This window comes from Quercus lobata, chromosome 7 (genome assembly GCF_001633185.2).
Source record: "Quercus lobata isolate SW786 chromosome 7, ValleyOak3.0 Primary Assembly, whole genome shotgun sequence".
Taxonomy (NCBI): domain Eukaryota; kingdom Viridiplantae; phylum Streptophyta; class Magnoliopsida; order Fagales; family Fagaceae; genus Quercus; species Quercus lobata.
In genome coordinates this window covers 27,278,503-27,350,418 of record NC_044910.1, presented here as the reverse complement: position 1 = coordinate 27,350,418, position 71,916 = coordinate 27,278,503, and the positions used below count along the sequence as shown (strand labels likewise).

Here is a 71,916-nt window from a genome sequence, read left to right as displayed (position 1 = left end):
AAATCTTTCACTTAAATAAAATTTTAGTTATTACAATCATTATTTCTGTTTATTATAAATGATTTATTATTTCTTCAACTTGGTGGTGAAAAAAATATTATACTATATGTAATCTCATTAGCAATTATTTCTTAACAGAAGTTTCACAAAAATACTAATAAAGTTAAATTAACCTTAGATAGAACATGAGCTGCAAATGCAGGGCAAGAAGAGTAGACTAAATGTATTATTGCATGTCTGTGAATTTTTCGTTAATCAGAACAGATTATTGAAGTTGAAATGAGACTTGTAAGTAGCCCATGGCTGACAATTTGTTTCTTTCTATGACATTTTCTTCTGTTAAATGAGTAAAGCATCTAACTTGTGTATGCATGTGTATATGTACTCTTATCATAATCCCTTTTTTACCATCTGATTTTCTGGTTCCTATTTGTGTATCATATTCTCATGTTTGAACAGTTAAATTGATCATTTATGTCTGTATATATATCTTCAAAATAGTATGCATATAAAATACCTTATGGTGTATGTATATGAGCATAGGTTTCAAGTATTTTACCTTGAATGGATTGATCACCCACTTATATTGTCTTTAATTAAAAGGTAGATCTCCTGAAAGATTCCAAGTTACATGAATTCCAGGAGCATATGACGACAAGATCATCACTTACATTCCATCTTTAGTTGAAGGATAGATCTCCTGCAATGAATCCAAATCACATCAATTCCACGTGCATATGACGACAAGATTGTCTTAAATGAATATGACTCCAAAGTCGGTCTCACTTATGTGCTTCTTCACTTTATTTTTGGCATTAATGTTATGTACTTTCAAGGTTGATACTAAATTGGTCCAGAATCTTTCACTTAGATAAAATTTATAGTTATTACAAACAGTAGTTATGTTTACTGTAAATGATTTCTAGTTTCTTCAACTCGATGGCAAAAAAAATTTATATTATATGTAATCTCACAAGCAATTATTTCTTAACAGAAGTTTCATGAAAATACTCATAAAGCTAAGTTAACCTTAGTTTTATGAGCTGCAATTGCAGGGCAAGAAGAGCAGAGTAAATGTATCAGTGCATATCTGTGAATTGTTTTCTTTGATCAGACAAATGATTTAAGTTGAAATGAGATTTGAAAGTAGCCCATGGCTGAAAATTTGTTTATTTCTGTTACATTTTCTTCTGTCAAAGAGTAAATAATGTAACGTGCGTACGTGTATTCTTATCATAATCATAAACTAGGGTAGAAGAAACCTATGCATATATAGGTACACAATAAGGCATTTATAAGCATACTATTGTTGAAGATATATATACATAGATAAACCATCACTTTAGCTCATAAAAAATGAAAAATATGATATGCAAATAGAAACTAGAAAAGAAGATGGTAAAGAAGGGGTTAAACAAAAGAGATTGAGGTAAGAATAGAAAGGAGCACAATCTAAGGAGTAGTTCAATTAAATGTTCTTTGGGATGAATTCACACCTCTGTAACATAATGGATTTAAAATTTTAGATTTTTGGAAACTTAGATTCATTATTTACTTCAAGGCTTTGTCTAACTCTTTAACAACACAAAAGTTTCCAACCTCAACTTTATTACCAAGTTTTATGCAGAATTTGTCACTGTTATGAAAATTACAGATGTTTCCAATTCAATTACAGTATTTCACATTTATGAATGCCTTTTATGAGAATGTAATAGAAATGTAATTTATGCTACACAATGTACATCAAGCTTTTAACAAAATTTCTACTACACTCTTGATTTTCATGCCCTCTAAAAAGTATGTAACTTAAATGCACAAGCGACCTTAAGATAAATATCGACATGAATTATCTGTGCATATCTAGATAGATTCTAATTTCAAATGCATGAGTTAATGTGCATTTGTGAATTGCATCTCATAAGATTACCTTTGATATTTTCTGATGAAAAAAAGTCAAAGCTCTTATTAGAAAAATCCAAGTAAGTTGATTTACTTTTCAAGGAAAAAATTCAAATTCAGTCAGTATGCATATTTGTAAGGGATTTAGATTATAAATATGGTCTTATCCTGAGAAAGCGTAGCACGTGGCTGCAGCGCATCATAGAAAGCTAGGCTCTAGTCCTCATGAAATCGATCGATCAATATGCTTTATAATCATAACCCATGAATGGAAATGGACAGTTAAGATTAGTTTTCAAATCTATATCGAACCACTTCAGTCCATTGGATGGTCCTTATTTGAAATCAACGTTGATGATCATTAGATTAGATTTGTATCCCATTTTACGTACTGATATCTTACCTCTGTCAGTGAAGGTTGTGTGTGGATTTATTCAAGCAATTAAAAAAACCAAAGGCCTGGTAATTGTCCAGCTATACTTTAAACACCTAGCATTAAAGAACAATGAATTTTCTACCTCAGCCAGCATCAAAATTAATTACCTTACTAATACATCATAATCACATATAATCTAGAGTTATAGATTTTTTAACCTATATACAAATTCAGTTTTAATGTCCTGACCCTTCTATTTACTTGTATTCCAATTCTACCCCATATCATGCCCCCTATATATACTCTTGGGTTGATAGAGTTAGAGCATGAGTGAAAGCCTTCAAAGCAGTAACCATGACAAGGAAGAAGGTCAAACTTATGTGGATTGTGAATGATAGTGCTAGGAAAGCCAGTTTCAAAAAAAGGAGGGTGGGATTATTGAAAAAAGTGAGTGAGCTGACCACCTTGTGTGGTGTGAATGCTTTTGTCGTCATCTATGGCCCTGACAATGAGGAGCCAGCAGCTTGGCCCTCCCGCCAGGTGGTGCAACAACTGCTGACAAGGTTCCAGAGCGTGCCAGAAATGGAGAGGCACAAGAAAATGATGAACCAAGAGACTTATCTCCGTGAGAGGGCAACCAAAACGCAAGAACAGCTGCGGAAACAACAGAGGAAGAACAAAGAAATGGAGATGGGTCATCTCATGCACCAAGTAGATCAAGGTAAGGGATTGGCAGAACTTGAACTGTGTGAAATGACAGGTTTGGCGTGGATGCTGGAGGAGAAGATCAAGGAGAACAGGAAAAGGATGGATTATTTCCAGCAGGTTTCAGGTTCTATGCCTCCTCCACCTCCTGATTCGGATGACATAGGCCGAGCAGGAGGCAGTACAGGTGCTGATCAGGGTAGGGCTCCCACAGAGTCTTACATGTGGGAACCATGGTTTGTTGAAATGATAAGCCAACATGAAAAAAAAGCTGCTGCCAGTAACAGCAGTGTTAGGAGTGACATGGGGCTACCACCAAATTCATATATTGGTGGTCCTAGCGGTGCTAGTGACATGGGGCCGATACCTTATGGGAACTATGGAGGAACTGGAGGTGGGATTGAGATGGGGTTGCCTTATGGGAATTTTATAGGTGCTAGTAGTACTGGAGGAAGTGAGATGGGAGTCCTGCCTTATGGGAATTATGGAGTTAACAGTGGTGTGAATGTGAATGATCACATGGAGCTCCCTCATGGGAATTATGGAGCCACTGGTGGAGGAGGAAATAATATGGGGATGGGGTTTCCTTATCATGGGAATATGAGAGGTGCTGCTGCTGGAGGTGACATGGGGGTTGGCATGATGCCTCATGGAGGTAACATTGGATCTGGAGGAGGTGGAAGTGACATGGGGCTGCCTGGGTACTATGGAGGAGGCAGTGCTGGACCTGGAAGTGATGCAGGGCTGCCTTATGATGTCACCAAATCATGGCAACAAAGAAGCATTACTGGGCCTGGAAGTGATGCAGGGCTGCCTTATGATGTCACCAAACCATGGCAAGCTCACTTTTTCAATCCTTAGATTTTGGATCCTAGATCTAAAAGGTCAGTGATTATGTTCATTCATATATTAATTTTCTCTATTGCAGTCGTATGTTTCTCTCTTTCAATGTTATGTAACAGTTTTGTTCTTGTCTCTTTTGTTTATGCTTTGTAGCAGAAACTATTTGGAGGTAGCAGTGTTGGAAGTGATGCAGGATTGCCTTATGATCCAGACAATGGCCTTACTTTATCATCCGAAGAATGGCCTTACTTTTTCTCTCCTTATATTGGAGCAGTTTCTTTTCTAGTTTTGTTGTTTGATCTAATAGGCATGTTGTTAGGTTCCTTTTATGGCTTTTATGTCTGATTCATGTTTGGCCATAAATTTCTCTATACAGTGATGTTCTATACAGTAATGTTATGTTTTTCTCTTCTAATTTCAAGCAATAGCAGTCCTTTTCGGTTTATGTATGTTGCAGAAATAATTAAAAGAACTAAGATATGAAGCCTCCTAATGAATGGGAACAAAATAAAATGAGTACAAATTTATAACTTCACATATTCTATTTCTATACCAAAAACGACTTGAAAAAGGTTATAGGTACATGCCTTGAGAATTTTATCTTGCTTCACCCGTTACAAGCCAATGAGCCATCATCATTGCACTGCATTTATTGACGAAAGTTAATAATTTGGCAAACAACTGGTGCGACTCCGATGACTACCACATGCCCACTTCACTGAAAACACAGGAAAAATAGTTCTGAGATTTAAACATGACGTGAAGAAAGTCCAAGACTAACAAATAACAATCACTAAAATGTTAGTAGTAAAATATACAAGGAAACTATTGAAGTTGCTACCCATTTACCATAAAATGCTTACAGACTGATCTAGCAATGAATGTATTTGGTGTCAACTCGACATCCTTTTTTTTTTTTTTTTGAGAAATAAACACAGATGAGAGTAGATGGGGTTTTAAGTAAACTGAAGGCACACTACAATCAACTCAAAAACCAGGGTATACTTTAAGAAATGGTGGAGTAAGTTATAATACACATAACACTCTCTTAAGAAATTTTGGATATTTACTTCTTCTTATTCTTCTTCTTCTTTTTTCTATTTTAGAAACAAACATACAGGAGAGAGAGGTTGGGTTTCTAATATGAAAACACACCACAAACTTCACTCAAAATCCATAGTAAACTTTTAAGAAAGAATGAGGCATAAACAAAGTCAGATACTTAATCTTTTTTTTTTTTAAGAAACAAACACACAAGGAGAGAGAGGGTGACCTCAACAACTTGATAACCAGATGTCTGAAATTATTTTTTTAGGACTAGTGATAAATCAATTTGTAAAACTTTTATAGTAAAACCAATATTATTCCTAACATTACTGAAAAGACATCTAATCATTTTTGTTATTATTAATTTTCTACCCTAAAACATCCTTTGTTCGTCTAATGTTTAAGTGGGGTACGATAAAGATTAGTGCTTTAGCCACAAATTTTCCCGTGATTTTTACAATTTTTTTTTTTCACGTGTCCAGTACTAATAACATTTTATTATCTATCATTAATAACTTCTTACCTTAAGAGTTGTGGAAAAAAAAATTAAAATTTGTGTATCTAAACCTGCTAGTATAATAATACCAATCAGAAGAGAATTGCAGAGACAACGCATGCTGCGGTATTGTTGTTTGTTGTTGGTGTTACTATAAAGGGCAAAATTTTCCTCCAAACCGGTTTGGTAGAATCTCCTTCCACCACTTATGTCTATTCATAAAATCATTTACATTTATTATATAAACAAGTTATATTACTTATTAAAACTGTCATATGAATAAAGTTACACGTGAATGATCATTTCAACTGCCACGTACTATTTTTGAGAATGTTTCTACAAAATGATTAGGAGGTAAATTCCATCCTATTATGAATGTATTTATTAAGGCATTCGTGACTATCACGCGCAAACATATTTTAGAGCACCATCTGCCAATTTAAGAGAGAATACAGATAGGTAGATTAAAAGTGTGCAAAGCGGGCAAGGGTTTCAATTTACAGATACATATCCAAAAGAAATGGTACAGACAATAAATTTCACATTTTTCAGAAAAGTTGAGTTGGTAGGTATGTCTTGGTTGTTATCTAGGTACACCATTGATATTACTTTTCTTTTAATTAAAAACTTATATTGGCGGTTTGTGAAATATATTTTAAAAAATTTTGTGACCTTATAATCATTGCATAATAAAAACCAAAACAAGAAAGAAGATAGTAACACGCATCTTCTAACAAAATGTGGATTAGAAGAATGGTATAACTTTTGATGTAGTGTATGCATTTTGTAAAGACTTTGTGGTAGACTGAAATTAGCACCCACGTTTGGATGTAGTGCTTTGGTTAACTGCAGATTTTTGAACATACAACGCCTTTATATACTTAATGCATATTTGGTAACTACAACTCAAACTATTTTCCCCCTAGACCTCCAAGTACTTACTACATGGGGAGGTATTAATTTAGTTATAAGGCCTTTAACACGTGAGAATAGATCTAGTAATAGAAAGACTATTTTTATGTAATAATCATTGAGTTTGGCTTACCTCTTGTGTTTTTTTTAATTGGAATTTCTTTTTATTTTAATGAGAAACTGCCACATCACTTACTAACTAAATAAAATGTGGAGATTAAAACCTACTACCACTTGTTATTGTGTATTTAAAACAAAAGGAAATCTCTAGTTAAAAAGATACTGGAGGTAAGCTAAAACCATAATCATTCAACTGTTTGTTTGCACTTTCATTATAGTGAATAGTTATTTTTTATCAAAAGATCCGTAATAGACTAATAACTATTCCTTTAGTCACATAATATCTAAAAAAAAATTCTTCATAAATTATCAATCCAAAAATTATTAATCCCGCCACTCCCTAAAAGATTATATATATATATATATATATATATATGTGTGTGTGTGTGTGTGTGTGTGTGTGAGTGTGCGCGCACGTGCGTGTAAAATGTTGGTAACAGTGTAAGATTTTTATTATTATTATCAATAAAATTCTCCTCATGGATGGTTATTTTAACCACCAAGTATATGGGTTACCGTTAATATTACTTTATTGTTTATTATTAATAACTTGACACATCAACAATTGTAAAATATTTTATACAATGAGTAATGTTATAGTTATAAACTATTTTACAATATTTTTACAAAATGTTAATGCGGCCAACCTTTTATTGGTTTTCATCTAGGCCTACCATTAATATCACTTCTTCATTTACCAATAATCACTCACCATATTAGTAATTTGTAATTTTTTTTTTTTTTTGTAAAAGAGTTTGTATCTCTAATATTATTCTTATAAAATTATTGTGACTTTAGAATTATTGCACGGTGAAATGGAAACAAGAAGGTAGAAGATACTAATATGCATCTTACAATGAAATGTGGATTAAGAGAATGGTGTAACACTTTAGATGTAGTGTGTGTATTATGTAGAGACTTTGTGGGGGACTTAAATTAGTACCAATGTGTGGATGAAGTGTTTTGGTAGACTTCGGATTTTTGAATACAACGTGTCTAAATTTACTTAATGCATGTTTCTTATGCGAGAATAGATTCATGAATAGAATGACTATTCCTTTATAATAATCATTCAATTTTTTGGTTGCACTTATTACGGGAAATAGCTATTCATTATTAAAAGATCTGAAATAGTTATTCCTTAAGTTATGTAACAGCCTAACAACTAAACAAAATAAAAAATTCTCCTAAAATTATCACCTATCACTCCCTGAAGGATCTCTATTTATCTCTCTCTCTCTCTCTCTCTCTCTCTCTCTCTCTCTCTCTCTATATATATATATATATATATATATTGTTTTTTGGTAATGGTGTAAGATGATGATGATGGTTATATTATTATTATTAATAACTAGCCACGAACCCACACGTGCGCTTGATAATTATTTTTATGGTGGTTTTATTAAAAAAAAATTTACAATTTAAACTAATCTAATAATGAGTAATGTATTTCGTAATTATATTTTTATTTATCATAGGAACAATCATAAATGTAATAAAGAAACAATCCAAAACACCAAAAAAAGTAAACTAAAAAAAAATAATAAAACTTAACAATGATTAATTGAACCAATATTAGGATAAAATTTTGTTTTTGATAATCTATTAAGGTTATTTTCTTTGTAGAAATTATAATTTTGGCCACCCAAAACATATTAGCAAATAAAAAATTATTAGCAAAATCTAAGAATTAAATTTCTATACATGCATTGTTATAAAATAATAATAATAAAAATAAAATTAAAAAAGTTAAAATTTGTCACCTATCCGATTATTTTCATTTGGCTAACATTTGCTTTTCTTTAAATGAATGGCATTATAGAGTACTTCTAATACAACTATTAAGAGTATTTTGTCCGCCATAAAGGATTATAAAATAAATAAAAATTAGTAAAAGTCTCATAGTTTAACATCTAAATTGAGCACTATAAAAAATCATGCTATATAACAGAATAAATACCAAATTATCCAACTCATGCTATGTAATAGAATAATATTATATTTTTATATGCTATATTTAATTCTTTAGAACGCAATAGGATAACATTTAACAATCAAAGAGAATAAAAAATAAATAAAAAACAATAACAACGATTTAAAAAAAAAAAAAAACTAAATTGCATCAACCCAAAATAGAGTTTTAAAGAATATAAAAAATTATCAACCTTAAGTAGAGATGCAAGAAAAATAATAAAAAAAAATCCACCAAAAAATTTAGACACAGAGAGAGAGAGAGGGAGAGAGAGAACCATTTTTTTTGTGAGGGAAAACTATGCATAGAATAGAAGAGATAGTAACAAATTTATAGTAAGAAAGTGTGAATAAGAAGAGACAAAAATAAAAGGAAGATGAAGGGAAAGAGGAAGAATGATATTAATGTAGAGGGTAGTGGGGAGATGAAAAGATAAAGGGGGAGATGAAAAGGTAAGGGAGGGAGAAAGATTGAAGTAGTGGGGAGATGAAATGGTAAGGGAGAGAGAAAGGTTGGAGAAGTGTAAATATTAAAAAAAAATGTTAAAAACAATTATAGGAAAATTGAAAAAAAAGAAAAAAGAAAAGAAACCTAAGTTTAGGATTTTTTTTTTTTTTCCCTCCTCCTCCTTTAAGTTGAAAAGACTCACACAAAACCCAAAGTTGAATTGAAAAGATTTTAGATTGGGCTTGATAGTGGAACTAAATAAATAAAAGGTGGGTTGGATTAATTATATAGATTTATTATAGGGTGATAGTGGAAGTAAATAAATAAGTAGTGGGGTGCATTTATACGGCTGAAAATTGTAAAAACCATTTTAAAATTGTAAGACAAATTATATTTAAAAAAAAAAAAAAAATGACGTGGCAGCTGATGTGGCACAATGTGAGAACAGCAGTATTAAACGCTACGCTTCAGCTTTTAGAAATATATTAGTTTTTTTTTTTTTTTTTCCTCCTCCTCCTTTAAGCTGAAAAGGCTCACACAAAACCCTAAAGCTGAATTGGAAACACTTTGGGTTGGACTTGATAGTGGAACTAAATAAATAAGAGGTGGGTTGGATTAATTATATAGATTTATTATATGGTGATAGTGAAAATAAATAAATAAGTAGTGGGCTAGATTTATTATAGGGTGATAGTGAAAGTAAATAAATAAGACTTGATAGTGGAACTAAATAAATAAGAGGTGGGTTGGATTAATTATATAGATTTATTACAGGGTGATAGTGGAAGTAAATAAATTAGTGGGCTAGATTTATTATAGAGTGATAGTGAAAGTAAATAAATAAGTAGTGATGTGCATTTATAGGGCTGAAAATTGTAAAAACCATTTTAAAATTGTAGGACAAATTATATTAAAAAAAAAAAATGACATGACAGCTGATGTGGTGTAACATGAGAACAGCAGCATTAAACACTACGCTTCAACTTTTAGTTATATATATATAGATTTAATGTAACATTTGTAGCTACTTTTTTTTTAAAGTGGCGCTGTCTTTTACTCATTTAACTAGAAAAATCATGGTACAATGCATTAAGAGCTGGTGGAGGGGCATCCTCCATCCAATACATATCTTCCTTTGCATGTTTTGCATACCGAGCCAAAACATGCACCACAGAGTTTGCACCCCTATTGACACAGCTGAAACTAACCCATCTTAGACCATGAGCCAGCCATTGAATATCTTGAATAATATGGCCAAGATGTGACTGGGTTGCTCCTGAGGATGTGAGAACTTGCATGACCACAGCATTGTCCCTTTCCACGATCAGCTCTGTGAAGCCAGCGTCGATGGCAAACTCCATGGCCTTTCTGCATGCTATAGTCTCAGCCTCTTCACTATCATTCACGGGTGGACCTCTTACGGACATCGAAGCCATCACATCTCCCTCTTCGTTGTGAATGATTGCCCCAGCACCAGAGCAATTTAAGTCCAAAAAAATTGCGGCATCGAAGTTTAGCTTTAGAGCTTGGTACAGAGGGGGTTGCCAGGTTCTTGTAGTAGCACTGGAGGGGCTCATTGGAGCTTGGAGTTGTTCTTGTGTTTGATGGAACTCATCCAAGAACTCCCTAGCCCTTTTATTTAGCCACCGTGGATCCTTCACTTTACCCCATGCGCCACCTCGTTCCTCTAGTTCCATATCATCCACGATTGAACTAGGAATAACTCAAACTAGGCTGAGGACAGTCTATTCATCATCTCATGGAATAATTCAAGCATATCCAGCTAGCCTTGACCACTTTTTTGCAGTTTAACCAAGCACCCCGCCCATACATCCTTTGCAACAGCACATTCCCATATGGCATGGACCCCTGTTTCAGGCACCCCAGAACAGAGCATACAACTATCATCCTTTATAATTTTCCTTCGTACCAAATTTACCCATGTAGGCAATATGTCTTGGCAAGCTCTCCAGCTAAAGACCTTGATTTTATTTGGCACATTAGTTTTCCATAGTGTTGTCCAAATTTTGCCACTAACAGGTCTTGTGGACGTCTCTACCACATGTTCATTTTTCTGGATTTGTTTCGCCACGTGATAACTCGATTTAACCGAGTACACCCCCTGTTTATTGTGTTGCCATACTACTGCATCCGACGTGTGTCTGTGGCTCAGCGGTATTCTTAGGATAGCATTAGCATCGTCCTTGTGAAATTTTTCAGTGATTAGCTCTCTTCTCCACCATTTCAGGTCCAGGTCTATAAGCTCTGAGACATGCCATTCCCATTCCTCCTCGCCTGGTGGGTGAAGCACACCATTTGTTGGGTGATTTGGGATCGACCTGTCTGATAGGACTCTAATATTTGAGCCATCCCCAACTCTCTAGTAGCACCCCTTTAATAGGATTGGTTTGGCTGCCATAATGAGCTTCTACACATAGGAAGAGGCCGGTGAGTCAGAAGCCTACAAGAAGTGACTCCGTGGAAAATATTTGGCTTTGAAACACCTTGCCATTAACGATTCTTGCTCCTATATTAACCTCCACCCTTGTTTTGCCAACATGGCAAGGTTGAAGGTCCTAAGATCTCGAAAGCCCATACCTCCCACCCTTTTGGCTTATGTTAATTTACTCCAACTCTTCCAATGGATTTTCCTCTCATCCCCCACCTACCCCTACCAGAATTTTGCACACATTGAATCCAATTCATCACACAGCTTCTTGGGTAATTGAAACACCCCTATGGAATATGTAGGAATAGACTGAGCAACAGCCTTAATCAACACCTCCTTCCCTGCTCTAGATATCTTTCCCTTCCAACCCTGAAGCTTTTTCCATACCCTATCTTTGAGGTTTGAAAAGGAGAGGTATTTTGTTCGACCTATTAACGTAGGCAGGCCCAAATAAGTGTCAAACTTCACCACCTCTTTGACCCCCAATGATTCTTTAATCCAATGTTTCTGCTCCATTGGAGTATTGCCACTAAAGAACACTGAGGATTTCTCCATGTTAATACATTGTCTGGATGCCCCAGCATACACTTGCAAAATCTCAACAATCTCCTGGACTTCACGTTAGTTGGCTTGACAAAAAATCACTGAATCATCTGCAAACAAGAAATTTGTAATTCTTGGAGCTCGCCTACATAAAGAAACTCCATGTATTCTCCTTTCATTTTCAGCTCTTTGTAAAAGTGAAGTGAAGCCCTCTGTACATAACAAGAACAAATAAGGTGAGAAAGGATCTCCTTGACGGAGTCCTCTAGATGGAGTAATATGGCCATAGGGTTTCCCATTAATTAGAATAGAAAAAGTGGATGTAGTAACACAACACATCACTCTATCTACCCAAGACTCAAGAAAACCCATCTTAATCATAATACCTCGAAGGAAATTCCATTCAACCCGATCATAAGCCTTACTTATGTCTAATTTCAGTGCAAGGGATCCCTTCTTTCCTTTTTTACGACCATTCATGGTATGTAGTGTCTCATAAGCCACCAAAAAATTATCTATAATAAGGCGACCAGGCACAAAGACACTTTGGGTTGGGGAGATTATGTGGCGGAGAATTTGTTTCAATCTATTTGCTAGTACCTTGGAGATTATTTTATATATGACATTACATAGGCTGATAAGGCGGAAATCAGATATTTTTTCAGGGGCTTTAATCTTGGGGATTAGAACAATATGAGTGTGATTTATTTCAAGCACCATATGACCAAATTTTAGAAAATCTAACACTGCATTGACTACTGTATCACCCACAACATGCCAGTACTTTTGATAAAAAAGAGCGTTTATACTGTCGGGTCCAGGAGCTTTTGTTGGTGCCATTTGGAATAATGCTGCTTTGATCTCTTCTGCACTAAAGTCACCACCCAACACTTGTTGCATATCAGGAGTGATGTTTGGAGTAACAGTATCAAGACATTCCTCTATTCTTCCACATGTACCTGCCATAAACAACTTCTCAAAATAATCTTGCGCCACCCTTGTAATATCCTCCACCCCTTCCACCCACATGTTCTCATCATTTTTTATGCTCTAAATATAATTCTGTCGTCTTCGTTGGGATGCTTTGGTATGGAAGAACTTTGTATTCTTATCTCCATGTTTCAGCCAAGACAGCCTAGCTCTTTGTGCCCAATAAATTTCTTGCTTGAGAAGTAAAGCATCAAGACACCTGCTAACCATCAGAAATTCTGCTCTGCTCTCCTCGGTAAGATCCGCTACATTCAACTCTTCAAGTTGTTTTTGAAGCTTCTTAATCTCCTTTGAATCGGGTTGGGCAATGGACGAACCCCACGCTTGTAACTCCAATGCACATGTTGCAATATTTTGTTTTGCCAAGCCCAAACCCGAAACATTAGAACTACCCTTTTCCCATGCTGTTTTGATCACTCCCTCAATTCATTAGACAACAACCAAGTTTCCTCAAACTTGAATCCCCTATAACCCTTTTGTCTTAACTTCTTGCGGCCTTGAACTTGCAAAAGGATGGGAAGGTGGTCAGAGGCATGAGGAGGTAGATGGGTCACTGAACTATGTGGAAATCTTGCCCTCCAATCCATAGTTGTCGTAGCCCTGTCCAGCCTCAATCTAGTGTTTGCATCTCCCGGCCTTTTATTATTCCATGTGTATTTGTAACTTCTAAAACCCAAGTCTTGAAGCTAACAATGATCCAGAGCATCACAGAATGCATCTATTTAGCTGTACTAGGGCTGCCTCTTGCTTAACTTCTCTGTAGAGTTTTGGATGGCATTAAAATCGCCAATACAAACCCATGGGCTGTCCACCACAGATTTGATGTGGTGCATAAGCTCCCAAGATTTAACTTTCTGGCAAGCTTTAGGCCACCCATAAAAGCCTGATAAGAACCACCTAAAGCTGTCATCTTCCATTACCTTGACCAAGATATGATTTGCAGTATAGTTGATCAACTCCATGCGCACATCGTTCTTCCATATCAAAGCTATACCTCCACCTGAGTTTGGGTTCTCCACCACAATACGGTTAGGAAATGGCAAGTCACCACAGAAATAATCAAAACCCTCCTTATCTAGTCTTGTCTCCATCAAGAAACAAACCATGGGAGCTTGATCCCTCACTAACTTGTGAAGGCTTCGAACTGTCCAAGGGTTCCCAAGCCCTTGGCAATTCCAGCTTAGTATTTTCATTGCGTCCGGTAAGGGTGATCAGCCACCCTCGCTGATATCTCATCTTCACCCTTTCCATATGATTCTACTCTGCTTCATTTTCCAGTTTGAGCTTCGAACTCCATGTCATATTCGTTCCCCACTGTCTCTGTAAGCACCCGTTTCCCTAACATTGAAATTTGCTCTTTATTTCCTTTCTCGCCAGCCCATAATCCTTTCTACCAATCCTAGTTCACGTGCCTTTGGGCTTACGTTCAGCCAGCCCCTCTTGCATGGTAACATCCACATGACCAGTTTGGGTGGGGTCCTTCATGAATTCTGTAATTGATTTTGCTTCCGTGTGTTCCCTGTCTATTTCCTTCACTTCAATGCTTTCCTTATTTGACTTCATGACAGCTTTCAAATTGACATTTACGTTACTTCCTCTCATATCGTTGTTTTCAACTCTTTCCATATCAGTCCTCATTATTGCCTTTAATGTAGGATTTTGTACCTGAACATCCGTTACTCCCCCTGATTTTGCGCCGTCTCCATTCTTGGCCTCCCTAGGGCATCCATTGGTAATTATCTCTGCCGCCGTCTCCCTGGATTTACCCGCCGACCGACCACTGTGAAATTCCTCTTGGTCTTTTCCTTTCTCTGGGTTTGGTGTATGATCCTGCTTTGCATTACGTTTCACCAGTGACCGACTCCGTCCCCTGGTGACTTTCAACCAATCCCCATACTGAAGCTCTGCCTCTGCCCCTTGCTTTGATGGAGCAAAATAGCTAGCACAGTGGCGCAAGTCATGCCCCAAGACACCACAGTAGTGACATAGCATAGGGAGTCTCTCATATTTAAAAGTGACCCAATGCCGCGCACCGTCCATACCTGCTAAAAAACCTCCTTGCCTTAGGGGTTTTGAGATTGGCAACGCTATTTTTACCCTCATAAAAATGCTAGGATCATCCAGCTTGCGCCGTTTTTCTACCTCCACTACATTGCCCAACCTGCCTCCCACCTCAGTAGCTACTTTGGGTGACACCATGTCAAAGGGTGCACCCCATATTTGGAGCCATAAAGAGGCATGGTTTAGACGGACATTATTCGCATTCATCCCCTTTCGCCATTTTGTGAGTAAGAGCATTTACTTGTCAAAAGACCAGGGTCCTCCATTAAGAATCCGTTCTAAATCAAACTCTGAGTTGAATTTGAATTGGAAGAGATTTGATCCCACGTCAACCATCTGCACCTTATCATCTAGTCCCCAAGCTCTCCTTAATGTGTTTTTTGCTGCCTTCTTGTTAAACGTTTGCACGTGAGAAATTTGCCAATCAAGCTTAGAGTGCAACTCTCAATCTCAGCTCGTCTGTCTTCATCAGCAATCTCAATTGTCTCTTCTTCATCAGCAGTAAGTTTCATGTTTTCCAAGCAATGTATTACGTCATCAGCCATGAGCACCCAGAAACGTTGTCTCTCTATTAAGGATACAAGATGTATTTGGTGGATAAAAAACAGAAGAACATTACCCTTAGGACTAGCCAAGGGAGGGATGGGCTCGTTTGTGAAAAAATGAGAGAGAAAGCTCCTACAGAGAGGAGAGGGTAAACATTAACGTGGTATTAATTAGTAGTGCTTCATAAGTAATAGTAATTTTTAAAGTTTGCAAAATTAACATTTATAGCTACTAGTTGTGATAATTCATTTAAAAAAAAAAAAAAAAAACTGTTGATAAGAATAAGGCTAATCACTTTATATTATGGTATGAAATTTAATTTAAAAAATTAAAAACTCATTTATTTCTAATCTACTAATTTAAATTTCATATATATATATATATATATATATTATGTAACATGTATTATATATATATATATATATATATATTTTAAAGCTTGTCTTGTATATCATCATTTTATTCAAGCGTGAGAATTTTTCATGATTAGAATCTAATTTTTAGGGTAGATATGTCAATTTTTTAATACATTTTTTAACATTTATGGAGAACAATTTTGAACAAAGACAATGAAATTAATTGTTCTACTCCTATGTTATCACCAAACAAATGCACAAGAATAGTTATTCCATCACAACTTCTTGTATTACTTGTAATACATATTCATATTTCAATGTAATGATTATAGTGTACCAAATGTTCACTTATTATTTTCCTTGATCCCACAAAGGGGAAGTGTGAAGATGGATTTTAAAAGGTAATAATAATAGGTTAAAATTTTATATAGTCCAATGACTTTTACTTTCAATTATTAATTTAGTTCCTAAAATTTAATTTTCTCCAATTTAGTCTCTCACTTTATAAAAATGAATTAATATGGTCCTTCCATCCAAATCTACTACCAAATGACGTTATTTAAATTTTTTTTTATTAAAAAATTAATTGAAAACAATCATGAGATGCCTCATCTAATAGATCTCATTGTTTGATGATTTTTTAAAAATGTTTAAACAACTTTATTTACTAATAGATTTTAATAGAATGATCAAAATGAGTCATTTTACCAAAGTTAAGGACTAAATTGAAAATAATTAAATAATAAGGACTAAATTGAAAATTGAAGTAAAAAGGTCAGGGTCTTCTTAGAACTTAAATAAATAAATAAAAAGTAAGGGACTATATGGTCTAAATTCAGGTTGTAAATGAACCAAGCAATTTATGAACAACTCAAGCTCAACAGAGGGAAAAAAAAAAAACTTGTTTATGTTCGTTTATTTAGAAAACAAGCCAAGTTCAAGCCATAAGTTTAGGCTTGATTATTAAATGAGTCTAGCTCAAACATAATAATGTATTCATGAATAAGCTTGTGAACATGATGGCTCAATTTAACCATATATAATATTATATTTTTAAATGCATACTTGTCGAAAAATATATTTATATAGACTTGAAGTTGGATATATAAGTTTGTTAATAGGTTCACATGAAATTAAATTATTACTTGTAACTTATTAATGATATAAACAATCTATTTGTTTTAAAAATTCATAAAATTGTGAAAAGGTCAAATATTTTAGTCATGTTTTCACAATATATAGAAAAATAATAAGTTAATCAAGCTTGTTCGACCAAAAAAATAAGCTAAGCTTGAACATGAAATCTTGTTTGGTGATGAGCTCAAGCTCGACTCGAGTTCGGAAAAAAAAAAAAAAAAAAAAAAAAAAAATCTTGAACTTTTAGTACTTGACTCAACTTGGCTTGTTTATAACCCCTAAATTGAATTTTAACCAAAGAATAATAACTTGTCACTAGTTTGTGGTGGAGACAATTTTATACTCTCTATCCCAAACTTGATTCGGGTGTGAAGAATTGGAAATTTTCATATAATTTATATTGATATATTTTATGCTTGGTATATAATTACGTTTTCTAATAAATATATGTCAAAAATATAAAATATATAAATTTCTTTAATTATACTATTTTTTTTTTTTTTAATGTTTTATGATTTTGATTGTTATATTGTTTGCTGTAGTCTAAAAACTTGATTTGTAAGTGCTTCATGATTTGGATATTTATTTTTATTAAAATTATTTATTTTTGATAAATTCCGCATTCTATCATTCTTGATCTCACTTCAACCTTTATTTAGAACTTATAAGAGGAGAAGGTGTCACTTGTGTTAGGACTCATTGAAGTTTATTTTATTTTATTTATTTATTTATTTATTTATTTTTATTGGTAAGATACACATAACACACTCCCCTCACTCTTCACTATTATCTATAGGAGAAGTACTAATTGAGTTATAGCTCATTAACTAATTTATAATAAATTATAATTATAAAAAACTAGAGGAAAAAAATCAGCTTACCTGACCTGACCCAAGGAAAATTTGGGTGGGCGAGACTGGATAGGATCAAGGAACCGAATATCACCTCGGTGGGAGGCAAAAAATATCCCACCCGTGAGTGGGTGGAGCCAGACTCAAGGGTTAGGGACGGAGTCCCTGCAAAAAAAAAACACCCATTTTTTTTTACCTTCCCTACCATTTTGACTTCTCTGAATCAAAACTGATAATAAATTCATTAGCAATTGTTCATTGCGCTTTTCATTTTCACATTTACCATATATTGTAAAGGTTAAATTGCAAACTATATCTCGAAATTTTGGAGGTTTTGGATTTTACATTCTAAAGTTTCAGAATTTAGATTTAACATCTTAAAGTTTCAGAATTTCAAGGAATAAAATCTAAATTCTAAATTTCAAGGTATAAAATCCAAACACCCTCAATTTTTTAGAAGTGTAGTTTGCAATTTAGCCTACTATAAAATAATAAACACATACATGGATTAAATATGAAAATTTTATTGGAATACCATAACATAAATTCTACTAATTCTGGGTTTTATTCCAATGCTGTAAGTAAATGATATGAAATAAAAATTCTATTACTGGATATACTAACTAGTAATTACCAGTAACAGCAATTCATATTGTTGTTACAATTTGATTCAGAGTAATGCTCAAGCTAAGTTGTTTATGTAGTATCACTTTGCAATGATAATCCTCCTCTCCAGAGTCCAGAGTAACGACCAAATATTGGATGCCCTACATGCCTAGTACCTACTCTCTTTTTTTATAGGCTACCTACACCTATTTTCAAAAATAAAGAGCCCTACAGCTAAGCATTTGATTATAAATTACAGAAAATGATTTGCAACTGATCATCGGTTCACCTTATTAACTTAGCACTGTGGGGATAAAGTTTGGGAAATGAATCATATTCAGGACGCCATGTCTCTGAAATCCCCCGGACAGGTAGAATTAATTCGTAAGTCACCTAGTAGATAGAGATAAAAACTTGGGCACCATGAACAAGGAAGAGTTTGTGTGTAATTCTCTTCTCCTTTTATAATCACAAATAATTGTCAAGTACACAAGTCTATACACCATTAACCCTAAAGATTCTTATCAAGGGAGGCAGCAAATCCACACGGTAAAAAGGGTAAAAGTTCGTCTACAATTTAACAGTACAATGAATTACAACATAGCAGCAGGAAATTTCTACAAACCAGCTAAAACGCAGTTAGAAGAAGCTGTTATACTGGTTAGTGAGAGAATCCTTGAGATTTGAGTAAACTCCATAAAGTGAGTACTGACGAAGATTTGCCACTTCATACCAAGAGTTGAGAGCTTGAAGGTGCTTATCTGTACCAGAGAATGCCAATTGTATACCGAGACTGCAATCTACAGTGCCTCCATTGTTCTTGCAGCTGGATGTTTTGATTGCACAATCCTGATTGTTGAGACAGACAAAGTTTGAGCTTCCAGAACATTTAGCGCAACCATCCCTTTTCCAATAAAAGTTTTGCAGCCTGCCCTTCTGAAATTCAAGTGCCTGCATCACAAAATTTAATTGGTTTTTATTTATTTTTACTCAAAGATGATTATGAAGGAAAAAATGAGATCACAAACAGTGAATGAAAGATGGATGTTCTTACAAGGGTAAAGCTGGTTACAATATATGTATTATTCGCAACAAAAGCAGGAGTGGACCTTGCAGCATATTTCCGTCCAGCAAATGCAACCATATACCCATAAGTTTCCTGGTTAAGGCAGAAGAATATAGAGCATTACAAGTGATATAAAAATTATTGCATTTATACATGTCAACTCTTCAGGACAAAGGAGAAGTTTGATTAATCAAATTATATGCAAATACTCGGATTAACGAATCAAGTGGAAGTGTGACAATATCATTTCCTCCATTTGGGTGTTTAGGCACAAAAAATTCAATCAACAAATTCACTACCTATTTTCAAGTTTTAAGTAGTGCAAACACTTCTTAGTGCCACTACAGTGCTCCATTTTGCTATATAGACTGCTTTAACTAGCAAGCAACATAATAAGAATGTGAAACCAATGGCAGATATTGAATGCAAGCAATAAAATAACTATCCATTTCAACCCAAAAAACTAATTCCAAAAATATCATATACTGTGGGAGTCACTCTTGAAAACAGCCACATATAATGTCTCAAACACCACCCAAGATGCAACTCGGTCTAATCTAACATAGTAACTAAAGTCGAAAACTTATTATGAACACCAAGACGAAAGCAATTCTCTACACAAGCCCGTTTGAGCTAGAGCTCATTGGTGCAATTTTCTCCACAAGTTAAGTGGGTTGTACAAGGGATAAAGTCTAAGCAAGCTACTGAGAATACTTTCACCTAAAGTCAACAAAAATTTACTCAGCAATCTTTCTAGAATAGGAAAACTCTTTTTTTTCTTAAACGTAGGGAACCTTACTAAAGAAGAGCCCTTTGGACTCGCCTCTAACCAGTAAAACCTATGGGCAACTGACTCCACCGGCCACTCGCCACCCGCCAGAACCAGCTGCCGGGTAATCCAGTAGCATTCACTCCTCCTGACGGATTAGGTAGTTTATGCTCATGCCCAGATGAAGAAAACTTATTGAAACAGATTTTCTTCAGCTTGATGCGAAAAATCGCAAACCATGTGCATACGCAAAATCAATGAGAAAATACCATCAATAACAACACCAAACCCTAATTCAACCTAAACCAAATCCACACTCCAATATGGCAGCGTTTGTTCCACAAAATCAAAAGTAAGGAATAATACAAATTGTAATCTTCCATTCCAAATGCACAATTTAAACCCTAAACTAAAGGCAAACCGTAGAGAGAGAGAGAGAGAGAGAGCTAACCAGAGAGGTGGTAGTGTTAACGGTGAGGAGTGAGATCTCGTCGACCTTGGGTCTGAAGAGAGCGAACAGAGAGCTGGAAGAGGAGAGGCGGAGTCTGCTATCGCAGGGAGAGAGCTGTTGTGTTGTGTTGAAGTAGAAAGAGGTTTTCCCAGCGAAAGCGAGCCCCAAGGAGAACCCGTCGGAGCGAGCCACCGTCGTGTCACCGCACGGCGAGTACTGGCCGTTGTTGTCGCTCGCAGCGTCGATGGAGACCAGAACCATCAGGATCAGAGTGATGGTCGCAAACGACGTCGTTTGCGTTCGGCGAACCGCCATGGCCGATCGCGAATCGAGTGCTTTTTGACTTTTTTGGAAATTGGAGTTTGGAACCTTGGAGGCGACTACACGTTACAGGTTGGTGTGAGACTGTGATCCAATATTAAGAATAAGTTCTAATAAAATAAAAAAACCAGATTTGTTTTTAAAATTTAATACCATAATATTCAAATTTAAAGTGATTTTTAGTTTTACTAGTATTAATCAGATTGTGTTAAAACTTATTAGAAATTTAAATCAACTTTTTGTGAGACTACATGAGAGTGTCAATTTTAAAAAAATTGTGAGAGTTTAATTGAAGAACAATTTTTTATGGGACTAAATTTGGTATAATTTTAAAAAAAACATCTTGGAAAATAATCAAAACCTAATTATATTTGCTCCTACTGCCAAATTCTATGACACATCGAGTTGTATTTTGTCTTGACAAGAGCGAGTATTGTAGTTTAATTAATTGACATCTCTTAATATTTTTATAACATTCAACTTTCAAATTCCCCTCTTCCATTGCAACAATCAAATTGTTGAAAAAATATATATTTTTTGACTTAACTCAAGCTCTAACAATATGTTGAAAGTTTGGAGAAGAATAGATGCGTAGAGGATAAGGTGGAGAAAAAGAGAAGAGGGGATGGAAATTGTTACTCATTCCCTTTGTTTAGATGTTTAAAATAATTAAGTAGGGAATAATGGAATAGATATTCCTCCACTTTATTTGGACGTTTAAAAATTAAGGCATGAGAGTCAAAGAGAGTGAAGTGATTAAGTAATTAGAAAATTATGACCCTTTTATTTGATAAGTTTAAGAAAATTGATATAAATTGATATCACGGGGTAAAATAATATATATATATATATATATATATAAAGAGTACTTTGCCACTTTAATAATAATTTTTTTTTTTTTTTTAGTAATTGCAAAATTTGAACTTCAGATATCTTATTTGATGATAAGAAAGTTTAGCAGTCAAGCTAACTAGAAATCACTTTACTTCTCCTCCAAATTCCTCCAATTTGGAGAATTTAAAAAATAAGGGTTATGACTTATGAGGAGTAAAATACCTCTCCAAACATCTCTTCTCTTTCCCACTTAAAAAACATCCAAACAAGGTTCATTAAACACTACCCCCTCCCCTTTCCTCTCTTCCCATCCATCCAAACAAAGTTGTAAAACCATTTTATTAATAAATTAAAAAAAAAAAAAACTGTAATGTATTTAGAATTAAAAATTTAGAGGTTCAAGATGATGGAATCCCCTCCACTTTTTGATTGATTGAAGGATCCTCTCCAATTGAATCCTTCAATTCTCTTCCATTTTTAGTTCAATATGCAACACATGGCATTTATTTGAATTTTAAATGCCAGGTCTTACATCTAGATAAAAATTGGAGGGAATTGGATGATTCAATAGGAGGGTATCTTATCCTAGTTTAACAGTTTCAAGTTTGATTCAATTGCGTGTTTAGATTTGTTACTTATTAATAGTGGATTTGCTTATTTATTGAAAGTTAACAAATATATAGATGTGTTTAGAAAAAAATATATTTAAAAAAAAAATGCGGATAAGCAAATAAGCTTAAGAAGTTAAAAGAAAAAATTGATCCAAACTCAATTTTGAGTTTGATTGGAGGTCAAACCATGATACATTATAATTAACCTAATAATTTATTAAAATATAATTAGCAATGTAGTACAAAAAATCATTTTATAAATTGTTCATCTATACTATTATTTAAGAGGCTTTCATTGTTTGAGATCCTTATTTTTTTTGTTCAAAAATACCCCTACACTCTTATATTTAAGTAAAGAAAAAACTAAAAGACAATCCACTTATAAATTAGATTCTCAAAATAAAAATTATATATATATATATATATAATAAAAACATAGTTTTTTTTTTTTTTTGGCTACAAAATAAATGTCTAATATTTGTTTATTTTTTGAAGCTAGCCTCATGATACTCTTGGTTGTATTAGTAGTTCTAAATGCTTAATATTAACTAGTTTCATCACATGCATTTCGCGCGTGCGATGAGACTTTTTATTTTTTATTTTCTATACCATTATTTAAGGGACTTCTCTTATTTGGACTAGATTTTTTTTTTTTTTTTTCAAAATACCCATATTTTCCTAGATTTAAGTAGAGACAGAATTAAAGGATAACAAAGTAAAAATATATCTTTAACTCCCACTAAAATATTACCTACAAAATAGGATCACTCTCCCACTAACCCACTTATTCGGAAACAAACTTCACGTTTAAACTTTTCTCTTTCTTTATTTTTTTAATTGGCTGAATTTTTTTTTTAACCCACGTTAAAAATTTTATTTTATTTTATTTTAGAAACTCACGTTAAGAAGTTACAATTTTTTTTGGGTAAAATTTAATAATTTGCATCAATTTTAATTTGGGATTACTATATTTTCTAATTACAAAAAAACTTAGGGGTGTGATGAGTGTTATGCGTTTGTTCCAAATATTAAAATTATAATTGATGCAAATTATTAAATTTTACCTATAAAAATAGAAAAACCTCTGAGCACACACGTTTTACTTATGGTAGTTTTATTTTATTTTTTATTTTAAAAAGTTGTATTATTACTTGACTACTAATATGAGAGAGAAATGTGGAGGTGGGAAAAAAATAGTTTAGTGATAAAAAAAATGGTATGTTTGTGGAAAAAAAAAAGTAGTTTTATTTTATTTTATTTTTTAAAAAAAAGAAGAAGTTGTATTAGTACTTGACAACTAACTTGAGAGAGAAATGTGGAAGTGGAAGAAAAAACTATTTTTTTATTTAACTAAAAATTATGAATTTTTAAATTACAAATTTTACATGTCTAACCATGTGATTTAAGCCTTAGAAACAGATGAATTTGAGGGTATTTTAGGCATCTCAATTGAGGATCTCAAATAGAGAAAGCCCCTTAAATAGTAGTAGTATAGATGAGAAAACATGTAAATCTCAAATTAAAATGAATGAAAAATTATGATACTATAAAAAAAATAATAATAAAAAGTCTCATCACACGTGTGAAGCACATATGATGAGGCTAGTAATCTTTAAGCCATAAGCAATTTTATTCCTTAAAATTTAAAGTGATAGCTTTTAATCATTTATAAAATCAAAGTAATATCTTTTTGTACCTATCTTATCAATTTTTAGTCTGCCTGAACCATCTTCTTTTAAAGAGATTTAACTGATGTTGATGGAATGACTAAAAACTGACTACATTAAGTTCGTTAGGGACTAAAATCGATCACTATTAATTTCATGAACTAAAATCACTCATATGCCAAAGTTTATAAACCAACAATGTATTTTTCCTAGAAACTTTTAAAAGTGTTAATAGTTTTCAAACATTTGTTCACAATTAATATAAGAAATCTAAAGAGTTTATAAGTATATTTTGATTGAAGTCTAAAGACGATATCTGCACATCCATTAGCCACTTAGTAGATGTGATGTAGATTGTAACGCTCAAGCCTCCCCATTAAGCACCTACACTAATCCACAATAGGTCTAAAAAAAATCGTTATTGATCTTGTTTGATTCAATAAGTTCAATAATTGTCAATGAGTCAAGTTCAATTTCAAAACGACTTATACCCATGTCTAAAGTCATACTTAACTCATTTTTGAGAGCCCTCAGCTTAGCTTGAAGGCTTGTTGTGACACCAATTGCCCGTGAAAACCCATTTGACCACATACCTGACGTAGCTTTTGCCATCCCTAAAAGCTAAAACCAAACCAAAATAAAATTCTTATTTTGGGTTAAATGGATTGGGTTAAACAAGTTAAAACTATAAACTTAAATCCAACCTTTTTTGAGAAAACTTAAATCCAACCTAACTCTAGACTCAATAAAATTCTAGCTCACAAATACCAACAAAGGTGGGTTGGGTCAGTTTCATTGAGTTGGTGAGTTGGAAGCACACCTCAACTTTAAAATATGATTTTCCAAACCCACCAATGTGGTGTTAATATAAATGAGAATCCTAACAAAACGGCCTAAGTCTTGTTAGTCTAGCGGAAGCTTTAAACTTTTGTGTTAGTTCCTAGCATTGATGGAATAATGCCGTATGTACCCAATGGATTGAAGCATTTTGGTAATATTAAATTTGGACATACGTTACCATGTTCGGATTGAAGCATGTTAATGGCTTTCACCCTCCGGCTTATTCCAGCCCCATACTTGAATGAAGATAAGAAAAACAAAAAGATAATACATACAGCTAATTGAATTATTATGTTTTCCAATATAATGGATGAGTTGTATCTTTTTCACTAACCACCCCAAGGACTACTTTATTTTTTAAATATTTTTTTTCCAGGGATAAGTTGTATCTTTGATGACAACTGTAAACGGTCATAAGAAGTGGGCCGCCTACATCAACTTAAGAAATAATTTTTATAAATAAAATAAAAAAGAACACATTTGGCAAACCTCCTACGTTCTGATTTCTTTAGAATATATATAAGTATTAGAAATAAATTTTTTTTGTTTTGTTTTTGTTTTTGTTTTTATACAAGATAGAAATTCTACTCTAACTTAATCTAATTGTATATACGTGTGAAAACTCTTTTCTAGAGACTTAAACCCTGATCTTTGTCATCCACATTCCACAAATATTTATAGTTGTGGAGTGACCATCACACTCACAGTTTACAGTGATAAAATAATTTTGAATATTGTACGTATGGTGGCAGTTATTTATTTATTTATTTATTTTTTGAGAATCACATATGGTGGCAGTTAGGTAGATGGAAACTACTATCTCTATCACAACTTCATACGTCATGGTATTGGCTGCGAACATATATAGAATAAGTCGACCGCAAATAAGAGAATAAAGAAGAGATACAAATTATATTTAGGTATATTCAAGGAAAATCATAAGAGAGTAAAGAAGGGATGCAACGTCATTATATTTAGGTGTATTCAAGGAAATCAAGTTCCTTGGGAACGGTAAGTTCTAAGACTCTTGTCGTTTAATAAGTTTAGGGTTCTAATCACATTTACATCAAGAATCAATTGGTATCTTATCTTATCGTTGAAAAAGTTAAGTCTCTTGTCTGATGATAAAAAACAATCATCACCAATTGGTAAAGAGTCTTATCCTCAAATAAGAAATTCACTGTTCAAAACCCACCTACACTGGAAAACAATTGGTGTTTTGGTAAGAGCAATTGTCGTCAATTGGTAAAGTATTTTGTCATTGAATAAAAGATCTATAGTTCAAATCTTGTCTACATCAAAATCAATTGGTGTCTTGGTCAAGGGATTTATGGTTCAAATCTTGTCTATATCAAAACTAATTGGTGTCTTGGTTAAGGAAATTAATACAGTACTGATACCAACCATATCGAGAAAATATATCGTATCAGTCATTAAACCAATACTAGTACTCGAGGAAATATATTGTACTAGCCATAAACTGATACTGGTACTCCTCTAAAACATAGATAAAATACCACATTGTACTTGGAGTTTTTCTGATGTTTTAGCAATATTGATGTTTTTGATGATATAGTAAAAAATAATAAAAATCAGTGGCAAATCCATGTTTAACTTTGGGTGGTCACAAGACAACCCCGACTTGCAAAAATATGTATGCGTGTGTATATATATATTTATTTATTTGCATAAAAATTATATAATAAACTAACCTATTTTGCCCACTCTAGCTAGTAAAAATTTTGAATACCCAAACTTGAAAATCACAAGAATTTGAGTTTAACAAAAATAAGAGTAATGCATCCACAATATTTTCACAAGAATTTCATGACAAATCCTATGTGGTAAGTTGTTACTAATTCTAATTTAGGCTTAATACTAATATCACTTTTTTACTCACTAATAACAGTTTGTCGCATAAAATTTGTTGTGAACAATGTTGTGGATGTAACATTACTTCAAAAATAATTATAGCTCTCCAAACATAATTCTTAACCCTAAAAACCAAAAAAATAAAAATAAAAAATAACAATTGTAAGGACCCGATTTGAGTTCCTAGCCCAACACGTGGATGGACTTAGACCCAAGAAGCCCAAAACAATGAATTTGTAGAGGAATGGGTTGGAAAACTGCGCTTTAGTTGGTCAACAATGAGCTAGATAGGCTTGATGACAAAAAGATAAAAATTGACAACTGTAAAATGAAGAAAGAACGTCCTCGGATTGCTACAGTATCTCCTCTCTCAATTTTTCGATCCCCCATCTTGTTTCCTCCTTCTTCTTTTATACTCCTCCTCCTTTTCATCTCCACCTTCCATTTGTATGATAGATGGTTAGGGCTGATACTTGTCCCATCAGCACTTCCCATAAGTTCTCATGTAGTAACTGTAAGGCTGAAATACACTGTTCAAGTATTACTTCTATATTAATGCGGTCAAGGGATTAGCTGAGTGCATTTAATGTAGAGGTAGCAGCTTTTTCCCTAAATATTTTGAGGCTCATCCTTATCTTATATCTCTACAATGCTTGTTTGAATTTCAGGGGTTGTCATCCTTACTATCAAACCATCTTCTAGGACCTCAGCCAAGTTCGGCTGAGGAAGCTTTCATCCTCAGCACACTCTCCAGAGCTATTATGACCAAACCTCACCTTTTATTTATCAGCACAATCTCCTCTGACGAAGACTTCTCCTCTTCAAGCAGATCCTCGTTCTCGACTTGGGCCATAGGCCCAATATATAGATAAATAATGAACTTCTGGACCCAAGGGCCCTACAACAACGATAAAAGTTAGTCCAAATAACAACTAAAATAACCCAAACAAAAACAAGACTAGACCAAACAACAAGAAATGAACAAATAATTCAACAAAAATCCTATTCAAAAGAGGGGAAAAAAAAAAACTCTTATCATTTAAATTTGTAATTCGTTCAACCTGTTACATAAAAATAATTTCTAATTTCATTTTTCCTTAAAAAAATGGTACCATGAAAAAAAACTATGGTCGTGAGTTCTTCTTGGCAGTGCCAATAGCTATGCTATCTTTGGTTTTGCAATTGCAACAAGTTTGCTCTCCTTAGCTGGTCGGCTTGCAGTTATAGCAAATATTATCACACACACATGCGTGCGCGTGCGCGTGCACATACACACACACACTCTCTCTCTCTCTCTCTCTCTATATTATAATTAATTCAGACTTTCTCTCACTTTATTATTCTCATCTCAACATTTTTAATTTCCATTTTCTCTCTTATTAGTCTTTTTTTCCCCTGCTCTTTGTTAGTACAAAGAAATTGTAATACTTCATGTATTTGCGATATATTCAAGTTATTTATTTATTAAATTTTGTATAATTTAAATTTCTTAATGATCATTCTAAAAAAAATTCCTAAAGCCACCACTAATAAAAATATTTTATTTAAGCTAATATATTGGACTAATATACTTAGACTAATACTTGGGCATATAAATATGTGGATTTTAAATTAAATGATTATAAACACATAAATAAATATATATTTACATTTTATATATATATAGCGGTAACAACTAAATGGTACATCGGTATTAACCAGTATCAAAATATTTTGTTTTCCTAATTAGACTGAAATGACCTCCAATATGAAATTGACTCCTAAGTCTTGATTTGATAATAAAGATCAATTATTATATTGCGGACGTCATAGATTTAATTCTATCATATCTTTTGTTTGAGAAACAATTCTATCATATCTATATATTAAAAAAAAGTTCCTTGGAACATGACACAAGCTGACCTCATTCTAATATAAATATATTTAGGAGTTTAGGAGTACATAACTCTTAACTCATTCTATTTTAAGTTTAGGACTACATAACTCTTTAACTCATTCTAATAAAATAGAATTAAGCCTCTCTAACCTTGCAATGCATCGAACGTGCACTGTAACTTGGAGATGGAGAGACGATATATAAATTCTTTATTCGAAATAAAGACGTTACTCTTATCAAATAACGGGCGTAAACAAAAAGGTTATGAGAACCGTTGACCTCCAAGCGCTTGCAGACAAATGCTGAAACACCCATAATCTTACTTGCAAGTTGCAACCAAATAAGCATGATGAGTCACATGTAATGCCCCATTGGCCTCTCTTTACTTGCAACCAAATAAAACTTCCTTTAATAAAAATTCAACCAATAATCTCTCTTTCTTCCTCTCTCTATCTCATGCATTCGTTGACTTTAAACAACCCAAATAACAATTTTTCTAGCCATTGTCATGGCCGACCAAATCAATACTCATATAATCTCCTTTTCCAATCCCTGCAGCTTGTTTCTTCCTCAAGGAGATGAATAGCACAGCAGATTCTGGTGGACTTACCAACATTGGAGGATTTGGCTATGGAATTGGAGTTTCAATTGGAATCCTTCTGCTGATCACAACTATCACCCTGGCTTCCTATTTCTGCGCCCGAACTGACCCGCAGACAATGGCCCCAGCAACTAGAAGGACTCTTCCTCAACACCCAATTGAAACTCATGATTATGTCGTCGATGTAGGCCTCGATGAGGCCACCATCCTGAGTTATCCAAAGCTGCTTTACTCGGAGGCCAAGCTCAAGAAGACAGACTCCACCGCGACATGCTGCTCGATTTGTTTAGCAGATTACAAGAGTACTGATATGCTTCGCCTGCTGCCTGATTGTGGGCACCTCTTCCATCTCAAGTGTGTTGATCCGTGGTTGCGGCTGAACCCCACTTGTCCAGTCTGTAGAACATCTCCATTGCCAACGCCACTCTCGACACCTCTGGCCGAGGTAGTTCCATTGGCAAGCAGAAGGGATTGATATTTGGTGGCTACAATGAGAGGATATTGTAGAATTGCAATTTTGGTCTATGTACAAATTGCTACATGACAACTCTTTTGGTATATTCTTTTCTTTTTTTTTTTTTGGGTAGCCTTGGATCTAATTCTATATCATATAGTTTGAAATTTGTGTAGCTAAGTCCAGGAATTTATGTGTATGGTCTGGAAATGAATTTTTTTTTTTTTTTTTTGTGTTTTACTTGGAGCAGGAATGGCAGTAGTATAAAACTGGCATTCTAAACAGATTTGCAATGCATAGAGATAAACAGGTGCATCGGCCAGCAGTCTGGGCAAGAGCCAGAAATGTAAAATCAAGGGGAAATTGCATTCAGATGCATACATCTAATTATTACTAAAACGTAACCACAATATTATAGAAAGAAGAATGTAAAACGAATTCATAGCTTCAAGTCTAAGATTTTATGATGCTCTGAGACCCCACAACATGTCCCAAAGAATATCTTTCTAGCAAAATTTTGGAAAAGTTCCTAAACGGCCAAACTATGTTCTTTTGAGGCCAGCTCTTCATATAAAAAAATTCATCAATTTCCACCTCCCCCCATTTGAGTAATTTCTGTACACTTTCTTTGATTTGATGACAAATCCTGGAATATCTTCCCTAATCTATTTACAATATTCACAACCTGAAAAACTTAAGAGACAATCCATTATCTTAATAAGAAGATGGCTACTTCAGATTTTAATAACAGAGTCCTCTTCAACTTGAAGAACAGAAGAAGTCTATTTAGCTTTGCTAGAGTTCAAAAAAAGTTCTTGGACATAATTAACTTGAAGTAACATTGATTTCTTTCAAGCTTTCTCTAAACATTAGTTGGACGCATTGAAATAATCCCCTACAAAACAAACGCAAGCTCTTTCAATCCACTTGGTCACGAAATGAAAAAAGCTGCCCCCCACCTAATCAAGCCTCCATAGTCAAACATAATCAACACAAGATCTAAAATAATTCACAGGATAGTAACTTTTTTCTAGCTTGCAGTCATATGCTCACAATTCAACAGAAGCATTCCACATTAATCTTACTTCTTTTACAAGAAAATTTTCGATACATCAAATCTCTAGGCCATTCCCTTAACAAGGGTCAAACACGAAATTCAGTTGAAACCTAAGAAATAAGCACGGATATATCGGACCTAAGTGATACTTCTATGACCTTTTCAATTTTCCTCTCCCTCTCTCTCTCCCTCTCTCTCTCTCTCTCTCTCTCACTTAATTTCCCTTTATTAAAAATACTCAAATAAATTTCTAGAGAAACTTTTGTAAAACGTTTACAATTTTTCTTTTTCTTTATGAAAAAACTAGCTTATAACCTATACATATACATGAATATAATTAAAGATATATAATAAGATGCATAATATAATTCCTATTTATATAATTTAAATACTATTGATAGTCATTTTTATATTTTTTTTAACTCTTTAAAAAAAATTTGTAAGGATATTATTAGGTATAAAATATAAATTGTCTTTTTTTTTTTTTTTTAATAAGTGTGAAACACTTTTTTTTTTTTACGATTCATTTATTCTAGACTCTTTGGTTTTTGTACTTAATAACTCACTTGGATGAATATTTATGATGTGGTCCTATATTTGATTCTAAAATTAAGAAATAAAACTCTTTAAGAATAAATAATTTAGGACATGTGGCACAAGATTAGAACTCTAATTTGGAATTCTAATTTGAGTTTCTCTCAACTTCACCTATTATTATTATTATTATTATTATTATTATATATAGACTTGTGGGGCCAAAGAATTTGACAACCTCGGCCCACTTTATACTAAACCCAAGGCCCACGTCGAGGAAGAAATGGCCAAGGACGAACAAAGAAAACCCAAATAGCCTAGAAACGCTGCCAAGGACGATCCTATTCTCGGCATTCCAGATTCCAGAAGGAAAGTGATGTGAACCCCGTCAAGAATAACGAGACCTAACAACGAAAGGGAACCCAAGATTGTTCTATGGACAGATTCAAATGGGAGACCTCGACCCGTTGTTTATGACAAACAAGAACCTCGGTATAAGGAAGACACCACAAACGATGGTGAAAACTCCGTTTGATAAGTCGAGATGAATGCCACGGGAATTCCCGATAAGTTCGAGTAGTTCTTCAAAGAACCAAAGAGAATAAACCTCACAAGTTTTGTCAATAATATCTGAAAAAACGTTTACAGACTTAGATGACTATTTAAGGGCTCTTTAAAACTTGACAGACAAAAAAATATATTCTAAAATAACTCCTAATTGATACCTAACCATATTAGGAATAAAGTTTGACCTAAAAAGCATTAAATGCACCTAAAAACAAGGAAATAAATCACCTAAACCTAGAATAACGTTTTTTACATAGACTCAAAATATTTCATGCCAATTCTTAGCCTTGACCGGATCCTTCTAGAACTTGAATCAAAGTGACGATTTTTTGTTGCCCACGTGGATCATGCTCAATGGGCCTCCACGAATTTGCTTGAGCCCATAACTCTTGGATGAGTCCATTGAGTACATCCTTAAACTTCTTTGCTCGTGCTCTTGTAACCGGCCCAATTGGTACTTGAACGAGATCCTTCGAAGCGGTGCCTTGATCTCCATAATTCCCCTCCTCTTGAAAAGGATTTGTCCTCAAATCATCACCTACATCAAAATGACTCAAATCAATAACATTAAAAGTGGCACTTACATCGTACTTACCAGGTAAATCTAGCTTGTAAGCATTGTCATTGATACGCTCGAGGACTTGGAAGGGACCATCTCCTCTTGGGAGCAATTTGGAACATCTTTTCACCGGGAATCTTTCTTTTCTCATATGCAGCCAAACCCAATCTCTGGGTTCAAAAACTAGTTTGCGACGTCCCTTGTTAGCTTGTGTGGCATATTGCTCCGTTCTTCGCTCAATGTTGAGTCTTGCTTTCTCATGAATTTGCTTCACAAAGTCAGCTTTCTTTTTGCCATCTAAATTAACGTGCTCCGTCAAAAGTAAAGGAGATAAATCCAATGGAGTTAAAGCATTAAACCCATACACAATTTCAAATGGCGAAAATTTGGTAGCAGAATGAACAACTCTATTATATGCAAACTCAACATGTGATAAACATTCTTCCCATGTTTTGATGTTCTTTCTAATAATTGCCCTCAATAGAGTAGACAAATTCCTATTTACTATTTCAGTTTGACCATCAGTTTGTAGATGACAAGTAGTGGAAAACAATAGCTTAGTACCTAGCTTACATCACAAAGTCTTCCAAAAATAGCTCAAGAACTTAGCATCTCTATCTGAAACAATTGTCCTAGGCATGCCATGTAATCTCATAATCTCTCTAAAGAACAAATCAGCAACATGCGAAGCATCATCCGTTTTGTGACATGGAATAAAATGTGCCATTTTAGAAAATCTATCCACGACCGCAAAAATTGAATCTCTTCCACGTTTAGTCCTAGGCAATCCTAACACAAAATCCATTGAAATATCAATCCAAGGCTCACTAGGAATTGGTAAAGGAGTATACAAACCGTTGGGCTGCACTTTGGATTTAGCTTGCCTATATGTGACACATCTACCACAAATCCGTTCGACATCTCGTTTCATGTGAGGCCAATAGAAGTGTTCCTACAAAATAGCTAAAGTCTTTGCAACTCCAAAATGTCCCATTAATCCCCCACCATGTGATTCCTGCACTAATAACTCCCTCATAGAACAATTAGGCACGCATAGCTTATTTTCTCGAAATAGGAATCCATCAAGCTTAAAGAACTTACCAGAGGCGATTTTCTCACAAGCTCGATATTCCTCACAAAATTCGTGGTCTTCAGCATATAATTCTTTAATGTGTTCAAAACCAAGCAATTTTGCATCAAGTGTGGAGAGTAAGGCATACCTGCGAGAAAGTGCATCGGTGACTACATTCTCCTTACCTTGCTTGTACCGAATGACGTATGGAAACGTCTCTATGAACTCCACCCATCGCGCATGCCTTTTGTTTAGCTTGTGTTGGCCCTTCAAGTGTTTCAAGGACTCATGATCGGTGTGAATCACGAACTCCTTAGGCCATAGGTAGTGCTGCCACGTCTCTAAAGCCCGAACCAATGCATACAACTCCTTGTCATAAGTTGGGTAGTTTAAGGCTGCCCCGCTGAGTTTCTCGCTGAAGTAAGCAATTGGTCGTCCTTCTTGCATAAGAACGGCTCCTATACCAATACCTGAAGCATCACATTCAATTTTGTGAAAAGTTGGGCAAAGACAACAAAGGTGCGTTAGTCAGCTTCTCTTTCTCTAAAGAAATCTGATACTGTGCTACAACTCCTTGTCATAAGTTGGGTAGTTTAAGGCTGCCCCACTGAGTTTCTCGCTAAAGTAAGCAATTGGTCGTCCTTCTTGCATAAGAACGGCTCCTATACCAATACCTGAAGCATCACATTCAATTTTAGAAAAGTTGGGCAAAGACAACAAAGGTGCGTTAGTCAGCTTCTCTTTGATTAATTGAAATGCCTTCTCTTGTTCTTCTCCCCACCGAAATCCAACGTTCTTCTTGATCACTTCGGTAAGCGGTGCGGCTAAGCTACTAAAGTCCTTCACGAACCGCCGGTAGAAACTAGCAAGTCCATGAAAACTACGAACATTACCTACACTTGTGGGACTCGGCCAATCTTGGATTGCACGTACCTTCTCTTCATCAACCTGTATACCTTGTGCACTAACAACAAATCCCAAAAATACAAGCTTATCGGTGAAAAAAGTGCACTTCTTTAAATTAGCAAACAACCTTTCTTTCCTTAGCACATCTAAAACGGATTTCAAATGTACTACATGATCGTCTATGTTTTTGCTATAAATGAGTATATCATCAAAATAGACAACAACAAATCTGCCTATAAATGCACGCAAAACATGGTTCATAAGTCTCATAAAGGTGCTCGGAGCATTAGTCAAACCAAAAGGCATAACTAACCATTCATACAAACCATATTTTGTTTTAAAGGCGGTTTTCCATTCATCTCCTTCTTTTATCCTAATTTGATGATAACCACTTTTTAAATCAATCTTAGAAAATATGCAAGAACCATGCAGCTCATCTAACATATCATCTAAGCGTGGGATAGGATGACGATACTTTACCGTTATGTTGTTGATGGCTCGGCAATCAACGCACATTCTCCACGTCCCATCCTTCTTAGGTACAAGTAAGACCGGAACTGCACATGGGCTCATGCTCTCCCTCACGTGCCCTTTCTCCAACAATTCACTTACCTGCCGTTGAAGCTCCTTTGTCTCCTCGGGATTGCTCCTATAAGCTGGTCGGTTTGGAATGGTTGCACCGGGAACAAAATCAATTTGATGTTCAATCCCTCAGCTTGGAGGTAACCCATGTGGTGTTTCCTCGGGGAAGACATCCTCGTACTCCTGCAAAAGAGAAACAATAGAACTAGGCAAAGCAAGGTCAAGTTCGTTAGTGTTTAAAAGTGCCTCTTTGTACAAAAGTACAATCATCGGCTTATTTGAAAACATTGCTTGCTTGATCTCACTCACTTTTGCATAGAAATTCTTTTGTTTTCTCTCTGATTTTCTCTCAAGGGCCGAACTTTGATTTTCTTTTTCTCCCTCATTTTTCTCGGCCTCTCTCTGATTTTCACTCTTTTTCTTTTGCTCACTCTCTTTCTTTTGATCACTCTCCTTTTGTAATCTTACTTGATCCTCGTATACTTGCTGCGGTGTCAATGGTACAAGAGTGATTAATCGTTGATTAAGTACAAAAGAGTACTTGTTCGTAAAGCCATCATGCTTCACTTGCCTATCAAATTGCCATGGACGCCCTAGCAATAAGTGTCCCGCTTGCATCGGTACTACATCACACAACACTTCATCTTCGTATTTACCGATTCGAAATGCAACTAACACTTGCTTGTTCACCTTGATCTCACCACTATCATTTAGCCATTGCAACTTGTACGGTCTAGGGTGCTTTACCATGGGCAATCCCAATTTCTCCACCATAATTGTGCACCTAGCAATATTAGTATCAACTCAACTACTTGCCTCAATGTAGCACCAAGATGTTCTCCCACTGTATTTCATCAACTCCTTTTGCTTGCAAGCTCAATGGCAATGGCAGGGGCTAAATACTCCTCCTCGGAAACATCCTCTAATGGCGGCATGTCTGTGTCGGAATCTTCATCATCGGTCACAATTTCACCATTGGCTTGCAACACCATGACTTGCTTGTTTGGACATTGACTTGCTATGTGGCCCATGCCTTGACATCTAAAACATTTAATATCACGATTCCTAGAGGTAGAGGCTTCGGTTTTACCTTGAGGAACGTGGCTGGTGGTCGCGGACTTGGGCTCGAGTTTGGGCATTTGTGACTTGTCCAGTGGCTTAGCATGACTCGATTTCCAAGAGGTAGAACTAGAGTTATGGCCTGCATGTGTCCCATTCCCTCTCTTGAGTTGTTGTTCCACTTTGATAGCCATATGCACCATATCTTCCAATTCCACATAATACTGCATCTCTACCTTATCATGGATCTCCCGGTTTAAGCCAAGCAAAAATCTAGCCATTGTAGCCTCCCGATCCTCCTCTACATTAGCGCAGATCATAGCAATCTCCATCTCCTTGTAGTAGTCCTCTACGCTTCGACTCCCTTGTCTAAGACCTTGTAGCTTTTTGTACAACTCTCGGTAGTAGTAACTTGGAACGAATCGCTTTCTCATCACTACTTTCATCTCCTCCCATGTGTCTATTGGGTGTTCTCTATTCCGCCTCCTGTTTATCACAAGCTGATCCCACCAAGTAATAGCATATTCAGAAAATTCAATCACGGCTAATTTTACCTTCTTTGTCTCGGAGTAATTGTGGCAATCAAACACGAACTCCATCTTCTTCTCCCACTCAAGATATGCCTCAAGATCAGACCTACCTTGAAAGGACGGAATCTTCATCTTAATACCACCCAAGTTGTTATCTTTGCGATTCCTAGCTTCTCTAAATCTTCCTCCAGGTCTCCTATTGCTAACAATGGAATCCCGATCTTCATCTTCATCAAAACCAGACCCATAGCGCCCGTCATCCTCCTCCCTTGGTGGAACTCTTTCCCTTCTATGCAAATTACGACCGTTTTGTGGTTGCTCCTCACGTCTATTCTCCATCTGATCTATCCGTTCGTGAACCTGTGTCATCTCCATCTTCATCACACGCCTCATCTCACTCATTATGGCCTCTAAAAACACTTTTGGATCAGCCAATTTTATATCATCTTCGGCAATGCTCTTACCACTATCGCGAGACATGATTGCTACAAAACAAAGGTTAGAAGAAAGGAAAGAAAAAAAAAAAAAAGGAACCTCACGAATCACTCCCTTACGTGTTTACACTCAAGAATGTGGATCACTCTCCACTCGTGTTTCACTCAAAATAATATGGCTTTTACCCTCTGATGTTCTCACCACTCTTGCCTTTTTCCACTCGATAATTCTCTTTCAGTTCTTTTGAAACTAAACAAACAACTCAAAATTTCCAGCAACAATTCACCAAGAACTAATCAAGGAATCTCAGATTTGAACGTAAGGAATATGGAAATTTTCAGATTAGAATTAGAAGGAATATGGTAGTTTTGGAATTTTGGAAGCACAGAATAGTGATTTTTTTTTTAATTTTATTTATTTATTTTTATGATCAGTAACTAGCTTTTGAGAATAATGAAATAAGATTTCGAAATAACTAAGAGATGTGAGACCAGACCAATAGTTTAGACATCAACAAGACAAACAAAAATTGAACAGATAGGGTAAAGGAAATTCGGCTAAGAAGAGATAAATATGTTAAAGGATAGGCAAACCTGAACTAGAAACCTTGCTCTGATACCAAATGATGTGAACCCCGTCAAGAATAACGAGACCCAACAACGAAAGGGAACCCAAGATCGTTCTATGGACAGATTCAAATGGGAGACCTCGACCCGTTGTTTATGACAAACAAGAACCTCGGTATAAGGAAGACACCACAAATGGTGGTGGAAACTCCGTTTGATAAGTCGAGATGAATGCCACGGGAATTCCCGATAAGTTTGAGTAGTTATTCAAAAAACCAAAGAGAATAAACCTCACAAGTTTTGTCAATAATGTCTGAAAAAACGTTTACAAACTTGGATGACTATTTAAGGGCTCCTTAAAACTTGACAGACAAGAAAATATATTCTAAAATAACTCCTAATTGATACCTAACCATATTAGGAATAAAATTTGACCTAAAAAGTATTAAATGCACCTTAAAATAAGGAAATAAATCACCTAAACCTAGAATAACGTTTTTTACATAGACCCAAAATATTTCATGCCAATTCTTAGCCTTGACCGGATCCTTCTAGAACTTGAATCAAAGTGACAATTGTTTGTTGCTCACGTGGATCATGCTCAATAGGCCTCCATGAATTTGCTTGAGCCCATAACTCTTGGATGAGTCTATTGAGTACATTCTTGAACTTCTTTGCTCGTGCTCTTGTAACCGGCCCAATTGGTACTTGAACGAGATCCTTCAAAGCGGTGCCTTGATCTTCATCAGAAAGAACAGCATGCCATCAAAAGGCAGCCTCCCAGAGCGCCCCCAGGAAAAGGACAAGTACAGTAGGACACCCATGGGGGTATAGAGTAGGAGCAATTCAAGGAGAAATTGTCACCTTCGCATTGAATGCACCCAACTAACGTTCTGGCCGCATTAATGAGGAAATGACCCCTGAACTGTGCAGTCTTGGTTGCCACAACTCACAGAGGGTTTGGGAAAGTGGCTGATGGGACGAGCACTTGAGTAATGACCTGTATGATCAACAGATAGAGGGCCAAGATTGACTGGAAGGAGATATATAATGTGAGAGATCCTCCAAGAATGGGGGATCGGAAATCAGCAGGGAGAGAAAAAAGGAGAATATGGGAGAAATTTGCATGATGTTGCAAACCTTTGTAACCTAGCACTAAAGAAAGAAGAAAAACACTAAGTCCCTTGGACGAAATGCCTGAGGACAGACTTTCATACTTTAATCCATGTCCTTGCTGTTCAATCCATTCCTAATCGTGTCTTGTTGTTGTAATCCTCACTAAAACCTAGTTCTTAAACCCATTCTCTATAAATTCATTGTATTAGGCTAGTTGGGCTTGAATCCGCTCCTCCAATAAAGGAAGTGCTCGAACCCAGTCCTTACAAGACTAATAGCTTATTAATTGGTTATTTTATTTTATTTTATTTTAATAATTTGAAAATTGAGGAAAGGGGATTGAATCATGAAGTCTCCATTAGAAACATTACGAGGTGTCAATTGAACTACAAAACATATTTTATGTTCTTATAAAAAAAATATTATGCTTCTTAATGTATGTTGTTTATCTTCTTAACTAAAATTTAGAATAACAAAAATGTTAAGCAGCACCATCTTTTCTCTACATCAAGTACAGAAGGTTCTTCATCAATTCTTGCCCACAAACAAGAACTTGTTTTACCAAATTTTCTTTGATAAATCTTCATGAATTTCTTAACTATTATCTCCTTGGAAACTATTATCTCCTTCTACTTTGTTCACCAATTAAGAAAACCATTTTTTCTTCTTGATTCACCAATTAAGAAAACCATAATTTTCTTCTGGATTCATCACTTGTAATGCCCCTCCTTCCGTTTTAAACAAAAAATCATGTTAAGGCCGTTGGGGTTAGTGGGTTAGGGAAGAATGCAATCTTCATTAGGAAGGCTTAGAGGCATGATAAATTTTTTCCATTAAAATGATATTTGCCCCCACTTGATTAGTTTGCCAATGGGATACAAGCAATTCATCTCCAGGATACAACCAAACCTATTAGGTTCTACATATAGTGACTTTGGAAAGCCCACAAGATTTCTAACGTTTCTTAAAGAAATCAATCTTACAATAATAATAAGAGTTTAAACAATATATACCAGCCATTAAAGTCCCAAATAAAACTGTTACAAATATTAGAAACTAGTTAGAAACAATCTTTCAACTATGGGTGTGCATTAGTCTAGTTTGATATGTTACACATCTTTGATTTTGTTATTTGGATGGAGGATATTCCACCACAAGTTTTTCCTGTTTTCTAGGCTGATTTAGCCAACATTTAATAATATAATGCTGCTTAGTCTTGTTTCTTAATTTGAAAAAAAAAAAAAAAAACCTAGGTGTGTGCATGGGTTGGGTTGAGGGGATTTTTCGACCCAACCCACCATGGTAGGTTAAAAAAAATCCAACCCATCACAGGGGTCCAACCCAACCTACATGGATCGGGTTGAACCCATGGGTTGGATAGTATTTTTATAATTTTTTTTATTACTATTATTATTAAATTGAGTAGAAAAAAAAATATCCCACTTGCCACTTGGGTTGATAAACAAAATATACATAAACTTGTATTCCAACTCAATTATAAACAAAATATATCCAACTGAATTGATAAACAAAATATACATAAACTAGTATTCCAACTTTTTTTTTTTTGAGAAACCTAGTATCCCAACTCAATTATAACAAATACGAGTGGAGTGGGACTGTGGGAGGCGGTAGAGAGAGAAATAAGATTGTTAGGGTTGTGAGGTAATTGCATTTTATATAGGAAGAGTTGAATAGGGGGGAAAATTAAAAAAATATTAGTTATATAATATATTTTTAAATATATAATTTAAATTTTAAATATATAGGTGGGTTAGGTTGGGTTAGGTGGGTTTGTAATTGTTATGACCCAAACTCAACCCGACCCACTATTAAAAAAAATTTCATAACCCAACCCAACCCACCAACCTTTAAAAACCAACCCAACCTGGGGAGTTGGGTTGGTTCAGGTTGGTTTTGGCGAATTGGTAGGTTGGGTCAGGTCGGTTTTGATGAATTGGTGGGTTGGTTGCACTCCTCTACTTTCAACATTTACAAAAAGGTTAAATATTGAGTGATACAACTCTTGCACGTAATTTTTTCAAAAACACCAATTTACATATTCTTACTTGATATTGTCAAATAGAAACTTTCACTCTACATTTGCTCAAAATTTGATCAACCTAATTTTAGGCTAAAATTTGTTGAAGTCACACAAAGATAATTGTTTGTTCGTTTAGACCCCTTAAACCAGATTGTTTAACCTAATATATTAACCAAGTGATTACTTAGATTAATTTTCAGATCTAGGTAAATACAAATAAATTATATCATGCAAAGATGCGGAAAAGTAAATAACACCACGATATGATAACCTAGGAAAACTGATGAAACGAACCGTTTCAAGGTAAAAACTTGGGAAAGATTTGACCTAGCTATCCTCAAGGTAAACTAAATCCACTATAAGAGAATTGAAATTTTTACAATCAGATTTAACCCTAAATCTATTGCTACCTCTAGTAGCAACTTACTGACATGACCATGTGCAAGTTTCGAATTCACGGACTCTTTCTCTTCTTGGATTTACACTAACACAAGCCGCTTTGCTTGTGACTTTGAGATCTTACTCAAAGGTTTTAGATCACCATCAGTAATGATCTTGATACAGCAACTATGTTCTACCAAAACGCTTGATTTTAGTTCTTGCTCCAGTAGATTCTTGTGTAGTTAGAAAGTACAAAATCTCTCAGATCTCACAAAGAGTAACACACAAGTCTTTTCAGCAGTTTCAAAACGTGGCTAAGGTTTCCCTTTTATATGTGGAGAAGTTTAGACTAAAAAGTTTTTGTAGGCTTGGGCCTATTTAAAATTCTGCAAAAAAAAATGGACCTGTGATTTTTGATCGGTCAAGCCTAATTTTTGATCGGTCGAGCAAGGCAGAATCATACTTTCTTTTCTGCAATCAGTTGGACTTGAACCTTGAAACAACCACTTTTAAGTATTGCCTAAAAACCCAGACTAGATATGTTTTGATCTCGGTTTGCCAACACAATACACATGATTCTAAATGTTTAAATCTAAATTTTTAGATCCTAACAATAATGACACTCTTCCACTTTCAAAATGTGATTAAAACATCATTCTTCCACTTCCAAAGGGATTACAACCTACTTAAATTTACAAAATAAATAACTTTTGTTTGGTACTTTCTCTTTTATATGACCTTTACTTTGCAATTAAGCAGAGGGACTTGGGCCTCTTTTTGTTGCTCAACCAAAAATGGTGCTGATTTTTTTTTTTTTTTAATAAGAATACGAAATAAAGCAAAGAAGAACACCGCACATCTAGGCCTGCCTGACCGAACCAAATCGCCCTTGGTATGGCTCTTGGGATCCCATTTGTTTGGTTGGTATCAAGTATTAAACATCAAAACCAACTGAATCGATTTGGGTGAAAACCCCCTTAAATCTCAATTCACTCCTGTCTAATGCAGGGACATGACACAAAAATGGTCATTTTTGAATGTGTTGTGTGACTTGTGTCTACGTCCTGTCTTGTGTTTTAAAGTACAGGTAACAGGATACAAGTCAATCCTTTTTATTTTTTAAATAGATTAAAATAAAATTTTGGCATTTAAAGTTTGGGGTTAATTTTCCGTTTTGCTCTTTTTTTGTTTCTAAATTTGTATTTTGGCACTTCATGTTTGATTCTGTTTTTTATATTAGCTTATTGTCAACTTTTATTAGTACTCTAATCTATCACTTTAAAGATTCATTTATTTTGTTGAAACTGTAAATTTTTTTTGTTAAAAGTACTGTAGATAAAAGTAAAAGTTAACTGAAATAGTATAGTGTAACTCATGAATAGTATCAAAAAGTGTAATGAGACGCATGAATAGTAACAAAAATAAGCTGAATAGTAAAATAAGCTGGCTTTTTAATTTGGAGCCAAATGCACACTAAAGGTCTGTTTGAGATCTGCTTATTTTGTTGAAACTGAAAACTTTTTGTTGAAAGTACTGTAAATAAATGTAAAAGTTAATTGAAATAGTACAATGACACCCATAAATAGTTCTAAAAAGTGCAGTAGGACCCATAAATAGTAGCAAAAATAAGCTGAATAGCAAAATAAATTGACAAAATTAATCATGCCAAACAGACACTATTCATGGGTCTCATTGCACCTTTTGCTATTATTCATGGGTCTCACCGTACTATTTCAACTAACTTTTACCTTTATCTATAGTATTTTTAGCAAAAAATTTTCAGTTTCAACAAAATAAGCGAATTTCAAATAGACTTTTAGTAAATTTCGACCATTAAAAATTAACTAATTTTAAATATATATATATATATATATATATATGAAATTAGCTCAATATATAGTGAGAATTTTTATAATTTTTCCCAAAAAAAAAAAAACTCGGGTCAAATTTAGGTGGGAAAAGATAATTTATTTTTTTTTTGGGTTGACAAAATGGGAACAGATAATTGATTACTAAAAGAAACGGGACGACAGTGACACAGAAAATATGACAAAAAATTTCAAACAGATGGGTCCAAACAAACGCACCTAACGTTCCCCAAAACCCAACCACCTGTCTCTCATTTCAGGTCTTCTTCTTCTCCTCCTATCTACCATATTAAAACTTCCCAATCTCTCTCTCTCTCTCTTTCTCTATCTCTCACTTTTTCCAGTCTTCCCCCAAATTCCCAAAGAAATCTTCTTGGCTTAGAATCCCTTAAAATTTGATACTTTAAATCTCTCTGTGATATATATATTTTTTATCTTTTCGTTTTTTTTGACGAATTGCAGAATCTATGGAGGCCGTTCAGTGCAAGCTCTTCGCTCTCTTCCTTCTCTCGCTTTCGATGCTCGTATCTTTCTCCCTAGCAACAACCGACGTCAAGTACTGCGGTCAGTCTCTCTCTCTCTCTCTCTCAGATTTTTTTTCCTTTCTCTTTGAGTCTCTGCTGGAAAATCTAATTTATTTGAACACTTTATTGTCTGAAACAGAAACGCGGTGCTTTGCTTCTATATTAGGGTTTCGATTATATTCTCAAATAGTTTTCTTGATTATTGGTTACTTTTATTGATAAACGGTGTACAATTATTTCCATAAACGAAAAAACATATATATTACTAGTTATGTTGTTTATAATTTTCGATTGAAAATTGTTAATAACCGATTATGTTCGTTTATGTAGGTGTACAATTACTGAATATGAGTTAATATTTAATTTGATTTTGTAATTTTCAATTGAATTGTTAATAACCGATTATGTTCGTTTATGTATGTGTACAATTATTGAGAGTACGTTTGTATAAGCTGTTGGAAAATTGTGTTTTGAGTTTAAAAACACTTTTTTAATCTCTCAAAATGCCTAACCAAATGGACCCCGAATATGATTTAATATTTAATTAAATTAAATTTTGATGTTGTAGATAAGAAAGCTGAGTATGATGTGAAGGTCAGCGGGGTTGAGATAGTCCCGTATCCCATCGCGAGAGGCAAGACCGCAACCTTTAGCATCTCTGCTTCTACAGGTAATATCAATATATCAATCTGATTGAACTTTGACCTGTCTTCTAGACTCTTTCAATACTGAGTGCTTGTTTGATTAATTATAACTTGCGCGTATTTTTTACCATATACTTGATCACTTCGTTTATTCATTTGGGACTGAAAATTAGTGTTTTTGGTATTCCGGAAGTTATATGGAAGATGTTAAAGTTGCTACTAATTTTACTACAAAAGGCTTACAAACTGATATTCCTATGAATGCAATGGTGTCACCTTAACAACATTATAAAAATGACTTTTTAATTATTTTTTTGTCTTGTGTTTTAAAGTTTACACATCAATTTGTAAAGTTTATGCACAAAAATTTGGACCTGCGTATAATATATATGATAACTGGTTCATACAATTATAGCATGATGGCTAAAATATGTACTTCTTTGTAAGTTTCTTATAGGGAAATGGTCAGCCACGTGACAAAAAGAAAGTAAGGGAAAGAATTTATAAATAAGGGTTTAATATTTGTTTTATTTCTAGAGGTTTAAAGATCAATTATCTTTTGATGGATATGCAATTGGCAATATCTGGGCTTCTTGGGTGACCCCCCCTCCCCAATTCATGATTGTCTGTTGTGCTTGCATGTGTTTATTTTTTTAAGTTTCTGTTTATGAGAGAAAGCTAACAGCGCTTTTCCTTGTCATCCTCATCCACCCATTTTATTCATTTTTTAATTGAAAAATCGCAATCCACAGGGCTAATGACGGTATCACAAAACAAGCCCAACTTGTACAAACCCATGCCCTTTGAATAGTTATTGGGATTTTACTTTTGACATGGAGATTCTTATATGTAATACAGGGAAAAATATCTCTGGAGGAAAAATGGTGATTGATGTTTCATACTTTGGATGGCACATTCACAGTGAGACCCATGACCTTTGTGGGGAGACATCTTGCCCTGTTTCAACTGGTGATTTTATTGTTGCTCACTCACAAGAGCTACCTGGATTCACTCCACCAGTAAGTCTTTATTCTATTCAGTTATTTAACCCTTAAATTTTTATCTATTTTATACTACCTCTGACTTACAATCTTGGAACAAGACACCAAGTTTAGTTTTTGGTTTCCATCTGGACCAATTCGAAGACCTAGGTCTCTGCCTCATTTGGTGTATTCAATTAAGTCATATTCTGATAGTTGCTTAGTTTATTACCTCAGGAGGGATTCACCCTTGTAAATTCATCTAATAAAGCACAGCTAGTGCTAGTGTTACTTGATAATTTAATATCTCCAATTGCCCCATGGTATCTGTAAAGCAACTTGCCCTTAAATGATAGAGATGAAATCCTTTTAATGCAAACAACTTGCCCTTAAACTTTCACATTAGGATTAGGCATTAGGCATTTATCTTTGAAAACCAAAACATAAATGCCTAATGCCTAATCCTTTGTGTCACACTTGATTCACTTTGCAATTACTTAGTTGCAGCCTTATTTCACTTTCTGGCAATAGAATGCTAAGTTAGGAAATAGTAGATTTGGTTGTGATAGATGCTTGTGTGATGTTCATCTTAAATCATTTGTGATGCTTTGTGTCTCTAAAGATGTTTGACCTATGCAGGGCTCATACTCTCTTACAATGAAGATGTACGATGCAGACCAAAATCAATTGACATGCATTGGCTTCGATTTTGACATTGGCTTTGCATCATCTGTGGCTGATAGTTAAAGTGCTTCCAAGAATGATTCTTCATTCAAGTCTCCATAATCAGCGTATGAATAGGATGTAAAAATGACTCTTCACTATCGGTTGCTTCCATGTACGTTTAAACTGTCAGCACTATCTGTTGTATAATTGTGACTATTCCTGCTACATAAGAAACTATGGGAAGTTAATCCTACAGCTACTACAAAACGGAATGTATGATAAAGTACGTAATAAAAAGTACTACCTAAAAAAAATTATGCTACACTTCTCACATGAAGATATGCACTGTTTGGTCATTTTGATTCTTGGTATGAGAGTAGCCGTCATTGAATTATCAAGGCCCATTAGGGAACATTGATGAGACAAAATCTGATGGCTGAGCTAATTTGAATGCGATCTCTATGAGTTCAATGCATCCCACGAATTATACATCTCTCTCAAATAAATGTCGGTCTCATACAAGATACCCATATTGTTTAGTCCACATCTATATTAGTGAGAGAGGTACTGCACTGGGTCTACTGAATAATTTCTCGAGGTCTTGTGTTGGAGTAATTATTCAGTATTTTAGGAGCGATGCTCATTTCGTGCACATAATATTGAGTTTCATTAATTAAATCCATAGTGAGATATTATTCATGTCAGTGGAGAGTATTGAATACTCTTCCCTTGTTTTGGGATTTTTATTTTATTTCATTTTTGGGATTGAACACATTTATTGTGTAGGATGATTCTTGACACACCGTATGATGTGGTTGATTTAGGTGGGACTCATTCTAAAATTGGGTGAGACCCAACAAGTAGGAGATAAGATAAAATAGGATAGAATTGACCCTAGAGGCATCGATGTTTAAGAATGGCCTTTGTTTAGAGTGTATGTATGGATCCATGTGTCTGCAATGCCAATGCAATCAAATATTCCAGACATTCATCATATGGGAGTAAGTTAACTGGCCTCCTTCAGGCATGATAGTGTTTGAAGTATGTTGAGCTAAATGCGGTGAGACTTTGGAATCGTTCTTGCTTTTTTGGCGTGATAATTGGATGTGATTGCGGGTAAAAGCCTAAAAGGGTGAAACTTTAGGGTCAGACCCTGTAAAAAGGTTCTTTTTTGTTTAATTATTTATTGGCTCAGGTACAAAGAATTCATTCACAACTATATAGGTTGCCAATTGACAAGAGGAAAGGGAAAGATGCTATTGCACTCTTTGCTATTTGAGTCATGACCATTGCCACACCTTGTCTCCAGGGATTAGTTGTGGTCCTGGGGTACCCTTTGTTAAAAGCATTAGTAGACCAATTAAACTGTGCCATGTTTTAGGGTCTAGAGGGCATGGTCACTATGATGGTAATCATGCATGTGCGTTTTAGATATACGTTTATGGATGAGTTGACAATCATACCCCTTCATACAATGATTAAACCACCAAATGGTTTGATAATGGGGCCATGGATGCTAATGGAGAATGAAGATGGACTGGCCAAACCCCACTCCGTGCATTGATCATTCAAAACTTTATAAAGCAAACCCCAACACGGCTTTTCAGTTTCCACTTTCCTTTCACTGGAAACCAAAAGAGACATCTCATCTTCCTACTCTCTTCTAATCTCCTCACTAGTCATTCTCTTACCTCAAAACTTGCCCTTACCTTTCTTCAAACTGAGAACCATCACAGGCATTGTACTCTGGGAACTATAGATTAGAATATTAGGCATGAAAGGAATGAGAGGAAAACTCTTTAGGAAATTGAAATCCATCCCAACATTTAGTACCTTGAAACAAGGTCTAGTTCATCAGTTAAGCCCCTCGGAAAAGTTTTCCAATCAACACTGCCAAACTCCACTTCCACTTGTTTACAAAGAGCAAGATCAAAAAAGCAACAACCTCTCAGAGCTATTGTTTGGCAGTACTGGCGTTGGTGAAGGTGACAAACATCCTAAAGATGAAGAAATGGAATATGACTTCAGTGTTGGCAACAAAGATACTATTACATCCCCCATAAAGTCCAAAGATACAGTTCCTGCAATGGAAAATCCAGAGGTTCCAATCTTGTCAGACATCATCATGGAACATGAAGCAACAGAGGACAATGAAGAGTACCCATCTCTGTCAGATTTTGAAGAGAATTGTCCACCAGGAGGAAGCGAGTTGGTCATTTTCTACACAACAAGCATGAGAGGTATCAGAAAAACATTTGAAGACTGCAACAGCGTACGATTCTTGTTGGAAAGTTTTAAAGTAACGTTCTATGAGAGGGATGTTTCAATGCACTTGGAATATAGAGAAGAATTGTGGAACATCTTGGGTGGAAGAGTGATCCCTCCAAGGCTTTTCATAAAGGGAAGGTACATTGGAGGAGCTGATAAAGTGGTTGGGTTGCATGAGCAAGGCAAGCTTAGGAGGCTTTTGAAAGGTATACCACTAGAACTGGCCAATTCCTCATGCAGCGGGTGCGCCAATGTGAGATTCGTGGTGTGCCTCAATTGCAATGGCAGCAGGAAGATTGTTGCAGATGGGGAGAACGATGAATTGTACATTAGATGCCCTGAATGTAATGAAAATGGCTTGGTTAAGTGCCCCATTTGCTGCTGAGAATCTAACTATTGTTGATATATTACTACCTTTCTAGCTCTTCGTGATCTGGTAAATATGATATTTATATTTTCATGCTAGAGAATTCTTATGTTGTACAATTGTTAAATCTGATTGTTGTTGCACTAGATTGTCTAGGTGGAAAAGGGTGCACCGTGATGTGAATTTGAACACTATAAAAGCAATTTTTTCTTCCTGGAATTAAATTTTACATGAATGTTATTGCTGGCTGAGAGTAGAAAGTTCAACAATGACATGTTATTACTATTGTGAAAAACATTCATAAATGTTAGATCAGGTGGATTGGTTATGCAGGCTGTGAGGCAGACTATGTTAATGCGTTATGCACCTTGCTGCAGGAAGTATAGGAACCACAAATAGTAAAGGAAAGAACAATTTCAATTTATAGTTGATTAATGAGGAGCTTGATAAGTTCGAACTTCTTTTGTATCATTATAAATTTGGAATAATGATTAGGGAAGAGCACGCACATGGCTATTAATTAAATTATAGACAAAGTCACTGGTAGTGGTTAGTTTCAAGAGGTTATGTACTGATAAAGATGAGCTTATGATAAAGCATTCACACCACGGGCTTTGTCCTATTCCTTATTATGTTATTGTCGACATTGCATATATTCTCCTTTTCTTTTCTTTCTTTTTTCTTTTTTCTTTTTCTCTTAAAATTTTTTTTAATTCTATTCTTTGATGGGCAAGATAATAGTAACAGTATAAAGGTTGTACTAATACACAAAACTCTCACTTATAGTGATATTTGGGAGAAGTGGTTAAATGTAGCTAGGAATGGCAACGGGTCGGGTTCAGGCTAGGTTTTTCCATACCCGGACTCGGCCTGTTTACTAAACGGATTTTTTTTTTTGGTGCCCGGACCCGCCCCCGCTGGGCCCCACGGGCCCCATTGAGCCGTGGTACTTCAGGGCCCATTTTGTGGCCCAATAAAAAAAAAATGTTTGCTTGATATTGATTTTCTCAGCAACAAAACAGGAGGGGAAAAAGAACACTCAAGAAAACCCATTATTTTCTCAGCAACCAACAGATCGGAAACCCCTTTTTTTTTCATTATAATATTTTCCCACATCAAAAGTAAAAACAAGAATTAACATACAAACCCTAGGTTTGAACAATAAGACCCTACAAAATCAAATCAAACAAGCCGATCCTATTCAACCAAAATAGCACTAAAACTAGAAATTACAAATTTGATTCTTCGAACAAAAAGAACGATTTTCATTGCAAAAACTTGAGTTCACAACGAGGTGAGGGAGATGAGAGAGTTGCGGCCTTGTGAGGTGGAGGAGGGCCTAGCGAGGTGAGGAAGGAGCAGCGGTGTTTGCAGGCTGCGGCAAGGTGAAGGAGGTAGGGAGGAAAGACCATCGAGGTGGAGGAATGGAGCGGCGCCAACGAGGTGAGGTATGCAAGGAGCAGCGGCGCCGATGAAGTGAGCAGCAGCGGTCTTGCTCAAGTGAGAGTGAGGATGAGGGAGAGAATGGGAGGCGGCTTGGGAGAGAATGAGAAGGTGAGAGAATGGGTCTGAGGGATTTAGGGTTGGAAAAGTGAGTATTTATACCCAGGTTTTTTTTTTAATATTATATATACGGGTTAGGTTCGGGCCGGGTATGCCTAATACCTAGACCCGACTCGAACCCACTTCAGGTTTTTTAATGAAAATCTAGACCCGACCCTAATGTTAAACGGGTCGGGTCGGGTTGGGTACATTTTGCCATCCCTAAATGTAGCCTTACCCCCAATGTTTATGGAAATGTTTTCTCAAATGTGTTATAAGAGTACTCTTAACATGAAATGGATACAAATATTTAATTATTTCCACTAATTTAAGATAAGAGTGTGCTTAAATTAGTACAAAGGTACACCATAAACACTACTTAAAATTTATGGTAACTTTTAAGGGAGGAATGGGCAATTTATATTATACTTTCACACATTCTTTCAAGCAATGTGGGACAACTATGCATTTTTTTTTTTTGGAACCAAACACACACACATGAGGGAGAGAGAATGAAAGTTTTAACACAAAGGCATACCCATAAACTGTTAACATATGAATGGAGTTCTCAAAAACATAAATATCATATATTTACTAGATCCAAATTATTAACATATGAATGAGGTTTTAAAAGAAATATGGGTAATTGTCACACATTACTCAAATGAGAAGTGCTATATCCACAACATTTTCACAATACTTTCACAACACATTGTAGGTGGTAAGTTGTTATTAGTTTTAATTTGAATTTATAACTAAAATAACTTTTTGCCCATCGGCCAATTACAATCTGCCATTTTGAATTTGTTGTGAAAATGTCATGGACATAGCATTAGTGCACTAGATATAGATAATTAATATATGGAAATAAATTCATATGCCCCATTGACACAGAGTTGGTTGTTAATACATTGACATCAATCATTTTCCTAGATGATAAATAGATGGAAATAAATGTATTTCCCTCATTAATACATAAAAATTAGTCAATAGATTGACATAAATATCAAGTTTGATGACTTGGAAGATTAAATGAAGATAATTCACTTTCCTTCTCTAGGAATGTACTGCATAATAAAAAATATGAACTAGTTACTTGAGCAAATTGACACATATTTAATTATTTTCACTCATTTAAGTGCAAACTCATTTTCTATGTTATTGATTATGCGTTTTTAAATTTATTTTTATCTTTTACTGGACTTTGTTTCCATAGTCACCAAAAGAAACTCAATTTGAGCAAAATTGTCATACTCCAAAGCAATCGTTTCTTATATAAATATTAGAAAAATAATCATAAAAAGTAATTTTACATAAATAATTAGTGTGCCATCTATGAATAATTAATATATGAAAATAAATGTATTTAGTCTAATACTCTATAATTTTATATGTGTGTGTAATAAGGGCCCTATATAAATTACAATTAAAAAAAATATTTTTAAAATGTTTTTATTTTTTACTTTTTATAATACAAGATAAAAATTCTACTATAATCTAATATAAGTGTATACATGTTTGAAGCTCCTTCCTGGAGACTTGAACCCCAACCTTTACCCTCTTGCACCCCATAAGCACTTGTGGAGTGACAACACTTATACTTGTGTAGTGACCATCGCTCTAAGGGTGCACGATGGTAAATTATTTTTAAAATATTGTGTATTCATGTGTGAGTGGAGTCCCATTTTGGGTCAAATAGTGCCCCTCTATGTGTTATATTAAGTTTTCAATTGGAGTCTACCCAGGTTATTATCTATTCACCATAAAATATAGATAAGAATTGCTATTTTTTCAAGTTTTGTCATTCAATTGTCCTTAATTCGAAGAATTGAATGATATGAGTACCTTTCTTCACTTGTTGTTCCCTTTAAAGTGTTATAGAAATGCTAGGTCCAATATATTTTCACAACAAATCATATATAATAGGTTATTACTTGCTGTTATTAATGGGCAAAAAGTAATTTCAGTGGTAGATTCAAATTAAAAACCTTAACAACCTACTAACTAAGATTTGTTGTGAAAATATTGTGAATGTAGCATTTCTAAAAAATTTGACGTGGCCTCCAAAATATTTATAATATCATCAATTTGGTCACTGTTTGCTTTCTACAAATTACAAAGTACCAGTAAATATTCAACTTTCTTCTTCTAGTGCAACTTCAGCACAAAAAAAGAAGAAAGAAAAAAAAGAAAAGAATATATATATTCCGCTGATAAAATTTATGAATGGAATATTGATGGTTTGTCTAAACAGGAAATCATTAATAATATGGGTCATATGTCGATGGTTGGAATTGCTTATATGAATAACCATAATCTTGACCACTCTGAAATTGTTGAACTTCTTGTTACTAGTTTTTCTGGCACTCTTCATAGATGGTGGGATTCATATCTCACAGAAGATTACAGAGAATCTATTTAAACAACTGTTAAAAAGAATGATGAAGGTTTATCTATTTTTGATGAAAGCATTGGTCGAGGTTGTTAGGGTACTGTTTTACACCTAATTTTATTTGAGTACCACCTATTTATACCACTAATAAGTTATTGGGTTTTCCCAAATATTTCATATCTCGTTATCTAAATTGGGTTATGATATAAAATATCACAAAAAGCCCAAAACTTATATTTTGTCTAATTTTATTACCATTATTTAGGTAAGCCCAAAACCGGCCCTATGAACCCAATACACAATCTTATTCTATTTAAAACTCAAGAATACTTATGCTTGGCAATATCTGAAAAGCTCATGACTCAAATTCATGGTAAAAATTTTTTATCAATATAATTCAAATCCATAATCAAAGCCTATGGTTTGAAACCATGGCGATTTATTTATCTAAAGCCCAATGTTTATCTAAAGCCCAATTCACATTGGCAACATCAAAGCTCAATTCTCATTGGCAACATCAAAAGCCCAATTCTCATTGGCAATATCAAAAGCCCAACTTACGTTGGCACTATTTATTGGAAGCCCAAGGTTATCAATACTTGGCAAAATACTATATCATAATTATTTCACCTAGAAGTTCAATAATGACCAATGCTTTAGATTCTTAAACCTATTACTATAATATTACAAGTTTATAGAATTTATGAAGGCACAATTGCACTTTTAGTCCCTATGTTTTGAAGTTTTTCCATTTTAGTCCCTACATTTTATTTTTTCCATTTTTAGTCCCTAAAATCAATTTACGCTTTCCGTTTTAGTCCTTTCCGTCAGTCAACCAACGGAAATAGCTGAGGTGGCAGCCGGAACAATTAAAATATTATAAAAAATGCCACATCACCCTGACAAATCAGCATATATATTTTAAAAATTAATTTATTAATTTTAACTAAATAAAAAAAAATTAAAAACGAATCATTTAAAAAAGAAATTAAATTAAAAAAAAAAATTTCTTTACAATATGTTCTTCCCAGCCATCATGAAGAACAAGTTCTTCCTCAAGGTTGTTGAGGAAATTAAAAAAATCAAGAACATGCCAACATGGGCACAGATCTACAAAATACAAAGACCTTCAAAGATTCAAAACACAAAGAACACAAACCCAAACCCAACCCTTAATCTCTAGCAAACCCAGAACATCAAATGAAAAATCAAATCCTCCATACAAACATCAAACCCAGAAACAAACCCATAAATTTCAAACCCAAATTCAAGAAACCTGTAAACAAACCCAGAAATTTTAAACCCATCGATCTATAAAGACCCACTGATCTGTGAGAGATTAGAGGTAAACCACCGCCGATCTCAGCCCCTCCACTATCACACACTCAGCCCCACCGTCCTTCACATCGACACAAGACACAGCCCCAACGTGTAGCTCCTTCGCGGGGATCGAGCACTTGGACTCAAGCGAGGTGTCGACGGCGTTGGCGAAGAGGAGGTGGAAGGAGTTAGAGAAGGTGGAGGCGGCAATGAGGGGTTTCTGCGTTGGGGTTGGTGTTGAGGGAGGGGATTCGGGAAGGTGGAGAAAATGTGGATTGAGGGGTTAGGGTTAGGGTTTGGGATTGGGGATTGAGGGAGTGGATTTCGAGAGAGGGGGTGTTAGAGTCGGAGTCGAAGAGAGAGAGGACGGCGAAGCAATCGAGGGCGGAGAGTTGAGGGAGCTAGCGGACGACGTCGATGTATTTGGTTTATGGGAATCTGTGGATTTGAGGTGGGTCTCGGAGAGCTGTGCTTGTGGCTGTGGTTGTGGTTGCCATTGTTGGAGTTCCATTCTCTCTAAACCACTGCCGGCCCCCTTCCTCTAGATCTGCTCCAAACCGCCGGCCTAATCTCATTCTCTCCCTCCCTCTCACTAAACTCTTTTTTTTGGGTAGAGCTCTCTCTAAACTCAGATCATGGTTTAAAAAGGTCTGATAATAAAAAAATAAAAAAATTCGTTTGATGCTTTTGAATAGCTCACTTAAAGAAAAGTAAATACACTTAAAACTAAAACGATCTAATGATAAATTTTTGTTTGGGTTGGTTGAGATGAGAGAATAGTTTGCTTGGTTTGATGATCTCTAAGGTGTTGAATTTGGGTTTTTTCTTCTTGTTTTCATTTATGTCTTAATGATCTGGGTTTGAGTTCTTAGGTTGCTGGGTTTGTGTTCTTGTGATGGATTTGAGTTCTTGGTTGTTGGGTTTGATTTGGGAAGAACATGAAGAACAAGTTGTAAAATGAAGAACAATCTGAAGAACATGAAGAACAATCTTAATTAAGGTGAATTTTGATTTTTAATTCTGTTTTTATTTTTTTTATTTAGTTAAAATTAATAAATTAATTTTAACTAGGGACTAAAAGTTCAATAATGACCAATGCTTTAGATTCTTAAACCTATTACTATAATATTACAAGTTTATAGAATTTATGAATTATCTACTCTCAAAACCCATAGCGATCATCTTATAAAAGCCCAAGCAAAGAAAGGGCCACGTGGCCCAACTAAAGGTGCTGAAATGAAGCAAAGTTCTAGCCCAAAAAGGTCCCAGCAAGAGCTTGAAAGTGGGCAACCAGTCCTTGTTCATCCCTAAGCAAAGAAACAACTTGAGCTCCCTATAAGAGGACCAAGCCTTTGAGTATGAACTAGGAGTTGTCCCATCAGTTTTCTGCCACCCTCTACCCGATGTGAACAGTACCCAAGGACTGTCATATCAGTTGAAGTCAAAAGGATGAAGAGACTCCATCATCTTCCTCAAGACTGCACCTCTAACGGAAGGGGAGTTGAAACCAAATTATCCAAACTTCAACAAATTAATGCTATAAATGTTAAAAACATTCAAGATGTGATTCATGTGCCAAGCCCATGAATCTTAAAGGGGGAAAAGTTGGGAACATGTGATTTGGAGGGCATAAAAGGATCTCCAGCAGAACCCTCCGAAATGGGTTTAAACTTTGACACCTGGCTTGGGGTGTTAAGTCTTACTTCCTAGGATCCAAATCTCAGTTGCAGCATTAGGATTCGTTCTTGATACTTGCCTTAATCCCATTGGCTGAATACAATCTCAGCAATCTTAGCATTTAATGCAAGATTACCCTAAACACTCCAAAACCCCACCATTACCCAAAGAAGCAAGGCAGCCCCAAAAGCAAATCTCCCATTTTTAGCCCAAATCCAGGTTATTAATGCAGCTGTCTGGCTCCCCTGAATCAGGCCTACGTTTTTTTGGGTTCTTGTTAATTATTGCTTATCTAAACTCCATTATAAAAGCAAAAGCATCTCAGCCCACAAGGGGGGACAGACTCCCTCTGAAATTCCTGATCTATTTGCCATTTTATGGGTGGTTTAGCTCTCTTTAAGCTCACTACTCATCCCCTACAGCCCACTACTCACAAAAAGCCTTAACTTCAGAGTTAATCTCATCCCACTCACTCAAAACAACCTATATTGTCTCATTCATGCCTTATGAACACAAACTCACCAAAATCTCAGTTTAATACTTGCTGCACTGAGCTGGGATCCCTCTCTTCCTTCATTCTATCCTATTTTTCCTCTTTTATTTGTAACAATGAAACCTTTAATCCTTGTTTAATATTATTATGATGAAGGCCATAATGTTTTAGAAACTATCTCTTCCCATGGAACCTTTAATTTTTACTTTTATTTTACAATTGAAGGATATAATGTATATGTAATAATTGAACTTTTCCTCACATTGATATAATGATGGTTGAAAGTACAATGAATCCCCTAACCGAGACATACAAGGACTCCCAGGAGTTAACACATTCCTAAACTTATTTAATCATTGACCATTGGACTGTTTAAATATGTTTTTTCTGGACTAAGTGTAATTTTACCCTTATCGTTGAAGGACTAATTTGAACTATAATGCTGTAAAAGGACTAATAATATAACAAACTAACAACAGTAACGTGTTTATTGTGCTTTGTTGTTGTTTTCTTGTCAGGGTGCAGCCTCTATCTCTTGCTTGGGCGGGCTTACACGACACCAAAAGCCTTTGGGCTTTATTTCAAGAGTCCATCATTGAGTTTCAGTTTGGCTACCCCATATTCTATTTGGGAACATCCAAATTTTCCCCTCAATAGAGGTATTCCTGATGGTGTCAATACCTTAATCTATACTGTTCTTAAACATTTTGTTGGTACTCCATCTAACATTTCGTCTCGAATTTCTGATTATTTGAATAATTTGAGATGTCCTACTATGTCTAGTTATAGATGGTACCAAGATGTTTTCATTTCCAGAGTTATGCTTCGGAAAGATTGCTACAAGCCTTATTAGAAAGAAAAGTTTATTGATGGTCTGCCTCCTATATTTGCTCATAAGGTAAAACAAGAGTTAATTATATATATATATATATATATATATATATATATATATATATATATGTTTATATAAATCCATTTTTTCTTCTAATTAATCATAGTATAGTTTAATAAATTGCTTCTAAGTTGAATTCTTTAAAAATGAAAATTTCCAAATGAGTAGTGAAAATAATCATTATTATCAAGTTTCAAAGTTTCATTCCCGCAATCCAGTTATATGAGTAAATTGTTTCTCAAAAAAAAAAAAAAAAAGTTATATGAGTAAAATTAATAATTTTCTGCATTTTGTAAAACAATGAGCAAAATTCAATCTAGTTATATGAGTAAAATTATCTATTTCAACACTTCTTTAAGTTAAAACTCCATTTGGATTGAGAAAGAGGGAGGGGGAGTAGAGTAGAGTTGAGTAGAATTGGCTCAAAATTAGTCTATTTTTAACTAACTCTACTTTACTCCTCTCAACTCCTCTTCCCTTCCCCTTCAATCCAAATGGGCCCTAAAGGTTCAAGTTTTAAGATACAGAACTATTTCTTCCAAATTTTTTTAATATTTTTTTTAACTAAAAAATCCCGTAAACTTGTAAATGTTTAAATTTTTAGTAATAATAATAAATAAATAAATAAATAAGCATTTGAACACTTAGCACGTATGAAAAAGGCTAATATTAAATATTATAAATTTCAATGTGTATTCAATGTCACGTTATTTATAATTTTAAATGTCATTACACTCTCTAGACTATTACATTAAAAAAAAAAAAAAAATCTTAAGAATGAAATAAAGAGAATCAAGTTGCATCAGAATGTGTGCTTAAATTCAATTGGCCAAGTGTGATTCCTTGGTCAATAAATATAATTAAAAGAATATTCAGATTTTTTTTTTTTTTTTGACAATCAAGAATATTGAGATTTAAATCTTTATTTGGGAACAAAAGGAAAGCAAAAAACTTTGTGTGGTAGGTAGGACTTGGACAATAATTTGGATTGATATAAATTCCTTTTACCCTATCTTAATGTGCATGTATTTGGCATGCTAAACGTATATTGTCTGGGAATGCTGGAAAAATTGCCATGACTTCGAATGAAATTAAAATTTGATGATAATGGCAATGCACATATGGTATATGTGGAAACAAAATGAAAGGGAATTCTTCTTAAATTGGCAACATAGTAAATGTCAATTCACCATCCTTATCTGCTGTCCTGAAATTGTGATTTTGTGCTTCCTAAATTGGTTTGGAAGGCATGTAATGATTCAATTCAGTCCCATTCTTGAGGGTATAAATATTCCTCTAGACAACGAATATTGCAGTCTCCCAATGATTATGTTTTGTACCCATTGGAAATATCCATGTTTCCAACCCAACCAGCACCCTTGCCTCCCACTAGGCACTATCCTTCTGATGAGAATCTGAAAAGAACTTCGATTAGAAGAATTTTATATTGGATCAATGATTTACCAGAAGGCATTCACAATACATTAATCAAATATTTTACTCTTGAATGGCAAGTTCTTGTCCTACAATTATCAATTTAGTTTTCTTAATTTTTTATGATCTAATTTGTTTTTAACACTTCTCCTGACATGATAGTTGAATGTAAATTTTATCTTGGTAGTTGGAGCAAATGTAAAGTACTAGTATTTTTTTTTTTTAGGACAAAATTTAGGTACAATACCTTAGGTGTTATTTTTTAGATGCCCCTCTTAAGATTCAGTTATATGGCTAATTAATTAAAAAATCAAATTTCATCTCATAAGAAAAAATTCACATAATGGATTCTTAAGAGGGGAACCTAAGAAACAATACCTAAGTACTGTATTTAAGTCTTTTCAAATTTTTTTTTTTTTTTTAATATCCACTATGAGTACATTACTATTAGTCATACAAAAATAGTGTTTTTAAAAAAAAAAAAAAAAATTCTCGTGGCTTAGTCCCAGTCGGGCTTTCTTATATTTGTGTACTTTTTTTAGATTTTAACATTGGCTACACTATTTTACATGGTAATTATTGGGTACAGTGCTCTTGCACATTGAATCTGTCAGGATTATAACAAATATTCACTTTTAGTTATGTATCATGATTTTATTGAGTTTAGTGCACAGAGCATTAGACCCAACACAAGTAATATACATAACCATACTAATTGAAAGTTCAAATATGTGTATAAAACACCCTTGAACGTTTAGACCCCAATAACAGATATATCAATTCAAGCTTAATGTCAAACAATAAATGTGCGGAACATGAACATAAGCTAATAATCGAATCGATAAACAATCTAAAACATAAATAATCACAATCACAGCAGTAATTAAATGGTAAAGATAAAGGGAAGAGAGATGCAAACACAAAGACAACACTCGATATGTTATCGAAGAGGAAACCGAAGCCTTCGGCGTAAAACCTCTCCGTCGCCCTCTAAGTGGTCAATAATTCACTAAAAAATGTAGTTGGGATATATGAACAACAATAGACCCTCCAAGCTTAATCTACCCGATGTACCTAAGTCCTCCAAATTTCTTGCTCCAACGAGGTTGCGCCGAACCTTTTTCTTTTCTAACTTACCGAATTCCGCTATAGTCCATAGCATCAACCAATATGAATTGGTCCCTTCCTAACTACTTCCCAAAGCACCAAATAAACCTTCTCACAGATATGGGTATGGTGAGAAAAGGATTTGGCCAAGAACCTCTCAAGGATGTATCAATGGAGAGGAAGAGAGTAGAGGAATTTGAAGAGTCTCTTAAGTGAAGATTGTGGATGAATCAATCTTATTTTTCTCTAGGGTTTCTCTCTCAAAATTCTCTCTGGAAGCTCTCTTTCTTTCATGGGTATAAGGGGTATTTATACTGGGGTGAGAATGGAATGTGAAGAGTCAGGTTTTTCAAAACAAGGCTGGCTCACGGCTTGGCCTCACGTCTTGACTGAGTCGCGAGATCCAACCACGAGATAACTGAACGGCCAGTTGTCCTATTTTGTCTTGTAGTACTCCAGCTAGCATAATGCTTCAACTTCTAGCATGCTTGGCACGCCTGGCACGTGTGCAGCTTCTAGCAGCTTGCAGTCACGAGTCACCCGCGAGATCCAGTCGCGAGTCTTTGTTTTTCTTGCACACTCTTGACCATTTCTTCACACTATCTCACTCACTACCCTTACAAGAATTCCACTTAAATACAGGGTTACTTATTGTTGAAATACAAGCAAATTTGGTACGGAATAAAGCCAATAAGATGGTTGATTAAATTCAATCTTACACTGACCATACTAGAAGATTAACTACGAATTATTAACTTTTTGGTATGCAATTGTCTTTTACAACAACTGGACAAAATTAGATTGGCATCGTGTCTTGAAGCATACACTAGTTCCTCAGGCTAGTGTAACAATTCAGATGGAAGCTTGCTTGTTTTGGTATGTTCCTACTTCCTAATATCACTCTCTAGGATTCTTATATATTATTACTAGAATGATTTGGGGAAAAAAAAAATAGTCACCTATAAAAGAAATTCAATAATTCTTCACGGGCTCCTTTGATTGTTTAGTGTGTGTCAAATTACAATTAACCATTGTATTCTAACATTTTATTTATTTGACCATTCAATTGCTTCTTCCTCCTACGAGTTGGTTTGTGTGTTTTTTTTTTTTAGCACTTGAGTTGATTATATAATTTCTAATAATCCAGCATCTTGATTTTTTTTTTCTTTTTCTTAGAATACATACTCTTAATATTTTGGTCTAAAATTAATGAATTGTTCACATAACTCCAAAACAGCTAGGAATTATTGATGCGTTTAAAGGCGCGATAAGCCCGGAAACTCGCAAACTCCAAAACATCTAAGGTTTATTGAGGCTTTTAAAGGTGCGATAAACCCGAAAATTAGTGAAGAACGGGATTATACAGTGTGATAAGTCTGGAAAACTTGTGAAAGCATGGATCAAACCAATATCAGAAGCTGGAATTTTCAATCTTCTAGCCATGTCAGAATTGTGGCAACCAATCTGACAATCAAGGGTGAGTTGGAAAGTGGTATCCCAACGACTTATTTGTCTAATCGACGAGCTTAGCATGGTCATATATTCATATTTAACCATTCTTGTACCAATATTATCCTTCAATGTATCTTATACATCAGGTGTACCACCTTTAGTTTACATGAAAAACAATTTACAAGCTTTAGTTATTGTGCTCTTCCCAGCCTAATTACTTTTGTACTAGTACTTTGAATTATTTCATTGTATTTAACCAATGTAATTATCTGTGGGGCAATGTAATCGATGCCAAAATTTGATTGCTGATAAATGATAATTAAAAGTTTACAATATATTGGGAAGGAAAGGGCACTTTTGCTTTGGTAAGAATTCAGAACTAGTCCTCAATGGTGGGAAACAAAACTCTTCATATTTTTTTAGTATTATTATCCTTCGTTTTATTTTTTATTTTATTTTATTTTTTATCTATCACCATGGCAGTCATTTTATTTTGTGAATATATTATGTGTGAGTTCATGATTCTTTCTCATATTCAAAACTTGAGCGAGACATTTTTATAAATTTAAAAAAAAAAAAAAAAAAAAAAAACCTTGAGTGTGATTGCTTCTTAATCCCACCGTGTGCATGTGTTTGTGTTGATTTAATGGAATTTTAGACTGTTGTCAAGCCTGGGGTTGGAGGCAGTCAAAAGACTCGAAACAAATAATTACACAAGTAATACAATGTCATTCTCCTAATCCAATCATATGAGTTAAACACTGACAACGATTACGCACCAATAAAGTTTCACCTTATAATTTTGCAACACCTCACTAAAAATTAAATTTTATTTTTTTACAAAAATAATCAAAATATCAAAAACTATTCTCTAAGAAAAGTTCAATAGCCGACCAAATATCAATAACTATTCGCAAAGAAGTAGATCAATAACTCAAACCTCATAACAAGATCCATTACAAGTAAAACAAAATCCGCAAAAAACAAAACTTCAAAGAGTTACGTAGAGAGAAAATGCTAAAAATATACAAATTTCATCCTCTAAATTTGACTGAAATTTCACTTCAATTCTCTCACTCTACTTTTCTAAATGATTTATAGTTGATTAATGAAAAGCATGATAAGTTCGAACTTCTTTTGTATCAATATAAATTTGGAATAATGATTAGGGAAGAGCACCCACATGGCTATTAATTAAACCATAGACAAAGTCACTGATTAGTATCAAGAAGTTATGTACTGAGAAAGATGAGCTTATGATAAAGCATTCACTGCTAGGCCTTCGTCCTAGCTATTCCTTATTACGTTATTGTCGACATAGCATATATTCTCTTTTTCTTTCTTTCTTCTTCTTCTTTTTATTTATTTATTTATTTTTTTGTTTATTATAATGTTTTTTTAAATTCTATTATTTAATGGCCATGGGCAAGATAATAGTAACAATATAAAGATTGTACAAGTACACAATACTCTCACTTTTATGATATTTGGGAGAAGGGATTCAACATAGCCTTACCCCCAATGTTTATGGAAAGGTATATTGAAATTATTTAATTATTTTCACTAATTTAAGTGTACTCTTAATTTTAAGGGAGTGCTTTTATAAGCAAGGGCGGAACTAGAATTTTATGAATAGGGGGCCAAAATAATAACAAAAATAAAATTGAACCAATTTAATAGTGTCATAAAAGACATATGAAGAGTTTGGGAGGCTAACCATATTTCTTTTGAAAGTTTTAAGTAAATTTAAGGAGTAAAAATCTAATATTTGAAAAGTTTGGGAATTTTAATAAAATTTAAAGGTAATTTTATAAAGTTAGAATAGTTTTTTTTTTTTGTTGGGGGGGGGGGGGTGGGCATGGCCCCCAACCTTCTTAGTGGGTCTGCCCTTGTTTATAAGAGTACACTTAAATTTGTACAAATGTACACCATAAAATCTAATTAAAAGTCATGTTAACTGTGGGGCCAGAGAACTTACGACCCAGCCCACTTTCCACTAGGGCCCAAGGCCCGTGCCGAGGAGGGTAGTTGCTGAGGACGAGTAGGGAAAGACCAAATAGCCTAGAAACGCAGCCGAGGAAGACTCTGTCCTCGACATCCCAAGACTTCGAAGGGAAGAGTGACATGTCATCAAAGGCAGCCTCCAAAAGGCCCCCAGAAGAAGAGGCAAGTAGAATGGAACCCACGTGGGGGTACGGTGTGGAGGTAGTTCAAGGTAAATACGTCCCCTCCACATTGAATGTGTCCACAAACGTCTTAACCATATTAATGAAAAAAGACGCCTGAACAGTGTGGCTTCGGTTCTTGCAACTAACAAAAAGCAAGGGGAGGTGGCTGATGAGACAGGTACTTGAATAGACACCTGTTTGATCAACAGGTGGAGGGCCAGGATCAGCCAAGAAGGGCTATATAATGTGAAGATTGATGCGCCAAGAAAGGGGCTGGGAAAAAAGGCCAAAAACCAGAGCTTCCCAAACCGCGTCGAGGAGAACGATTCCTCGAGCGAACACGATTTACTCTTGTATGAACGCCATGGCTAACCACCGTTCAGTGACCAAGGCCTAGTCTTTCAAACCCACGCTCTACAAATTATATTGTTTGGGCCTTCTTACGTGCGAACCCCCCATCACTTCCAACAGCCCGTTGTAGCGCCCTAACATAAAGTTCCACTAGGGGCTGCGTTTTTCACTAGGGGCTTGGCCGAGGTGCTAATCCTCCCAAACCAATTTCCCACACCTTGGCCGAGGGGCTAATATCCCCGAACTACTTAAAAACTAAGTTTTTGACAGAACCAAGGTATTGCATGGTCCTCGGACTCAAACCTATGGGGAAACCAACTACTTAATGAAAATGTCTAAGTTTTGGACAGAACCAAGGTATTGCATGGTCCTCGGACTCAAACCTATGAGGAAACCAACTACTTAAAAACTCAGTTTTGGACAGAACCAAGGTATTGCATGGTTCTCGGACTTAAACCTATGGGGAAACCAACTACCTAAAAATTAAGTTTTGGACAGAACCAAGGTATTGCATGGTCCTCGGACTCAAACCTATGGGAAAACCAACTACTTAAAAACGAAGTTTTGGACAGAACCAAGGTATTGCATGGTCCTCGAACTCAAACCTATGGGGAAACCAACTACTTAATGAAAATATCTAAGTTTTGGACAGAACCACGGTATTGCATGGTCCTCGGACTCAAACCTATGGGGAAACCAACTACTTAAAAACTAAGTTTTGGACAGAACCAAGGTATTGCATGGTCCTCGGACTCAAACTTATGGGGAAACCAACTACTTAAAAACTAAGTTCTGGACAGAACCAAGGTATTGCATGATCCTCGGACTCAAGCCTATGGGGAAACCAACTACTTAAAAACTAAGTTTTGGATAGAACCAAGGTATTGCATGGTCCTCGGACTCAAACCTATGGGGAAACCAACTACTTAAAGGAAATCTGGATACCAAGTTGGACCTAACAACACACGGGACATCTCGGATGATGCCTATATCTCCACTGAAGGATGTTCAGACACGAGTTCAATGCCTTATGGGTGCAGATGAGCTAGCATTCCGAAACATGATTCTAAATATATCGTATGCATAACTATATATACTTATTAAGATAACTAGTTCAAAAGTCATAAGGTTCGTAACAATAGTAAGTATCGACGAGGGCAAGTAACATGTAATCAAAAGGAAAGAGGAAGAAAAGAATTTCATATATTTGTTCAACAGGTTCAATTACAAGCAAACTATAAAGTTTTCAAAAATAAAAGAGAAACTAGTTTGTCATTAAACTAAAAACAAATGCGGAGGCTGGCCGAGGTTTCTACTTCTTTAATTCCGTGTCGACCACATCCTAGGAAGGCAGAATAGGACTAGCTTCGACGCCCTGGAGGACAGTCCCTTCTAGGGAAGGCTGAGCAGGATCGGTGTCAGTACTCTTGGGGACCTCAACGAGGGGAATTACCTGCAGGGGCTGAGCAAGAATGGCTGGCTCCTCGGCAACAGGAATCTGAGCTCCAACCGCAGGCTCAGCAACTTCCTTAGGCATCTCGGGATTAATACCTCCAGGTGCTACTATCGCTCCACGAGGCTCTTCCCCTTCAAGCAACTCACCAGAAAGGACGCTGATCTGTGCAGCTTCTGACCAAGTAACCCCTGCCTCGTGTTGATCGCTCACAGCCTCAGAGCTGGCAGAGACAGCCTCACGGATGGCATAAGGGTAAAATATGCTCTCCAACTTCCACAAATCGGACGACGCATCCACCCTAGCTCGTTTTAAGGCCTCTTCCCAAACCTGGGAGCAGTATAGCCTGCACACTCCAGGAATTTGGGCTTTAAGGGAGGCTTGGGTTTCAGCTACCCCTGTATTGTAACCCTCGTCCTCGGCCTTATCCCTAGCAACTTTGACCTTGTTTCTAGCAAACTCAGCCTCCTGCTTGGCCCTCACAGCTTCGTCCTAGGCAAACTCCGCCACGCCCTTAGCATTCTCTACCATGATTAGTTTTTTCTTCAAATCATTGATCTGCTCCTTGGCTATCTGCAATTGATCCTCGGCTTCGAGTAGACGTTTTGTCTGTTCCTCGGCCTGTTTTTAGGCGCCATTTAAACCCGCCGAGGCACTATCCCTTTCCCGGATAGCCTCCTTTAAATCCTCCTTAGCCTTTGCGAGGTCATTCTCGGAAGTTTTGAGGGTCAGCGCAGCATCTATGCGTTTGGCACGTTCATTCTCGGCAGCCTTACTCTGCTTATTAACTTCCTCCTCCATCCTATAAGTGGACTGGAGAGCCTGTCAAATGAGATAAATACATCGTGAGTGAAACTCCGGGAACAAGAGTTAATAGAATTTTAGGTTTCCAGAGTCTTACCATGCACAAGTGCCTTTTTACGCTGAGGAAAACCTCCTGCATCCTCATGTTCTTCAATTCTGCCACATCGGTGGGAAGCAACATGGTTCTCCCTAATGCGTCGGCCACGTAACCGCCCTCGCCGTCTCCAAGGTCCCTCATGGACGCGGTTTCCAGCAATGGCTCCCCGTGGAGCATGGGGGCGGGAAGCCAAGCACTCGGCGCGGATTGGGCTTTGATCCCTTTCCCCTTGGCTTGAGTGGATTGGGCCTCGGTCCCTTTCCCCTTAATTTGGTGCCCAATCTTTAGCTGTTTTTGGGCTCGCGAGGTCTCATCCCTCTCCTGAGAGGATTGGGACTTTCCCCTATCCATGGGTTCCTTCCCCTTGGGACTCCTCTTTCTTTTTGAGTCTGTGGGCTCCGGCAGAGGAGGCAGAGTTGATTAAGGAGGAGCAAGAAGTTTGGGGCGGGGAGATTGTGGCTGTGACTTGGTGGAGGATGACCTAGTCTGGATGGTCTGGGGCTGAGGTGGTGGAGATGGAACACTGGACTGCGGTGTTCCCTGCGCACCCTTCCCCGGTTGACCCTCGAGGAGGTCGAGTAAGCTGGTCGGGGGCTTTCTCTTAAGTCCCATCTCGGCTCGGGAGGATGTACCCACTAACAATAGCTCCGCTTCGGACAAGTCTGGGTCCCCTAGATCGCCAGAAGGATCCTCGGATGGGTCGGCTTGATCAAATGCCCCAAAACCCTCCTCGAATGGATCCAAATTTTCTTCATCCTCCGCTGCGCGATGAAGTGACAAAGAGCCCACCAATAGGATGCCCTCTGGGACAGGAGATCCTTCGGAGATCAAAAACCCTTGTTCAACTACGGTAATTTTTGGAAGCCGAGGACGGTTAGCGCTAATCACGTGCTTTGGGTCGGCAAACGATTTCTGAAGGGGAGCGTACCCTAAGATTTTGTGAGCGGCTCTGACTTGACCATCCTTGTCATTTACAAAAACTGCCGCTTGAAGAACAGTCTCCAAGTCCACCCGGTTAACTAGGTGAAAGTGCTGATGAAAGGCGTTGGGATCTGCAAGAAAAAGACATGCACATGGTTAGTAACCGAACCACATCAAAGTAAAATGGCGCAAAAGATTAGTGCCCTTCCATTCTCTATACCCCACCTGGTTCTCCCTCCACTATTAGGCATGGAACGCCATCGTGCCATTCCTCAGATACAATGAGAAAGTCTTTGTTCAACCCCTTGTTGGAGTCAGGGAGGCACTGAATTAGCCGAATCCTTTCGTCTCTGGTCTTCATGTAATAGATTTTGCCCTTTAATTTTTGGAGATTGTAGCACCAATTCACGTCATGATGGGTTAGTCTTAGCCCCATTTTCTCATTTAGGGCATCCACACAACCCAGAATCCTAAACATATTGGCGGCGCATTGGGTGGAAGTTAACCAGAAATGCCTAAGGTAGTTCTTCATTACTGGCCCCATGGGGATTTTCATACCCCCCTCTACGAAGGCGAGAACAGGGATTACCACCTCGCTTGTATTTCTCAGAATATGCCACTCCCCCATCTTACAGTGCTTCAAACTCACGTTGGGGGGAATTCTATAATCGGCGATGAACTTTTCCATCGCCTCTTCGGTCTCAAACAATTTCCTCAGTCTCATTTTAACCATCTCTAAGAACTACTAAACAGACTCAACCAACTACGGGAGAAGGAGAGGAACAAGAGAAAAATAAACTCAGAAAAGAAAAAGCACGAGTTAATGGAGGCAGAGAACTTACAGAAAAGAGCAAAGGTGCCTCGGACAGGCTTTTTGTGCTGGAGATAGACTTGAGTTTGGACGAAAGTTTAGATGAATCCAAGGTGTATGCGCTAGAATTCTTAAGTGCAAAACTGAAGAGACAAATCAGTTCCAAAAATCATTTATGCCTCCCATCAAAAGTAACTGCACGAATTTTCCCGCCCATAAAAGCAAGTAAATCTCCACCGTTAGATCTCCATCACGCCGTTGAACGTGGGAAGCACAGAGCCGCCCGCATTTAATAAGGACACGTTTCGCCTTCCAAAGGTTCCAGGAACGTGTCTCGGGCAGACGAAGAGTCTCGGGAACCAATAGGTGACAAGGACTGACAAGCTTTGGCAGAGGCCTGATGTCATCAAAACCCTCCTAGCCGGCTGAGGATCCGGACAGCAGGATTTTTAAGGGCTATTGTGAGGCCAGAGAACTTACGACCCGACCCACTTTCCACTAGGGCCCAGGGCCGGTGTCGAGGAGGGTAGTTGCCGAGGACGAGTAGGGAAAGACCAAATAGCCTAGAGACGCAGCCGAGGATGACTCTGTCCTCGACATCCCAAGACTTCGAAGGGAAGAGTGACATGTCATCAAAGGCAGCCTCCAAAAGACCCCCAGAAGAAGAAGCGAGTAGAATGGAACTCACGTGGGGGTACGATGTAGAGGTGGTTCAAGGTAAATACGTCCCCTCCGCATTGAATGCGTCCACAAACGTCCTAACCATATTAATGAGAAAAGACGCCTGAACAGTATGGTTTCGGTTCTTACAACTAACAAAAAGTAAGAGGAGGCGGCTGATGAGATAGGTACTTGAATAGACACCTGCCTGATCAACAGGTGGAGGGCCAGGATCAGCGAAGAAGGGCTATATAATGTGAAGATTGATGCGCCAAGAAAGGGGCTGGGAAAAAAGGCCAAAAACCAGAGCCTCCCAAGCCGCGTCGAGGAGAACGATTCCTCGAGCGAACACGATTTACTCTTGTATGAACACCATGACTAACCACCGTTCGGTGACCAAGGTCTAGTCTTTCAAACCCATGCTATACAAATTATATTGTTTGGGCCTTCTTACGTGCGAACCCAATACTATTTTGGGGTCATCGCAAATCGAGTCCTTACATTAACTTTTAAGGGAGAGAGGGGCAAGTTATACCATACAGAACAAACTCTCTCAAGAAATGTGGGACAATTATCTATCATTTTTTTTTTTTGAACCAAACATATACACACGAGAGAGAGACTGAAGGTTTTAAGATAAAGGCACACCCATAAAACCGTTAACATATTATGAATGGGGTTCTCATAAACATAAATATCATATATACTTTTTTTTTTTTTTTGAAGATAAATATCATATATACTAGATCACAAATTATTAAAATATAATTAGGGTTCTAAGAAAAATATGGGTAATTGTCACACATTACTCAAATGAGAAGTGCTATATCCACAACATTTTCACAATACTTTAAAAACAAATTATAGGTGATAAGTTGTTACTAGTTTTAAGTTGAATTCATTATTGAAATTACTTTTTTGTTTGCCAGTAATAGCCAATATTTACAACATATTATTTAGCATTTGTTGTGAAAATATTGTGAATCAAAATTATTTGATTATTTTCACTAATTTAAGTGTACTCTTATTTTTTATATTTTTTATAGCATGTTATAAAAATTTGCTTTTTTCTTTTGATATACTTTGTTTCAACAGTTACCAAAAGCAATTCAATTTAAGCAGAAATGTCATATTCCAAATTAATTGTTTCTTATATAACTCTAAGAAAAATAATCTTTTAAATTTATTTTACATAAACAAAGAGCTCTGAATTTAAGCATACAATTATTTTTTTATATTTTTTATTGCAAGTGTTATTGAATTCATTTTTTTTAATGGTTTATATTTCAGCTCTTGCCAAAACAACTTTTTTTGATAATTGCCTAATAAACTAAGCATGAGGAATAATATCATATTCCAAATTAATTTTTCCTCTTTGTTTGATAATAAGTATTTCTTAAATAAAAAATCCCATAAGCTTGTAAATATTTGAAGTTTTAGTAATAATAATAAATAGATAAAGCAATATTTGAAAACCTGGCAGGCTAGTGAATATGAGAAGGCAAATATTAATTATTATAAATTTAAATATCTATTCAATGTCACGTTATTTATAATTTTAAAGGTTATTACACTCTCTAGACTATTAGATTAAAAAAATATATATCTTAACTATGAAATAAAGAGAATTCAGTTCCATCGGAATGTATGCTTAAATTCAATTCGCCAAGTGTGATTCCTTGAACAATAAATATAATTAAAAGGATATTGAGATTTAAATCTTTATTTGGGAACAAAAGGCAAGGAAAAAACTTTGCGGTAGGTAGGACTTGCACAATAATTTGGATTGATATAAATTTCTTTTACCCTATCTTAATGTGCATGTATTTGGCATGTTAAACATATATTGTCTATGAATGCTGGAAAAATTGCCATGACTTGGAATGAAATTAAAATTTGATGATAATCGCAATGCACATATGGTATATGTGGAAACAAAATGAAAGGGAATTCTTCTTAAATTGGCAACATAGTAAATGTCAATTCATGCACCATCCTTATCTGCTGTCCTGAAATTGTGATTTTGTGCTTCCTAAATTGGTTTGGAAGGCATGTCATGGATCCAATTCAGTCCCATTCTTGAGGGTTAAATATTCCTCTAGACAACGAATATTGCAGTCTCCCAATGATTATGTTTTGTAGTTATTGGAAATATCCATGTTTTCCAACCCAACCAGCACCCTTGCGTTGCGTCCCACCAGGCACTGTCCTCATGAGAATGCAAAGAACTTCGATTAGGGGAATTTTAAATCGGATCAATGATTTACCAGAAAACATTCACACAACAATAACTGTATACACTACTATTGAATGGCAAGTTTTTTGCCTAACCATCTTCAATTTTGTTTTTTAGATTTTATGATCAAGCTTACTTCTAACCCTTCTCCTGACATGATAATTGATATATACAATTTAAATTTATCTCGGGATAAACATAAATTATTATTTTCTTTTAGATCTATTTTGAGTACATTACCTATACAGAAAAAGTGTTTTTTTTTTTTACCCATGGCTTTAATTCCTTAAGCACTCAAGCTTTCTTAAATTTGCACCTTAACTCAGTCTTTTCGGTATAAAATTGCCTTTTTCAGCAACCAGACAAAACTAGTCAGGCATAGTGTCTTGAAGCATACACTAGTTCCTCAGGCTAGTGTAACAATTCCGATGGAGGCTTGCTGGTTTTGGTATGTTCCTACTTCCTACTATCACATCTCTAGGGTTCTTATATTATATATTATTACTAGAATGATTTGACACAAACAAAAAAAGTCACCTATAAAAGAAATTCAATAATTCTTCACTAGCTCCTTTCCTTTGATTGTTTAGTACTGTGTGTCAAATTAGTCATTGTATTCTAACATGATATTAATTTGATATTAGGTTCTGTGTTCAAACCTCTTTGAGCTAAAAAATAAAAATAATTCTATAACGTATTTATCGTGATGGTATTTTGTTTCATCATTTGGAACTTGAATCATTACATTTTTATATCTGATGACCATTCAATTGCTTCTTCCTCTTTCCTGTTGGTTTGTTTGTTTTTTTTTTTTTCTTAGCACTTGAGTTAGTAATGTAATTTCTAATAATCCAGCACCTTGATTTTTATTTTTTATTTTTTATTTTTACTTTTCTTTTTCTTAGAATAAATTATCTTAATATTTTGGTCTATAAAATAATGAATTACTTGTACAACTCTAAAACAGTTTGGACTTATTGAGACTTTTAAAGGCGCGATAAGCCCGGAAACTCAATTAACTCCAAAACATCCAAGGCTTACTGAGGCTTATTGAGGCTTTTAAAGGTGCAATAAACCCAGAAATTTGTGAAGAGAGTGATCAAACAGCATGATAAGTCCGGAAAACTTGTGAAAGGATGGATCAAACCAACATCAGAAGCTGGAATTTTCAATCTTCTAGCCATGTCAGAAATTTGGCAACCAATTTGACAATCAAGGGTGAGTTGGAAAGTAGTATCCCAACAACTTATTTGTCTAATAAATGAACCTAGCATGGTCATATATTCATATTTAACTATTCTTGTACCAATATAATCCTCCAATGTGTCTTATTCATCAAGTGTACCAGATTTAGTTTACATGAAAAGAAATTTACAAGCTTTAGTTATTGTGCTCTTCCTTGCCTAATTACTTTTGTACTATTATTTTGAATTATTTCATTGTATTTAACCAATGTAATTTTCTATGTGACAATGTAATCGACGTCAAAATTTGATTCCCACATAAATGATAATTAAAAGTTTACAATATAGTATTAGGAAGGAGAGGGCACTTTTGCTTTGGTAAGAATTCAGAAATAGTCCTCAACGGTGGGCAGCGAAGCTCTTCATACCTTTTTAGTATTATTATCCTTGTTTTTAACTTTTTATCTATCGCCATGGTA

The 71,916-nt window shown here is 35.5% G+C and overlaps 6 protein-coding genes, 1 long non-coding RNA gene and 1 pseudogene across 8 annotated transcripts; 6 read left to right on the top strand and 2 right to left on the bottom strand.

The window, feature by feature from the left end:
* The first annotated feature begins 2,629 nt into the window (after positions 1 to 2,629).
* LOC115951822 (agamous-like MADS-box protein AGL80) lies at positions 2,630 to 3,264 on the top strand. Its single transcript, XM_031068962.1, has 2 exons — positions 2,630 to 3,204; positions 3,252 to 3,264. Exons 1-2 carry the CDS (start codon positions 2,630 to 2,632, stop codon positions 3,262 to 3,264), a joined length of 588 nt encoding a protein of 195 aa, XP_030924822.1.
* A 4-nt stretch (positions 3,265 to 3,268) lies between these two features.
* On the top strand, positions 3,269 to 4,127 carry LOC115952473 (glycine-rich cell wall structural protein 1.0-like). Its single transcript, XM_031069658.1, has 2 exons — positions 3,269 to 3,864; positions 3,980 to 4,127. Exon 1 carries the CDS (start codon positions 3,284 to 3,286, stop codon positions 3,839 to 3,841), a length of 558 nt encoding a protein of 185 aa, XP_030925518.1. The 5' UTR covers positions 3,269 to 3,283; the 3' UTR covers positions 3,842 to 3,864; positions 3,980 to 4,127.
* A 14,653-nt stretch (positions 4,128 to 18,780) lies between these two features.
* LOC115951377 lies at positions 18,781 to 21,069 on the bottom strand. The gene is made up of 3 exons (XM_031068594.1): positions 20,643 to 21,069; positions 19,411 to 19,515; positions 18,781 to 19,307 (listed from the first exon to the last, which is right to left on the bottom strand). Exons 1-3 carry the CDS (start codon positions 20,955 to 20,957, stop codon positions 18,996 to 18,998), a joined length of 732 nt encoding a protein of 243 aa, XP_030924454.1. The 5' UTR covers positions 20,958 to 21,069; the 3' UTR covers positions 18,781 to 18,995.
* An 8,158-nt stretch (positions 21,070 to 29,227) lies between these two features.
* LOC115952288 (RING-H2 finger protein ATL70-like) lies at positions 29,228 to 29,812 on the top strand. The gene has a single exon (XM_031069390.1). It carries the CDS (start codon positions 29,242 to 29,244, stop codon positions 29,737 to 29,739), a length of 498 nt encoding a protein of 165 aa, XP_030925250.1. The 5' UTR covers positions 29,228 to 29,241; the 3' UTR covers positions 29,740 to 29,812.
* Positions 29,813 to 31,754: 1,942 nt separating this feature from the next.
* LOC115951820 lies at positions 31,755 to 36,670 on the bottom strand (annotated as a pseudogene). The gene is made up of 8 exons (XR_004083287.1): positions 36,609 to 36,670; positions 35,445 to 36,540; positions 35,026 to 35,333; positions 34,182 to 34,947; positions 33,182 to 33,977; positions 32,472 to 32,821; positions 32,217 to 32,414; positions 31,755 to 31,939 (listed from the first exon to the last, which is right to left on the bottom strand). The product of XR_004083287.1 is annotated as an uncharacterized LOC115951820 (transcript).
* Positions 36,671 to 43,173: 6,503 nt separating this feature from the next.
* On the top strand, positions 43,174 to 46,141 carry LOC115953478 (putative phosphatidylglycerol/phosphatidylinositol transfer protein DDB_G0282179). The gene is made up of 5 exons (XM_031071138.1): positions 43,174 to 43,254; positions 43,457 to 43,558; positions 44,087 to 44,188; positions 45,021 to 45,181; positions 45,782 to 46,141. Exons 2-5 carry the CDS (start codon positions 43,462 to 43,464, stop codon positions 45,887 to 45,889), a joined length of 468 nt encoding a protein of 155 aa, XP_030926998.1. The 5' UTR covers positions 43,174 to 43,254; positions 43,457 to 43,461; the 3' UTR covers positions 45,890 to 46,141.
* A 94-nt stretch (positions 46,142 to 46,235) lies between these two features.
* LOC115953477 (uncharacterized protein At5g39865-like) lies at positions 46,236 to 48,761 on the top strand. The gene has a single exon (XM_031071137.1). The coding sequence runs from the start codon at positions 47,583 to 47,585 to the stop codon at positions 48,459 to 48,461; it is 879 nt and encodes a 292-aa protein (XP_030926997.1). The 5' UTR covers positions 46,236 to 47,582; the 3' UTR covers positions 48,462 to 48,761.
* A 21,579-nt stretch (positions 48,762 to 70,340) lies between these two features.
* LOC115951333 lies at positions 70,341 to 71,640 on the top strand. Its single transcript, XR_004083267.1, has 2 exons — positions 70,341 to 70,701; positions 71,221 to 71,640. It is a non-coding gene; the product is annotated as an uncharacterized LOC115951333 (long non-coding RNA).
* The last annotated feature ends 276 nt before the right edge of the window (positions 71,641 to 71,916 follow it).

What these genes read in the sequence shown, in the direction of transcription:
- LOC115951822 (XM_031068962.1), top strand. Translation starts at nt 2,630, where the DNA reads ATGACAAGGAAGAAGGTCAAACTTATGTGGATTGTGAATGATAGTGCT.
- LOC115952473 (XM_031069658.1), top strand. Translation starts at nt 3,284, where the DNA reads ATGGGGCTACCACCAAATTCATATATTGGTGGTCCTAGCGGTGCTAGT.
- LOC115951377 (XM_031068594.1), bottom strand. Translation starts at nt 20,957, where the DNA reads ATGGCGGTTCGCCGAACGCAAACGACGTCGTTTGCGACCATCACTCTG. An exon ending in TTAACACTACCACCTCTCTG is followed by an intron (nt 19,516 to 20,642) that starts GTTAGCTCTCTC and finishes TGCCTTAACCAG; the next exon opens with GAAACTTATGGGTATATGGT. An exon ending in TTGTAACCAGCTTTACCCTT is followed by an intron (nt 19,308 to 19,410) that starts GTAAGAACATCC and finishes TTTGTGATGCAG; the next exon opens with GCACTTGAATTTCAGAAGGG.
- LOC115952288 (XM_031069390.1), top strand. Translation starts at nt 29,242, where the DNA reads ATGAATAGCACAGCAGATTCTGGTGGACTTACCAACATTGGAGGATTT.
- LOC115953478 (XM_031071138.1), top strand. Translation starts at nt 43,462, where the DNA reads ATGGAGGCCGTTCAGTGCAAGCTCTTCGCTCTCTTCCTTCTCTCGCTT. An exon ending in TAGCATCTCTGCTTCTACAG is followed by an intron (nt 44,189 to 45,020) that starts GTAATATCAATA and finishes TATGTAATACAG; the next exon opens with GGAAAAATATCTCTGGAGGA. An exon ending in TACCTGGATTCACTCCACCA is followed by an intron (nt 45,182 to 45,781) that starts GTAAGTCTTTAT and finishes TGACCTATGCAG; the next exon opens with GGCTCATACTCTCTTACAAT.
- LOC115953477 (XM_031071137.1), top strand. Translation starts at nt 47,583, where the DNA reads ATGAAAGGAATGAGAGGAAAACTCTTTAGGAAATTGAAATCCATCCCA.